Genomic DNA, 68,587 nt, shown 5'->3' on the forward strand with positions numbered 1-68,587 from the left:
CGTCACCCAGGCTGCATTTCCCCGGGTGTCACCGCCTGGGAGGCCCCGTGTGCCTGAAGAAGCCGCATGCGGAAGAGCCGCACATCAGGGTCCTGTGGGAGCAAATTCCCCTGGGGAGAGTGAAGCCCCCAAGCTGTAGGGGCGGGTGGGAGGCTGGGGTCGCAGCTGTCACTGTCCCAGCCGCATTCGGTGCTCCAAGGGCACGTGTCCCCTACCATCCTCACCCCCCGCCCCCCCACCCGCCCCCCACCCCCCGGCCTGGGCGTCCCGCCTCCTGGCCCTGTAATTACCACGCTTCCCCCACGCCACGCTGCTCCCATTCTTTGGCTTCCAGCCGCTGCCAGGGATGCAAGGCGGCCGCCCCTGTGATCTTGGAGATGACCGTGGGTGTTGACTGGAGTGTGGGTGGAGGGGCACCCAGGGCCTGGCCAGTGGTCAGGAGAGCCACGAGGCTGGGCCTGGGCCTGCAGTGGGGGAGTGGTGGGGAGGGGGATCAAACAGGGACGCCACCAGCACGTGGGCAGGTGGCCTTCCGAACAGGTTTGGCCAGTTAGGTTCCTACTGATGCCTTGTGTCTCTGGGCTGGCCCCTCCCCACAGATGGGCCTCCCCCTCTTCCTTCTCCCCTATAAAGCCTCTTGGGGATCCCGGCTTCCCAGACTCAGCCGCCCCACCTGTGGGGGCCAGTCCAGAGTCACGATGCTGAACTGGAGGCTGCTGGGGACCCTGGTCCTCTGCCTGTTGGCCGGGGGTGAGTTGGGAACGGGCTGGGAGGGTGCGGGGGGGTGATGGGAGGGTCCAGGTGACCCACACTCAGCAGGGGGCACTGCGAAGAAGGAGGAGGGTGAGTTGGATGCTTGCAGTGGAGGAGACCCTGGAATTCTCAGCAGGGGCCCAGGGATGCAAGCAGGTGCATTTTGCTGGTTTGGGTGGAGCTCCACGCAGCCACAGCTGGGCTGCATCTGTTGGGGGTGGGAGGTGGGCTCGTAGAGGCAGGGTCTGGGAGACTCGGGGCCAGGGTGTGCAGCACTCTGGGCGCCCCACGCAGACTTGGGTGGGCTGTTGGGGGGGGGTAAGCCACCCAAAATTGATCAAGTTAAGGAGTCACAGCAGAATGGGTTTTGAGGTTTGTTGGTGGGGTCAGCTCAGGCTGTGTCCATCACAGACCGGCCCCGCCTCCTGGCTCTGTAGCCGGGTGAGGGTTGGCGCACAGGCTGGGCCCTGACCTCTGACCTCTTCTCCCTTTATTCTACAGGCATCTCAGGCATCAGGGACCACCCCTCTCCCCAACCCACAGAGGCCGGAGAGGAGGAGAGCACCCCAACTCTGCCTCAGGGTCCCCCCATCCCTGGTGACCCCTGGCCAGGGCCACCCCCTCTCTTTGAAGACCCTCCACCTCCGGGCCCCCACCGTCCCTGGAGAGGCTTGCCTGAGACTGGGACTGCAGTCTGGCCCCCGGAGCCCCCCAGCACCGACCCCCCTCAGCCTCCCCGGCCTGACGACCCCTGGCCAGCCGGACCCCAGCCCCCAGAAAACCCCTGGCCGCCTGCCCCTGAGGTGGACCACGAACCTCAGGAGGAGCCAGACCTTGACCCGCCCCAGGAAGAGTACAGATGAGGGGGCCCCGGAGCGGCTGCTGCGCCCCTCTGTGCCCTTCTGGGTCCCCTTAGTAGTCTGACACCCCGAGGACTTCCCTCGTTCCCTCAGATTTGCTCTGAAACCGGAAGCTGTCGTTAATGTTTTCGGGGCCGCCTTGAGGCCTGTATTTAGCCCCAATTCCCCCTTTATCTCTCGGACAGCGAAGCGCACGCTCCTACCTCACCCCGAGCCCTCTCCGGCTCCAGCCGCCCTCTCCTTCCCGACCCGGGGCCGCTGGGCCGCGCTGGCTGCACGGTGCTCTCTGCTGCCACCTAGTGGCCGTCAGCTGAGAACCAAAACGGAAAAATAAAAACCGAATTTTCCTAATTCTGAATCTGTGTCTTTCCCAATGAATATTCCAGTGCCCTCCTCATGGTCCCAAACGCACAGATTCCTGTCTTGCCTCTCCGTGGTGCATAAGAAGTGGGACTCGGCTGGAGACGAACCAGAAAGGTGACAGCCGGACTCATGGGGACACTGAGTCCCACACTACTGCCCCCTGGGATGCAAACAAGAAGACAAGTTTTTCTTCAGTTGCTCTCGGTCCGAATGCTCCTGGCAGCACATGGGAATCTCAGGGGTGTGGGGACAGGACCAGCTCCAAGGAAGTCAGTTTCCGAATTCACACCAGCTCCTTGCCAGTTATTTACGTACCTAATTTTACTTGAGAGGCAGACAGTGCTGGTTCACTCCCCAAATGCCAGCGACAACGAGGGCTGGGCCAGGCTGAAGGCGCCGGGAACTCCATCCAGATGTGGCAGGGACCCAAGCACGTGAGCCATCGCCTGCTGCCTCCCATAGGGCACGTTAGCAGGGAGCTGGAATCGGAAGCAGGGCTAGGACTCCAAGCACTGTGATGTGGCCTGTGGGTGTCCCACGCAGCGGCTTTCACTGTGATGTGGCGTGTCGGTGTCCCACGCAGCGGCTTCGGCACCAGGCCCAACGCCAGCTCCAAGCTCCTTCCTTAAAGAAATCCTTTGCCTGCCCTGAGCCTGAGCATGGAGCTCTTTCTAGAGCTGCCAAAGGGTGACAGAAAACATAAAGCAGCCGTTTGCATCTTAGTAAGAGATGCATTTTTTAAAAAAAGATTTATTTTGAAAGGCAGAGTTAGAGAGAGAGAGAGAGAGAGAGGTCTTTCATCTGCTGGCTCACTCCCCAGATGGCCGCAATGGCCGGAACTGAAACCAGGAGCCAGGAGCTTCCTCCAGGTTTCCCATCTGGGTGCAGAGGCCCAAGGACTTGGGCCATCTTCTGCTATCCCAGGCCATAGCAGAGAGCTAGATCAGAAGTGGAGAAGCCAGGACTCGAACCAGCACCCAGATGGGATGCCAGCACTGCAGGCAGTGGCTTTACCCGCTGCACCACAGTGCCGGCCCCAAGATGCATTTTTAATAAAAGCTTACTGGGGCTGGCATTGTGGCATGGTGGGTAGAGCCACCATCCACAGTGCTAGCATCCCCCATGGGCACTGGGTTGTGTTCTAGCTGCCCTGTTTCTATTCCAGCTCCCTGCTAATAGCCTGAGAAATCAGTGGAAAATGGCCCAAGTACTTGGGGTTCTGCCACCCATGTGGGAGACATGGAGGAAGCTCCAGGCTCCTATCTTCAGCCTGGCCCATTGCAGCCATTTGGGGAGTGAACCAGTGGATGGAAGATCTCTCTCTCTCTCTCTCTCTCTCTAACTTTCAAATAAACAAAAATAATTACTTTTTGTGTTTAATTATTGTCGGTTTACGTAGTTTTGATTAGTTGTGTCTTGGAATAACTGTGATATAAACTCAGTGCCAGATAATTTTTAAGACTTAGAGTCTTATCGTCATTTATTTGAAAGGCAGAGGGCAAGAGAGAGAGAGAAATACCTTCTATTAACTGGTTCACTCCCCAAACGCCTGCAAAGCTCCAGCTGTGCCAGGCGGAAGCCCAGGAGCCAGGAACTCGGTCCAGATCTGCATTCGCAGGAATCTGGATTCCAAGGGGAGTCGCCAGGACGGGAACCAGGCGCTTAACTACATGATGTGGGTGTTCCCGGCCGACGCTCAACCGGCTGCCTTGTAGGCGGACGCCTAGTAGCCTGCATTCACCCATTCATTCATTAAGTCGTTAATTACCCCTCAAAAATGTCACCAGTGCCCGTGCCTGGGAGAGTGGGAGGGTCGGCGATGTGGGTTCCACTGGCAGGAAGCTACCGGGAAGCCGGGAGGGACAGCACTCACGTGCGAGGGTCAAACAACAGCATTGCGGAAGGCAAGCCTGCGTATAGCTAGGTAATTACATGAGTAAGCCCCAAAGCAACAGCCTTCGCAGTAAAGCCGTGAGCCGGGACCGCGCTGGGCGCCGCAGAGGGAAGGCCCGGGGCGGGAGCCGCAGCCGCAGCCGGCCCGGAAGGTGCCGCACCTGCAGCCCTCCGCCCCGCCCCGCTGGCTACCGCAGCGCCGGCTTTGGTGGGGCTTTGGTGCGTGTTTCTCCGCGGGGCGTCTCTCCGCGCAGCCTGCCCCGTGCTCCCGAGGCCTGAGTGGTGGTGGTGTTTAGGGGTGTCTGCATGTCTGAGACCTTTTCCCTCGTGTCCCGCGGACCCCCAGCGTGCTACCGCCGCCCCCCTGCGTGGCGCGCCGCCCCGGGGCTGCGGGGAGTCCCGCGTCCTCAGGGACTCTTGCCACTCGCGGAGCCTCCTTCCCGCCCCTCCCTGCCCCCTCGGGCCTCTTCACTTCTCAGTCTCTGCGGGGCCGGGGTGGGGGTGGGGGTGGGGGGCGGGTTTAAAGCGGTGCTGCCTGTGCCCTGCCGATGCAGCTCTCGTCTGATCTGCATAACGAGCCTATCTTTACCGCCCTCAGAAGAGGGGAGCAGAGGCTGGAGAGGCGCAGTGACGCAGGCAGGGTCACCCAGGTGCTGGTGGCCCGCGTGGAATTTGAACTCAGATCTGTGCTGTGCTAACAGCTGATATTCACTGCTTCATTATCCCATTGCTTTATCTTTTTAAAAAAGATTTATTTAGGGGCTGGCGCTGTGGCGCAGCAGGTTAAAGCCCTAGCCTGAAGCGCCAGCATCCTATATGGGTGCCGGTTCTAGTCCCGGCTACTCCTCTTCTGATCCAGCTCTCTGCTGTGGCCTGGGAAAGATGGCCCAAGTGCTTGGGCCCCTGCACCCATGTGGGAGACCCAGAGGAAGCTCCTGGGTTTGGGTTTATTTATCCAGTTGAAAGGCAGAGGTAGGCAGAGAGACAGAGAGAGAGACAGAGAGATCTTAGGGTTCACTCCCCTAAATGGCTGCAAAGTCGGGAGCTGGAACTCCACCCCCTCTCCCAGGTGGGTGGCAGGGGCCATCTTCCACTGTTTTCCCAGGTGCCTTATCAAGGAGCCGGATCTGAAGTGGAGCAGCCAGGACTCAAACCAGTGCTCATATGGGATTGCCAGCATCGCAGGTGGCCACTTAAACATGCCACAGCACCAGTACAGTCCCTGCTTTTCTGTGTTAAAACATTCCTTTTCATTTTATTTGAAAGACAGAGAGACAGGGAAAGCTATTCCTCCACTGATTCATTCCCTAAATGCCTGCCACAGCCAGAGCTGGGCCGGGGCTTCCAGCAGAAACCCGGCCCCCAGACCTCAGTCTGGGTTTTCCATGTGGGCGGCAGGGACCCGAGTCCTGGAGCCAGTCTCTGCTGCCTCCCAGGGTGCGCATTAGCAGGGAGCTGGAACTGGAACAGAGCCGGGGCTGGGTCTCAGGCACTCCAGTGTGGGACACAAACATCCTGAACCACTGTGCTGAATGTTGCCAATTCTCCCCCAGCTCATTCTTTCTTTCATTCTTTTTTTTTTTTTTAAGATTTATTTATTGATTTGAAAGGCAGAGTTAGAGAGAGAGAGAGAGAGAGAGAGAGAGAGAGAGAGAGAGAGAGGTCTTCCATCCGCTGGTTCACTCCCCAAATGACTGCAACGGCCAAAGCTGGGTCAATTTGAAGCCAGGAGCCTGGAGCTTCCTCCAGGTCTTCCACACAGGTACAGGGACCCTAGGACCTGAGCCATCCTCCACCGCCCTCCCAGGCACATCAGCAGGGAGCCGGATCAGAAGTGGAGCAGCTGGGACCCGAATCGGAGCCCATAGGGGATGCCGGCACCACAGGTGCCCCCCACCCCAGTTCTTTATCTGTGTAACTCTCACATGGAATACAGTGCCCAGGCCTTAAAGGACACTCAAGGCCTGCTTTATGAATGGAATGGCTGAGTGTATTAACGAGTGGCAGGTTTGGGCAACAGAGAACAGACTGAGATCGTTGGGTGAAGGGTGTGTAACTTGCAGAAGAGGGAGACGCTGTTGGCCAGGCTGGGGGAAGTTAGGAAAGCTCTTGGCCCCGGACTCGGAGCTCACATCTGGAGTCCTTTCTCCTCTGTTGGAAGCGTGCCCGGGTGGGCACACTGCAGCAGGGAGCGCGGCAGGGAAGGGAAGAAACATGTCTGGACCCCTTAGCCCAACCCTCAGCAACCCTCAAGCCAGTGAGATGGCGCTCATTGGGAAAGGGAAGAGAAAAAAGGTGTTTTTTTTTTTTTTAAGTTTAATTACTTATTTCAAAGGTAGAGTTGGATAGAGAGAGAGAGAGGTCTTCCATCACTGGTTCACTCCCCAAATGGCCACAAGGGCCAGGGCTGGGCCAAGCCAAAGCCAGGAGCCAGGAACTTCTTCCAGGTCTCCCACATGGAGGCAGAGCCCCAAGCATTTGGACCATCTTCCACTGCTTTCCCAGGCACATTAGCAGGGAGCTGGATTGGAAGTGGAGCACCCGGGACTCGAACTGCTGCCTATATGGGATGCTGGTGCTACAGCTGGAGGTTTAACCTGCTATGCTACAATGCCAGCCCCAAGGAGGGGGGATTCTTAAAGGAGAAAAAAAGTGGGGGAAAGAAACTGAGTCTGCTGTGGCCAGGGCAGGGGCCGTGTGCTGCCTTGTTCAGTGCTGCTGCACGGCCTTGGTTTCTGTTCTCCCCTTTTAAAGGCCGAGATTCCTGTGCCCTGTTTGTCTGTGCACCTGCACTTCCCTCCTGGTCCCCAGCCTAGAAGACATCCCAACACACAAGTTATTGACACCATTTCCCAGATAAGGGAAACATGTGGAGCGCCAAGAGACTTGAACTCCCCCGTGCAAGACAATCACAGATGCCAAAGTCAAGATCAGGTGCAGGATCACTTGACTCCAGACCAATTGTTCCCAGTTCAGTGTAGCAGGTAGTTAAGTGGGAGAGAGAAGGAGGAGGCATGAGTAATCAGAGATTCTGGAGTCTATTAATAGGCAGGGGATATTGGCATTCCAGCGTGCTGTGTTCACACACTGGGGAGGAGACCAAGTGGAGAGCAACACAGAGAGACCCACTGAGGTCACACAGTGCCCATCCCTTTCCATCCGCCTTGGCTGACCGCACCCGGGGGGGATGGTGGTGGGACATTGTCATAGCTTAAGTCCACATGGAGTCATGAAATAATAGAATAGGATCACAGACTTGTAGAACAACCTTGGGCATGGTAGATAGCCAATAAGTGCTTGGCTAGTGAAAGACAGGAGGCTGGAACTGGTGTCACAATGTCATGTCATATGGAAGCCAAGTTCCCCTGGGGATGCATGGGGCGTGGTTGCCGGCCTTCGGGTTGGAGGGCCGTGGGCTGGGTCTGCTTTGCTCTGAAGAGCTCCAGGCAGGGAAACTCCAACCTGCTCATCGCTCCCAGGCTCCCAACACCATCAGTCTTTATTGAACACCTACCGTGTGGGGTGCAGCGAGCCGGGACCAGCCCAGGAAGCAGTTTCAGTCTCTCCACCCTCCAGGAGCTCTGTGTGTGGGGAGGACATCGACAGGTGGACCATGGCAACGAAATGTGATAAAATCAGAGAGTTACACCCTGAGGCAGGAGCCTAGGAGAGAAATTCTAACTCCTCTACCAATTTTTTAAAAAGATTTATTTACTTATTGGAAAGGCAGAATGACAGAGAGAGGTCTTCATCTCCTGGTTTGTTCTCTAAATGGCCATAACAGCTAGAGCTGGGGCAGCCTGAAGCCAGGAGCCAGGAATTCCCTCCGGGTCTCCCATGTGTGTGGCTGGGGCCTGCGTACTTGGACCATCTTCCACTGCTTTCCCAGGTGCATTAGCAGGGAGCTGGATTGGAAGTGGAGTAACTGGAACTTGAACCAGCGTTCCAATTCCAATACAGGATGCTGGTGTTTGCACTTAATCTTCTGTACCACAACACCAACCCCTCTTCATTTGATCTTTAATTCGGTGTCCCTGGGTGCCTGGAACTAGCTCACAAAACTTGTTAAATTACAACCAATTTCATCTTGCAAGGTTTCTCCCCTAAAAGTCTCAAAGGCTACAGGAACCAGTAGTCTTTCCTTTTGCAGCATAACTTCCACTCCTGTGATGAGGAAGGCTGGATAACCTGCTGGTGGAGCATCACCCTGTGGCCCGGATTCTCATTCATACCCCGCCGCCTTGGGATGCTACTTGATTTCCTGAATAACGTTAGAACTACACACTGCTGAGAGCCCGAGGCCCTGGTGTGTGGGTGTACCAGGCTCTGCCGCCAGAGGGCAGCATAGATGCACCTCGCAGATGTTTTCCGCGGGCGCGCTCCTTGCGTTGCGTCACTCAGCCCCTCCCAGCCGCTCCCTGGAGCCTGCACGAGCGAGCGTCCCTTAGTCACCAAGTGACCCCTCTAAGATGAGGCAGGCACGTGAGGTGAGGCAGGGCAGGCTCCAGAGCCCTCAGGAAAACTCAGGCGCAGCTGCCTGGCCAAGTACACAGTCATTACTTAGCCGTTCTGTCCTGTTGACTGGTTTCCTGCCGCGAGCCAGGGCTGCAGAGGTGGATGCGGCGTGAGTCAGAGGGACGGGGGCCTGCCCACTCGGGGCTCACCTTCTAGTGGGAGGAGTGGCCGCTGAGCAGACGCACACGGGTTACCTGTGACAGGGAGTCATGGGGGAGGCAGAGGAAGGAAAACAGAATGATGTTCTCAGGGTGGGAGCTGGCACACACTTTTAAAAACCATTTATATAGGAACCGGCGCTGTGGTGCAGTAGGCTAAGCCTCCGTCTGCGGCGCCGGCATCCCATATGTGCACCGGTTCTAGTCCCGGCTGCTCCTCTTCCGAGCCAGCTCTCTGCTATGCTCTGGGAAATCAGTAGAAGATGGCCCAAGTGCTTGGGCCCCTGCACCTGTGTGAGAGACCCAGAGAAGCTCCTCACTTCGGATTGGCCTAGCTCTGGCCGTTGCAGCCATTTGGGGAGTGAACCAGTGGATGGAAGACCTCTCTCTCTCTGCCTCTGCCTCTCTGTAACTCTGCCTTTCAAATAAATAAATAAATAAATCTTTAAAAGAAAAACAAAATCTCAGGGTAGAATTCCACCTAGGGATAGAAGGCATCACACTTAGCTCCCTGGACCTGTGTCTGCCCCGCTGAAGCGGGTCCTGTCTCCCAGGGTCCCTGAGAGACTCAGCCAGGAACTGAATGTTACCCCGGTCGCGGGGTCGGGGAAGATTTTCCGGCCTGAGGGTCCAGAGAGCTGAGCAGGACACGAGGCCGACCCTGGCCCCTCTCGCAGAAGTCTGTAGCTCCTGCTCACCTGCGGGATGCAGCAGGTGCCAGGCTAGTACCAGGGACTAGAGGGAGCCCCCAGAGGCGCTCAACCAGCCCCAAAACAGGAGGGGGCCGGAGCTCCCAAGGGCTCGCCGGTGACCAGCACGCCTGCCTCGGTCAGGGAGGGGGCAATAATAATCCGTAGAAGCAGAGGATGAGCGCCGGTTTCTCTAGCACTCAGAGCAGAGAGGAGGGAGTATTATTGCGCTGAGCTCCGGGCCGAGAGTGTAATTCTCCCTCAACTGACTCCCTGCTGCTGTGGGGAAGGAATGGGTGTGAAGGGACAAGGCTGGGGGGGGGGCAGTGTCCCCATAGGGGACTTTTTCCTCCTTTAGGATTTGTGTCTGAGGACAATCCTGGCCCTGCGCCCCGCCCTCACTCCGCTGTGTGGCTGTGGGTACCCGGCAGGAGCCTGCAGGGCTGCAGAGAGCAGGTGAGGCTGGCGCATGCGCAGAGTGGGCAGTGCAGGCCGCCTGGAGGGGAGCGCCCTGGACGGGGAGCTGAGCTGAGGGTGCCCACACCACTGGATCTCCCAAGAGAGGGGCGGGTGTACACCTGGGGGGGTGTAGACAGCTCCCCAGGATGCCAGCAGCACGCCTCACTCTGTGTGTGTGTGTGTGTGTGTGTGTGTGTGTGTGTGTGAGGGGAGGCACCTAGCAGAACCCCTGGGTGCTTTTCAAATGCAGAGCGCTGCTCTGGCCAGGGAAGTCCTGGGCTGTGCGTGGAAGTGCCCGCAACCCTCAAAAATAATACTGCAGGAGGAAGAGGAGGGGCTGGGCGGGGGGTGAGGGCGGGCCAGGCAGAGGCGCAGGGCCTCGGTGAGAACCCAGCGCACGCGACCGGCTCCCCACACCTTGCTCCATCGGACACTCCTGCTGGCCTCCCCAGTGCCTACAGAGGACTACGGTCGGAGGGGTGAAGGATGCAGACACCAGGGAGGAGGGGGCTGTGCTCCCAGACAGGGCCTGGACGTGGACCAAACATCGCCCCCTGCCGACCGCGCTGCTGGGAACTCACTGAGCCACGTCTGTGCCACGGAGCCCACAGCCAAGGGAAGTGGATTCTGTTCGCTTTCAGCCCTGCAGAGTCTAATCGAAAAGAGGGCGAAGGAGCAGGGCCGGGTGGAGAGTGGGGCCGCCCTGATGCTCTGTAGAGGTGAGAGGGTGGAGAGGGGGCGGCTCAACCCCGGGGGGCAGTGAGCCTGGGCCATGGGGGAACCTGCCTGGGAACAGACGGCTATGACTCTGCATTCAGACACGACCCCTTCGTCAGGAGAGGGCCAGGGGCCGGGGTGGGGGTGGGAATGGGGACAACGCGGGGCCGCCCACTCCCCTGCAGGGAAACGTCCCCACTGGGAGCAGCCACGGGAGGGAGGGGCGGGTGCTGCTCCCAGGTGAGAGCTGAGTGCACACGGCACGGTGGGTGTGCTGCGGCGGCCAGGACAGAGGCGGGCCTCTGCGCGGCCTCCGTCCACTGTTTCACCAGCTTCCAGCTTTTTCCCTTCCTACTGTCGCTCACTCCTGGGTCTGCCAAGGCTTCTTCGCAGAGAGAGCTGGGCGGGAGGATCAGTCGGCTGCACAGCGTCAGGGGTCTACCTGGCCTCGGAAGTCCAAATGGCCGGATCTAAGTCTTTTCTAAACTTTTTTTGCTTGGCAGCAGTTGATTTGGACAAATAATTTGAAGTCCACTTCTTCATCTGTGAGATGGGGAGAAAGTGCCCTCGGCCTCGTGGGGATTAAACCTGACCGCAGGGGTCCAGTACGCAGCAGTGGGCGGTGTCCAGCCCCGCACAGGCAGGCAGTGAATGGGGGCTCTCTTGCCCCACCTCCTCCTGACCACGCCCTCCTCCCCATACAAAGCCCTTCAGCCCCGCCCTCCAACACCCCGTGCCTTCTTGCATTTACTCCCTTTCCATCAAATCCAAATAGTGTTAGAGACAGGACAGTCCCGGTCCAAGCAGCCTGCCGTCCGTCCTCCTGCTCTCCCTCTGTGTGTGCGTCCCACGCCAGCTCGGTCTTCACGCACCTGCAGCGCCGCCAGGGCCCCTGCTCCTGCTCTTCTCCGACATTCTTCAAGGCCCGGGGGAAGTCCCGCCGCCTCCCCAAAGCCAAGTGTCTGCACTGCAGCCTCCTGACCATGTCCACGTCCCCAGCTGGACTGCAGCTCCGCCAGGGGTGTGAGCAGGCGCCCTCCTCTTAGACAGAGAGCAGGGATCCCAACCCGGCTAGGACGATGCGTGCTTTCAGCCCGGTTCTCCCTGGGAGGAGGTTGCTCCAAGCCACCCACACTCTCATCCATCCCTTGGGCTGGGCCCTCGCAGGCAGGTCAGGGACAGACTCGGTGCTGTGGAATGCAGAACTAACCGCCTGCACCGCTGTCAGTATCGCCAGACTAACCAGCTTCCCAGAGGGAGACCCTGGCCCCAATGGGCACCAGTCAGTGCCCCTCTCCTGTCCTTAGTCCACGAGCTCCAGGCTTGCCCCATCTGAGCGGAGAGACACGCAGAGTTTAACGGTTGACCTCACACAGGGCGGTGGGCCCTGGGGCCAGGGTTGCCTGGCAGCTCGTGCTCCCGCTCAGTGGTGCGTGCACCCCAGCGAGGCTGTCCTCAGGACGTGGCTGCGGGGTTCATCGACACGTGCCCACGCTGTTTGCTCCGTGCCTACATACACGCCTAGGATGAGGCTTCTGGTATGCCTTCGACACAGTAAGAGACAATAGTAACAGAGCGATCATAATGACAGGGGAACAGAGGTCACTGAAAAGCTTCTGAATTGTTTATTTCTGGCTTTTTCCTCCTAATATTTTCAGACCAAGGTTGACTGTGGGCAACTGAAACAGTGGAAGCAAAATTGTGGTTGTTGGGGCGCTGGTACTGCGGATAAGGAGGCTCCTGTACTGCAGATAAGGGGGCACCTGTACCACGGAGCAGGCCGGATTTCAGTAAGAAATGGGGAGAACAGGGGCTGGCGCTGTGGCGTAGCAGGTAAAGCCACCACCTACAGTGCCGGTGTCCCATATGGGCCCCAGTTCAAGTCCCAGCTGCTCCATTTCCCATCTGGCTCCCTGCTAATGGACCTGGGAAAGCAGCAGAAGATGGCCCAAGTGCTTGGGCCCCCACACCTGAGTGGGAGACCCGGAGGAAGCTCCTGGCTCCTGGCTTCGAATCAGCCCATCTCCGGCTGTTGCAGCCATTTGGGGAGTGAACCAGCAGATGGAAGATTTCTCACTTTCTCTCTCCCTCTGCCTCTGCCTTTCAAATAAAAAATTTTTTTTTAAAAAAAGAAAATAAACTGGGGGAGCAGACTGCGGCTCCAAGGGTCCAGATGCGGGCAGGGCAGAGCAGAGCAGAGCAGCCCAGGGTAGGGCGCTGGGGTCGGGGAGGGGAGGGCAGGGCAGAGGGGATGGGAGGAGAGCGGCCCTCTAGTGTCGGGAGAACCGTGCCAGTGTGGGCGGCGCTGGTGGGAGGCCGAGAGAGACTGGGCCTCCTCCAGCCTGGCCGTGCCAGCTCTGGCCAAGGTGTGACGGCAGCCGGGAGGAATGTGAGAAAGAAAACACACAAACTCTGCCACCGGTGACTGATGGGAAGTTTGGGCTCGAAAAGAATGACCCACAGTCCCGCTGCTCCCGGCCGCGTCCCCGCCCTCTTGGGGTGGCCCTCAAGGATCATCTCTCCGTGCTGCTCCTGTCCCAGAAGGGAGGGCCCCCTCCTTCCTCCCCAGGCCCTGGCCGGGGCCCGAGAGTCTGGGGAGGGGCAGAAAGAACAGTAGCGCTGTCAATAGCACCCGTGTGTCCTGGGTGAGGCAGGAAGGGAGCCCAGGAGGTTTCTGGGGTGCACGGGCTGGAGGCCCAGGAGGGAGGCGGGCCTTGGATAAACCCACCCTGTTTGCCACCCCCAATGGGAGGGTGCAGACAGGGGCCACATGGGGCTCCATTTGCAGGGTGCCCATGCCTGGGTGGATGGGGGCCCACACCCTGTCCCATTCAGTGTCCCGGATCAGTCCTGCAGAGCAGCCATTCCAGATGGGGAAACTGCCGGAAGCCAGGGGTTAGCCGGGACCCCTGGGTTCCTGATCCTAACACGAGGGTTTCTTGTTTTCCCTATGCATCTACCCTCTAGGGGACAGTGACCTATCACCCCGTTCTCTGCAGAACTCCCACAACCCCTCTACCTCCCCACTGAGAATGAGACTGGCAGGAGGTCAAGGGTTAGGTGGCTATTGACATTTAAATTAATTAAAAGTAAGTAAAATTAAAACTTCAGCCCCTAGTGGTGGTGGTGGGGTCGTACCAATCCCCACTCCCAGTGCTAGATGGCCCCACGTGGCTGGTGGCCCCTTATCACCCAGAACCGGTGTAGAAGCTTCCGGCCAGCAAGCTTGGGTGCAGCTGGAGGTGGGGCAGGAGGTAGTGAGAAGGAGAGGGATCAGCCGGGGAGACAGATGCCTTTGTGAGAAGACAGGAAATTCTGGAAAAGAGAGTCTGGGGCAGGGGGCAGGGGTTGCCCCAGGCAGCTGTCTGGGGGACAAAGACCCGCCCACCTCCCAGGCTCCTCCCTCCGATACCTATCCTTTCTTGGCAACACCAACATTGGTGAGCAATTGAGCAATTAACTGGCTGGGGTGCGGCCGGGTCCAGAGCCCAGGGAGGGAAAAGCAATGGAGGAGAAGGTGCCACCTACCCTTTGCAGCTGCCCCCGGGGCTCTGGCCTCCATCCTCAGGGACAGGAGCCTGCCCAGCCTTCCTTGTTCCTACCCAGACCCGTGATGCCTGCAGCTTCCTGTTCATTCATCCAGGCCAGGGAGCCAGCTGATGGGCCGCAGGCCCCACCTTTCCCATTAGCCTTCTTAGCCTCAGTGACTGGCCACTGAGTAACTGAAGCTCAGCAGTGGCGGGGTCCCAGGGCCAGGCCACTCCCCAGGCTGAGCACCCAGCTCCCCTCTTGCTGTCCGTGGAGCCCCACACCCCCTTCCTGGAAGGGCGAGGTTGGGGACCCAGAATGTGAGCACCCAGATGTTGAGTGGGACAAGTTTCACTCACCGATGGGACAGGTAGCCAGGTCACAGGTGTGTGGCAGGTGGTACCTGGACAGTGCAGCAGGGAGACAAGGCCATGGGGGCAGATGTTCAAATCTGAGGAGGGAAGTGGAGCAGGGGGAGGGTCCCAGGGCAGTGGGCACGTCTGGGGGGCTGCAGATGGGGTCGGCCGAGGTGGCCAGAGCAGCTGCCCAGGTGTAGAAGGATAAGCTGGAATGGCCGCTTCTAGGAACAGAGGCAGGCTGGGGAGTGAGGCCGAGCCCGGGGAGGCAGGGAGTGAGGCCGCCAGGCCATGGGCCCCAGAGTGGGCGGCCATGGGGCAGAGCGCCTGGTTCCAGGTTAGGCAACTGGAGGCAGGCGAGGCGGGCGAGCGGCAGCGTCGCCAGGGCCACGGGGCCCACGCTGCAGCCGGGGCTGCTGCTGAGTAGGCAGAGGCTCCAGCTGATTACTTTAGCTGCTCCCGGCCACGCCAACTTCCCCGGGGCACCCACCCCCTCCGCCCCTCCTCCCCTCCCCACGGTGACTCCTGCCCGGAGAATGTCCAGCCCTGGCATAAAGGCCCAGGGTGTCCAGCGGCTGCTGTCAGTCAGGAGGCCGCTCGGAGCGCGATGGGCTCCTCTCGGGCACGCCAGATGGGGCGTGTGGGAGGGCGAGGGATGGCGGCGACCTTGCTGCTGGCTTTTGGTCTCCTCCTGCCAGGTAGGCGGCTGCAGGCCGTGTGGGGGAGGGTGAGGAGGGGTGCAGGGAGGGGATCCAAGCCCGGGAGGAAGGGTCCGCAGGGAACCCGGCTGGGGCAAGGACAGGGGCTCCGGGGTCTGCAGTCTGAGCCCCTGGAGCCGCTCCACAGAGCTTCGTCCCCTCGGGCAAGTTCCTTACAGTTTCTGAGCCTCAGTCTCTGGGACTGTGAAATGGGGCACTAACACTGCCTGCCATACCGTGCTGTCTCCAATTCAATCATGAATGGGCACGTGCTTAGAGAATTCCCGAGGGCTGTGTAAGTGTTGCTGGCAACTTTTGTTGTTGTTGTTGGGGGTGCTGGCAGATGGGGACGGGCTCTTTCCCAGCAACAATATTCAGGACCAATTATAGGGCCCCTTCGGGGTACCAGGCAGGGTTCTCAGCGCTGTGAATACATCAGCACTTGGGGCTATTACAGGGGGTGGGAAGCAGAGCTGTCATTCCTACTCTACCCACAAGGACCTTGGGCTCCGAGAGGTTAGGGAACTGCCTGGGAATCAGCAGAACCCAGTGAAGTCGGGGTTCCCACCCAGGCCGCCCCCCTGGGCGGGAGTCGTAGGCCACCAGGTATTTGCTAAGAAATTCCCATTACCTTCTGCATGGAGCCGCAGGCTGGTGGAGAGCGGGGTGCGCGGGGTCAGGGGGGAGCAGAGGAAAGAGGGAGCGCTTGCTGAACCCGTGCAGAGGTGTGGCAGGGCCTGGGGCGGGGGTGTTGGCATGAGGTTCGAGTGGAGGAGACAGTGCTGACCTCGAGTGGGAATGGGATCTACTTCTGGAGGAGTGTGGCAATGATAACCCGCGATGTCCAGAGCTTCAGGTTTTGTAAGACATCTTCCCGAGCTCACTTTGCCTACCTGGGAAGATGGGAGGAAGGCTGGGCAGATTCCTGGCGGCTTGCTAGGATGTGTGGCTCTGTCCACAACCCTTGGCACCCAAAGGGGCTGGGGTGGTCCCAAGAAGCCCAAGAGGAGGAGGAGGAGGAGGAGGGCTGGGGCTGAGTGAGCCTGGGCGTGGGAGCGGAAGGTCCCCCAGGGAAAGAAGTGGCCCCACACCTGCACCTGGGAGACACGAAGGCGGCAGAAGTCAGGCTGGGTGGGTGCGGGCAGGGAGAGGCAGGTTGACAATGGCCAGTGGCCTCTGAGCAGGCTTGTGGGCCAGTGTCCCTGGGCTGGGCTAGCCAGGCAGGGTGAGTCAGGGTGCGGCGTCCTGTTACACTGGTACCGGCAGGTTCTGAAGCAACAGGTGGGTGCCCCCACATCCTGGCTCCCACCCAGCTGCAGGGACATGGCTGGTGCTGAGACAGGAGCCGAGACTCTCACAAGGAAGCTGACCCCTGACCCCATGTCAGCCACTCTGCCACCGCAGTCCCTTTCCCTAACATCTCTCTGCACTCTCCTCCCTTCCCAGCCCTCCCCTGCTTTGCCTTCTGTCCTCCCCTGTGGGGTCCCACAGAAGGGTCTGGGAGTTTCCCTCGGGACGCTGCCCCACCCTCTCGGAGTTCCAGCCCCCCCCACCCCCGGGTGGGTTCCTTTCTTTCAGCCCTGCTTGTTCCGGCCCCCGCTTCAGTGCCTTTGATTTTCAGCCCTCTCCTTTGAAGTCCTCCCACTTTGGAGTGTCAGTTCCTATTTTCCTCGTAGACGGTGCCCTTCCCATCCCACCGCACCCTGGCCCTGGCCCAGAACAATGACACTGTCCTTACTCCGCCGACCCAATGTCCTCCAGACACAGCCGCCAGCTCGCTCTCCTTTGTCCACCTCCAACTCTGAAGTCAGAGCCAGGACGATGGGCAGGAAGGTGAGGGAGGAACTCAAAGCTCTCTGACCCTTGCTAACCACGACTCTCCTCCCCAGGAACCTGGGCCAAGAGCATCGCCACCTTCTCAGACCCCTGTAAGGACCCCACACGGATCACCTCCCCCAACAACCCCTGTCTCCCTGGCAACGGCGGCTCCGGCAGCTTCAGTGGCCACAGTGGCTCCAGCAGCTCTAGCAGCTTCATTTCCAGTTCCAGTGGCTCCAGTGGTGGCTCCGGTGGCTCCAGTGGTGCCCAGGGTGGTTCTGCAGGCTCTGTGTTGTTTAAGCCGGGAACAGGATATTCCCAGGTCAGCCACTCCTCCGGCTCAGGCTCCAGTCTGCAAGGTGCATCCAGTTCTTCCCAGTCCAGCAGCATCAGCTCCCAGTCGGGCAGCATCTACTACCAACCAGGGCACGGCTCCGCTCTGCCAACCAACGACGAGGCTTCTCGCACCGTCGTGGGCTCGTCCCAGTCCGGAGGGACCTCCAGCAGCTCCAACCTGCGGCCCTGCAGCTCCGACGTCCCCGACTCTCCCTGCAGCGGGGGCCCTGTCGTCTCCCACTCCGGCTCCTACCTCTCCAGCTCCCACTCTGTGTCAGGAGGGAAGAGGCCTGTGGTGGTGGTGGTGGAGCAGCATGGGTCCGGGGGCCCCGGAGTGCTTCAAGGTGCCCCCTGTAGCAATGGCGGCCCCCCAGGAAAGCCCTGCCCCCCCATCACCTCTGTACAGCAGTCCTATGGTGGCTACGAGGTGGTGGGTGGCTCCTCTGATAGTTATCTGGTCCCAGGCATGACCTACAGTGGGGGTAAGATCTACCCCGTGGGCTACTTCACCAAGGACAACCCTGTCAAGGGCTCTCCGGGAGCCCCCTCCTTTGCAGCCGGCCCCCCCATCTCCGAGGGCAAGTACTTCTCCAGCAACCCCATCATTCCCAGCCACAGCTCCTCCAGCTCCAGCGTCTACCAGTCCGGTGCGTCCTCAGTGGTGGTGTTCCAGCCGGTGGGCTCTGGTGGGGTCCAGCCCTGTGGGGTCGGCTTCCCAGGCTCCCAGGGGCCCTGCTCCCCACCGGGTTCTAGAACCCAAGTCAGTTCCAGCAGCTCCAGCAGCTCCAGCTCATCCTACCATCCCTGCGGTGGGGCCTCCCAGGGGCCCTGCTCCCCGCCAGGCACCGGCTCCTTGGGTGGCGGCTCGGGCTCCCAGTCTGGTGGCACCATTGTTCTGCAGCCCTGCGGGAGCAAGTCCAGCTCTCCTGGTTACCCTTGCATTTCTGTCTCCTCCTCTGCATTGAGTGGGGGTCCCGATGGCTCTCCCCAGCCTGATCCCTCCGCCGGAGCCAAGCCCTGCGGCCCCAGAAGCGCTGGAAAAATTCCCTGCCGCTCCATCCGGAACATCCTGGCCCGAGTGAAGCCTCTGGGGCCCCAGCTGGCTGACCCTGAAGTCTTCCTGTCCCAGGAAGAGCCAGCTGACCACAGTCCTTAGACCAGCTCCTGTGCGCATGCACACACAGGCACACGCACTCCCGCGAGCGTGCGCGCACGCACACACACACACACACACACACAGAGCTTCTCCCACTTGGGAGACGTCTGGGGCCCGGCACAAGGTTAGCTCAGTTTCCGACCTCCCTCCCGAGCACGGCCTCACTCTCTCTGTTCCCCCATTGTGGCAGACTCTCCCTTATCCCTTCTTTCTTCGTCTTCTCGGGATGGGAAACCCCAAAGCCCTTTCCTCATTCTCTCCCACGGCGCGATCCCCACCCCACTGCAGCGTCCTCTCTGTGTCAGTCCACACTAGCATCCCCTCTGCCCTTTTCTCTGAGAAGCCCATGGGCTAACCCCCCCATTCAGGTCCTCGCAGGGAAACCCCTGAAACTCCCAGGGTACCTCTGCTGCCTGGACAAGTCATCCCTTCCCCTCCTCCTTTGCCAAATAAAACCAACCCCAAGCCATCATCTGAAGACAATGACTACTTTTCACTGACTTCTCTTGGCCATCTGGTCAACCAACCTACTGGGAGGACACTGGATTCTTGCTCCAAGTCCACGGCCATCCTCCATGGTGACGCTCGCCATGCCCTCTGAGGTCACTGTTTCCAACACACCCCTCCCTTCCCAAGCTCGGTCTTCATCTCAGCCCCCTCCCTCCCTGGCTGCCAGTTTTCTCGATGCTTCCCTGTGGGCAGAGGCCCCAGAGCATCGGCAGAGGTTGGACAGGTTCCCTAGCTCTGGATCCCAGACGGGTGGCTCAATAAACCGTGTGAACTCAATGAAGGCTTTTTTTTTGCCTTCTTGGGGCCCTGGGTTAACCCTGGGGATCTGGGTAGTGCTCCTATGCTTCTAGAGGTGCCAGGGCCCCCTATTTTCGTTTGTCAGTTGGCTCAGTATTGTTCTTCTGCCTGCAGCTCCTCCCACGACGGAGGAAAAGAATAAATACTTGTTGAAATGAAAGCAGAGGTGGCCTGGTCTCCCACGCCCTTCCTCCCCCTTCTGTCTCTCACTGCTCCAGGAAGTCCATTCTCTCTCCTCTGCCTCACTCACCAGGGGTCTCCCTTCCCCTTGCATGAAGCCTCATCACACCCTCCCCATTCCCCCCCCATCACCACAGGCACCTTGCCCTTGACCATCCCCATCCCTCACCTGCCAGACCGCCATCCTCTCTGCCGGTTTTCTGGGTTTTGGGAACATCTGGAAGCCTGGGAAGGCCGGGCCACAACAGCCCAGACAGGATTCCTGGTGCCTGAGCAGGCGCCCCGGTGGGCGTTGTGCTGGGAGCTGGGGGCGGAGAGAGTGAAAGAGGACAGGAGCGGGCAGGGAGCTCAGTGAAGCCCGGTGATTCACCGGCCTTAGAACAAGGTCCCGGCCCATAGCAGCACTGTTGGCTTAACAGTGTCCTCTCCACCTCCATGCTTGGCTGTCACAGCTGGGTTTCGGGGTGAGAACCGTGGCTCTCGGGTGAGAGGTGAGAGGGTGGCACTTCCCAGGGGAGGAGGGGCAGTGGCCTCCAAGGAGGAGAGAACAGGTGCAGAGTGAGGTGAGGGCCCCCCTACTGATGCCCTGGAGACCAAGGACACACTCCTATCCCCAGGGGGCCGATGGGGATGTGCCTGTCTCTGTAGGGAGCGCCTTTGCCCAAGCTCAGGCCACCTCTCGGCACCTCTGCCTCAGGATCCACCCCATGCCCTCCTATGGGGACAGCATTGCTGGCTCCAAATTCACAGCTCCGGAGAGAGTCCCAGTGCAGAGCCAGCCGCAGTGCGTCAGTGTCCAGAGAGGATCTGGATGGCTGAGTCCACCTGAAGGGGGCGCTGCAGCCAATGTGTGAGTCCTGCTTCAGTCCTCACTGTTCCCTGCCTGCTCCCTGCCCTACAGCCAAGAGCAGGAGCTGAGGCCCTCGGGGCAGGAGGGGCTCGGAGGGGGTGCTCTCTGAGGCGAGGGGGCTCCTCTAGTCTCTGGGGTGAGCCGGGTTAAAAGCTTTTGCAAAACGAGTGGATGTCACTGCCCTGCACCGATTGGCCAGTTCTGGAGAGGAGCGGCCAGCAAGGGCTGGCGGATGAGGATGGAGGATGAGTCTGTGAACAGCCAAGCAGCCACTAGGGGGCTCCAGCAGCAGTGGGCTATTTATTATAACACCTTTAAAAAAGAAAATTATTTATTTGAAAGGCAGAGTGACAGAGAGAGGGAGGAGAAGGAGGCAGAAAGAGAAGGAGATAGATCTTTCATTTATTGGTTAATTCCCCAAATGGACACATGGCTGGGACTGGGCCAGGCTGAAGCCAGGAGCCTGGAACTCCATCTGGGTCTCCCACGGGGTGGCAGGGACCCAAGTATTTGGGCCATCATTCGCTGCTGCTCCAGGTGCACTAGCAGGGAGCTGGATTGGAAGTGGAATAGATAGGACTCAAACAGGCATTCTGATATGGGATGCTGGCATTGCAAATGGTGGCTAAACCCACTGTGCCACGACGCTGGCACCCATTAAAGCACTTTAAAAATATTTCTCTATTTCAGAGAAAGACACACACACACACACACACACACACACACACAGTGCTTCCATTGGCTGACTCATTATTCAAATGCCCCAAATGGCCAGTGTTGAGCCAGCCCAAGCCAGGGAGTCCATCAGGCCTCTTATGTGAGTGATAGGAACCCAACTACTTGAGCCATCACCACCACCTGACAGAATCCAGCGGGAAGCTGGAGTCAGGAGCCAGAGTCACGTATTGAACCCAGGTGCTCCAATCTCGACATGTGTATCCTAACCAGCATCTTAACAGGTAGGCCAAACACTTGCCCCTAAAAACCCTTTTTACTATGTTAATTTCAAACATGTTTGTAATTGCCCATTTTCTGTTGTTGCAACAATACCTGTGGTTGGGTAATATATCAGAGATCCTTATTTAGCTCAGCATTCTGGAGGTTCAAGGGCTGACCTCTGCTCGGCTCTGGTGAGGATCCCTGGGCGGCATCACCACCTTGTGATGACATCACAGAGAGGGAGACATAGCACGGTGAGCCAGGAGGCCAGAGGCCTGGAGAGCCAGGCTTGCTTCTTCATAGCAACTCTCTCTGGTAAAAATTGATCCACTCCAAAAGACCAGCATCAGTCACTCCCACTGGGTCCCACCTCTCAAGGGTTCTGCCACTTCTCAGCATGGCCACACTGGGGAACAAGACTCAGCTCGTGACCCCTTGGGGGACACACTCAGATCACCTACAAATCAGAGTCATATTTAAAAGTTGACAGAGGGCCGGGGCTGTGGTGTAGCGGGTAAAGCCGCTGCCTGCAGTGCCGGCGTCCCATATGGGCACTAGTTCGAGTCCCGGCTGCTCCACTTCCTATTCAGCTCTCTGCTATGGCCTGGGAAAGTAGTAGAAGATGGCCCAAGTCCTTGGGTCCCTACACCTGCATGGGAGACCAGGAAGAGGCTCCTGGCTTCGGATCAGCATAGTTCTGACTATTGTGGCCATCTGGGGAATGAACTAATGGATGCCCCCCCCTTCCTCTGCCTTTCATATAAATATATAAATCTTTTTTTTTTTTTTTTTTGACAGGCAGAGTGGACAGTGAGAGAGAGAGACAGAGAGAAAGGTCTTCCTTTGCCGTTGGTTCACCCTCCAATGGCCGGTGCACTGCGCTGATCCGATGGCAGGAGCCAGGTGCTTCTCCTGGTCTCCCATGGGGTACAGGGCCCAAGGACTTGGGCCATCCTCCACTGCACTCCCTGGCCACAGCAGAGAGCTGGCCTGGAAGAGGGGCAACCGGGATGAATCCAGTGCCCCGACTGGGACTAGAACCCGGTGTGCTGGCGCCGCAAGGTGGAGGATTAGCCTAGTGAGCCACGGCGCCAGCTCTAAATATATAAATCTTGAATCTCCATTCCCCCTCACCCAGCTTCACCTGCGATCCAGCCGTGGCTGTGTCCCCATGGCCTTCACACGCTCCCCTGTGCTGTGACTGGGCAGCAGTTCTTGGTGTCTCCTAGATTTCAGGGACACATCCGGCCACCTGCGCTGCCTGCATCCTAATCCCTGGGATTTGTGAGTACACCAGATTACTTGGCAAAGGGTGTTGGGTTGCAGGTGGAATTAGGGTGTTAGTCAGTGGACCTCAACTTAACGAGATTATCCTGGATTATCCGGGTGGGCCCCACATCATCACAGGACTTTGAAAGTAGACGTGGGGGGCAGGGGAGATGCCAGAGTGACTCCAGGGGAGGAGAACCTGGAGCTTTGGGCTTTGAAGATGGAGTAAGGCAACCTTGAGTGGCAGAACGCAGGTGCCTGTGGAAGCTGGGAAAGGGGAGTGGGTTCTGCCCTGAGCTTCCATAAGGGAAGTCGGCCCTGCTGACTCCTGGATGCTAACCCTCAGACACTCATTTTGGACTTTCAGTCACAGAACTGCAGCGTAATAAATGTATGTATGAGGCCGGCACCGTGGCGTAGCGGGTAAAGCCGCCATTTGCATTGCAGGCATCCCATATGGGCAGCGGTTCGAGTCCTGGCTACTCCACTTCCGATCCAGCTCCCTGCAATGGCCTGGGAAAGCAGTGGAAGATGGCCCAAGTCCTTGGGTCCCTGTACCCACGTGGGAGACCTGGAGGGAACTCCTGGCTCCTGGCTTTGGATCAGCCAACTGGGGAGTGAACCAGCGGATGGAAGACCTCTTTTTCTCTCTCTGTCTCTCCTTCTCTCTCTTTTAAAAAATAAACAAATAAATAAATGTGTATGGTTGTCCACCCTGAAGCAGCCACAAGACACCGACAGCGCCATCTCCCAGGTGGAGAGCCTCCTGCAGGTGGGGTCAGGTGAGGGAGATATCAGGTTGCAGGGGGCAGGGGCGTTGGGGTCCTCAGAGAAGAAGAGGACCCAGTGTGTTGCCGAGAGAGGCAGCGAGGCCACGGAGACCCCAGGGGTGGAGGTCCTCATGGGCCTGGCACTGGGAACCGGCAAGGGGCAGGGCTGGCAGCCAGGTGTGAGCTCTGAGCCAGGACACCTGTGTCAAGAAGAGGCCGGGAGCTCAAGGAAAGGAGCCAGGTGGGGGAACACCCAGCTTCCTCCGGGACATTCAAGTGGCACCTGTTGGCACGGACCGAATCAGGAATGAGGGTGGAAGGAGGAGACGCATTGTCCCCACAGCCACGGGCCCAGCCCGTTTCTGCCGTCCCCCGCCCCACCACCAGCATAAAGGGGCTGTCTGGGGCCCTGCGGAGCCACTGGCGCTGGGCAGGATGTGGGGCCGCGTGGCAGGGAACCGAGCTCCTCTGGGCCTGCTGCTGGTCTGCCTTCATGTCCCAGGTATGGAGGCCGCGCCGGACCCCGGGGCAGGAGGGCGCTGGGGTCCCCCAGGGCGCTGGAACGGAGGGAAAGACAGGGGGTCCCCACTTGGGTGTGGCCATTGTGAAGGGGGTTGAAGGGAGTGGGATCCAGGCAAGGAGCGAGCTGGCGCCGAGCGGAGCGAGCCCCGGCGACACGGCTGCCCTGCCTTCTCTTCCCAGCACTCCTTGGCCGGAGCATCAGCCCAGTGGAGGAGAAACTCTCTCACAGCTTGCTGACCAACTTGCCTCTGCTGGGACAGCCGCCCCTCACCGGCCCCTCCAACTCCGGACACCCTCAGTTCACTGGAGCAGATCCCTTGCGGCTTCCTCCGCTGTCGGACGACTTCCTGCTGGCAGGCGGCTCCGCGGTGCAGAAGTGGCCGCCATCCTGGGGGCTGCAGTCCTGGTCCTCGGAGGAGCCCTGGCAGATGATGATGGGTGCTGCGGCTGAGGGCCAGGCGGGGCGGGTGCTGCCCCAGGGACCGTCCTACCTTTCCAGCGCTGGGGCCCTCCCGCTGGGCCGTGGGTCCTGGCCCGCCCAGTCCTCTGCACACTCCCTGCTCCCCGCTGCTGACTCCTTCCTCCTGCACCAGGACTTGGAGCCTGCTGGGCAGCTGCCCCTCTTGAAGTGGCTGGGAGCCCAGAGAGAAGCCCTTGCCCAACGCCCGTTCTGGTCTCTTCTACACAGGCTTCTGGCAGGCACCCCCTGGGGCGCCCTGAGTCCTGCTGTGTCCTGGGGAGGTGGAGGCTCCGGGACCGGGTGGGGAACGAGGCCCATGTCTCACCCTGCAGGAATCTGGGGTCTCAACAATCAATTCCCGGGCACCAGCTGGGGCAATATTTATCAATACCCAGCCAGCAGCTGGGGGAGTGTGAATCGGTACCCAGGAGGCAGCTGGGGGAATACTAATCGGTACCCAGGTACCATCTGGGGGAACAATAGTCGGTACCCAGGTAGCAGCTGGGGGAACAATAGTCGGTACCCAGGAGGCAGTGGGGGGAATTATAATTACCTGCATCCTGGAGGTGTCCACCCTCCAAGCTCTTCTTAGGCCAGCCCAGCTGGCTTCCCCGGTCCTCCAAACCCCAGGTTGCAGTGGGGTTAACACACACCAGCGGGGAAAGCCTGAGCTGGAAGGCAGAGCAGGGAGTTCCACCCTTCCCCTGGCGGGGTGAGCCAAGCGGGTTCAGCTCATGTGGCTTCCAGCCTCACCACTGCCCCTTACCCCGCCTCCCTCTCTGACCTCCAATAAAGCATGCAGTTCTCCACGCTGCTTCTTCTCCGTGTCTTTGTTCCCCGTGCACAAGCTGAGGTGCGTTTCGCGTGTCCCTGTTCTCCAGTCACTGCCCCCCCACACCGGGGTCCCTCCAGGGTCCCCTGCAGATGCTGTCTTGCTGTCTCCACTCTTTGCAAAAGAGAAAAAGCCCAGGTGTTTGATGGTGGAGCCCCACAGTCTCACCCTGGCCAGGTGGAACAGGTAGCCAGCTCCAGGACGGCCCTGGAAACTGAGAACGGGACGGGGTGGGGGGGTAGCAAGAGGACTTCAGGGGGCGCCTGGGGCGGGAGGGAAGGCTGAGGCCCAGTACAGACGCCTTCCACCCCATTGTCTGCTTCTCTTCCCCGAGAGTGAAGCCCCTGGGAAGTGGGGAGGCGTGGGTGTCCTCCCTTCACGCAACACTTAGCTCCTGTGGCTCAGAGAGCGCTTGTTGGATAAACAGCAGCCTTGATAAAGCAAAGCGGCAGGGAGGGCAGGGAAGCGCCCCACCTGCAGTGGCATGTGCATTGTCCCTCCTGCCTCCTGTGGCCCCCCAGGGGGCTGGGGCTTCTCCTGTGGGGCTCAGCTTACAGAGGTGCAGGCGGCATTTGGCAGGTGTGAGCTGCGCGTGATTCGGTTTCTGAGTTCTCTTTCCCTGTGTGGTCCAGGTGTGTGTACCTGCGGCACAGCCTGGCATTCCCCCCCCCCACTGGGGCCTGTGGGAGTGGGGGCAGCAGCAGGAGACACCACAGAACCAGAAGTTGGGGAGCCCCTGCCTGGGTGGGAGGTGGGTGTTCCCAGAGCAGACCCTCCTGCCTCAGGGTCTGCTGCAGCCTGCGCCCAGGGTTCCTGCTTGGGACCTCGTGCCCCCAGCCCGCCTTTCCCAGCCCCAGCCACACTCCCCAGCTGTCCCCTCAACCTCCACACCCACTTCCTACCTCCACCAGCGAGGGCAGAGCTGAGGTTTCTGTTTCAGAACCCGTGTTCTGTCCGCCTTTCTTGTTGGCTCCCTGGGTGCGCTCACTCCTGTGTGCACTGTTCAGCTCTGAGTCAACGAGCCCTGCCAGAGTGTGGGCGCCACGAGGTCAGGGACTCGGATCCGTCCACTGCGGCTCCCTGCGCGCCCAGGCAAGTGTGCACCACTGAACGCTGGATGCAGGGGTGGCCCCTCTCCGTCCCTGGTGCGCCCTCACTCTGTGCCTCCCCGGATTCCTCTCTGCCTCCGCTCCATTCCCCAGCCGCACAGCTGCACAGACGCCTCTTTATGACCCCCGGAAGCCCTTCTTGGCTAGTGAAACGCTTTCTGTGTTTCCTCATTTCTTTTCTTTTCTTTGCTAAAGATTTGTTTATTCACTTGAAAGGCAGTTACAGAGAAAGAGAGAGAGAGTTTTCCATCTGCTGGTTCACTCCCTGGGTGGCTGCAATGGCCAGGGCTGGGCCAGGCTGAAGCCAGGAGCCAGGGGCCCCAACTCCTGGGTCATCTTTGCTGCTTTCCTAGGCACATTTGCTGGGAGCTGGACTGGAAGGGGAGCAGCCAGGTCCCGAACTAGTGCCCATACGGGATGCTGGCGGCACAGGTGGCGTCTTTACCTGCTATGCCAAAATGCTGGCCTGGCCGCAGCTCTTAACAGCGCCTCTATCTCTTCACATCCCCACACTGGGGACCAAGCTTCCAGCACGTGAACCCTTGGGAGACAAACCACATGGAACCATGCGGATGTGTTATTTCTATGATTGGGATTATTTCCATTTTATTTTATTTTTTTTGAAGATTTATTTATTTATTTGAAAGTCAGAGTTAGAGAGAGAAAGAGAGAAAGCGAAAGCTCCTATCTGATGGTTTGCTCACTAGCTGGCGGCCGGGAACTCCTTCCAGGTTTTACACGTGGGCGGCAGGGATCTGATCCCTTGAGCCATCACCGCTGCTTAAGGTCACAGCAGCAGGAGGCTGGACTTGGGAGCAGAGCCGGGACGCAGACCCAGGCACACCGACAGATGGTAACTGCCAGGTGAAGTGCACATCTGAATTCCAGATTTGCAGGAGTTCAGTCCTCCTTGGCCTCAGGCCGGTGGCCGTGACAGGGTGCAGAGCTGCTTCTGCAGCACCTCCTGCCCTGCCCCTCTGCTCCCCCTCCCCCGGCACCTGTTACTCAGGACCCCCTGCTACTAATGCCCCTCGCCTCGCCCCACGGAAGCCCACCGCTCCTGAATCCCAGTGCCGCGAGTCTCTGTGACAGGCGTGGGGAGGAATTCGGAAGCAGTAGCTCTGTTAGTAACAGGGACGAAGACAAGGGTCTGGGAAGACAAAGCCAATTGACCACGTTAGTGCCCAGTCAGCCTCTGTCCCCAGCCTGCAAACCCAGGCCCTCCTCTCTCCTCCCGGGGCACCCTGTCGGCCTCTAGAGGACACTGAGGTGCTTCTGTTTAAAGAGGGTTACTCTCAAGAGCTTGCTAGGCAATTCACATCTAAGCATTCAACAATATGCCTCTACCCCCACACTGCTTACAACCAACGCACGCACACTCACCGGCTTGATAAACCAAACTTATTCCAACATGAAATGTTGAGTTCAGACTTAAACTCAATTAAGCATTTGATTAAAATGTCATATCTAATATATAGGCTCCTCCTAAATGCCTTAAGCCTTCTAAGAAACAAATGGATACAAAAATTATTATAATGGTTACAAAATCAACTGGCACCATGGATTTCCGTGGCACTTGAGAGAGAGAGAGAGAGAGAGAGAGAGAGAGAGGTATCTTCCATTCACTGGTTCATTCCCCAAAAGCCCACAACAGCCAGGGCTGGGCCATGTTGAAGCCAGGAGCCTGGAACTCAATCCAAGTCTCCATGTGGGCGGCAGGGACCCAAGTACCTGAGCCATCACCTGCTGTTTCCCAGGGTCCATGTAAGCAAAAATTCGAATTTGAAGCAGAGTTGGAACTCTACTCCAGCATTCCAACATGGTAAGACAGCACCCCAAGCAGTGCGCCAAGTGCCTGCCTATTGGGGCGGGGTTAGTGTACCCATGGTGCTGTGCAGCCATCACCATAAGCGATTTTAGCACGTTATCATCAACCGCAAGAGAAATCGCACATCCATTGGCAGTCACTGCCCGCTCTCTCCCACCCCCCACCCTGAGACAGCCACTAAGTATTCTCTGCTCTGGACGATTCCTGCGTGAACACACGGACTCATCCAGTGTGTGGTCTTCTGTGCCTGGCACAACGTTCCCATGGTGGTGCCTGACTCCTTATCACTGTCCAGTTCCCTTTTCTTCCATTGTCATCCAGGGTCATCTGACGGCTCCACGTCCGCCGTCTGAGGAGCTGCCAGACTGTTTGCCAAAGTGGCTGCCCCGTTTCACATTCCCACCAGCCGCGTCTGTGGGTTCTGATTGTCCCACGTCCTTGCCAACACTTGCTATTCTCTGTGATGGCCAGACTAGAGGTGTGAAATCATATCTCACCGGAGAATAAAACTTTTTAGGAATGCATCTTTCACATACATTTTAGGATTTTTAACGACTTATTTTCTCCTGCTAATGTAACACACCTTGCAAATCCCCCTTGACCAGTATTACAGAATCCGTTCTTCTCTCATTATGGTGTGCTGACTTGATCTATTACCATTATTAAATATTATCATTATGCATTCCTTGTAAGCATTTTATTATAATTAGCAGGCCAATCTAGACACTTAAGCTTGCAGGAGATAAATAATTGGGTCAACCTGGTTAGCTTTCCTTTTTTAGCAATTTCCTTTTTGCTAATTTGTCATCTTGGTAACTGCGGTTGAAGCTGCCTTCTTTCATTATTGCCTCTGACACCACCGCTTGCCAATCTCTTCCCGCTAAAGTCCCCACTAACACCGGGCTGCTCAGCTTTTTCGCCCCTCCCTGTGGCCTTCCTCTCTGCTTGTATCCGGGAAGGGACGCACTCACCTCTGCTCTGTAAGCAGACACATAATTAACAGAAGGAACCAAATGAATGGCTCCTTTTTTTTTCCTTATTAAAGTCAATTTTAAAGACTCCATTCACTTCTTTTTTTTTTTTTTTAAGATTTAGTTATTTTATTTGAAAGGCAGAGGCAGAGAGAGGTCTTCCATCTGCTGGCTCACTCCCCAGATGGCCGCAATGGCTGGAGCTGCACTGATCCAAAGGCAAGAGTTTCTTCCAGGTCTCCCATGCGGGTGCAGGAGCTCAAGGACCTGGACCATCTTCTGCTTTCCCAGGCCATAGCAGAGAGCTGGATCGGAAGTGGAGCAGCCGGGACTCAAACCAGCACCCATATGGGATGCCGGCACTGCAGGTGGCAGCTTTACCCGCTACACCACAGCCCCAGCCCCTCCATTCACTCCTATTACAGCCGTCTTCTGTAACCTTTATGTTAACTTTTTTTTTGAATGTTCTTTTTATTTATCATTTTTCTAAGTTACATACATTCAAATTCCCAGCAATAATTTATAATAGTTACATCTCATATGTTAACTTTTATCCTTTGAGAGTGGGAAAGGGGAGGGTTGTGGGTGGGAGGGACGGTATGGGGGGGGGAAGCCATTGTAACCCATGAGTCGTACTTTGGAAATTTATATTCATTAAATAAAAGATAAAAAAAAAACTTTTATCCTTTGAGTGTCAATCATCGCATGGCCTTCCACAGCCTTAATTGACTGCAATTAACCATAATCATCAGTCCTCGCCCTCATTGGCCTTCTTCCTGTGCTCAGCTGTCTCCACTTGAGCAACAAGCGCTCCTGAGGCCAGCGCCCGGGCCCTTCCTGCACTCCTCCTTGAGCACCTTGGAGGGATACGAGAGAGCGTTCAAGTCCCGTCTTGATTCTTTGCTTCCCCTGAGTCGTGAAATCAGCTCTCATCTATGCCGTGTGTTCTAAGGGGTCCCAGTTTCTTTAGAGTTTTATTTATTTATCTGAGAGGCAGAGTTGCAGACACAGAGAGAGAGAGAGTCCGAGAGAGAGAGGTCTTCCATCCACTGGTTCACTCCCCAAATGGCCACAATGGCTGGAGCCAGGAGCTTCTTCCAGGTCTCCCGTGCAGGTGCAGGGGCCCAAGCACTTGCTGCTTTCCCAGACCACAGCAGAGAGCTGGATCAGAAGAGGAGCAGCTGGGACTCGAACCAGCACCCATATGGGATGCCAGTGCTGACGGCGGAGGCCTAGTCTACTAAAACACCACCTGTTTTCTTGGCCACTTTTAAGACAGACAATTGCCACTATGTTTGCTAACTCGGTGTGGTATGTTGGACATCACTCATCATGAAAACTCTCTGCATCACCAAGACACTGCAGGAGAGGAGCACGCCCCGGGCCAGGCTTTATGTGAGAATGGCTGAAGGACCACGTAGAGGCAGAAGTAGGTGTGGGGAAGGCTGGAGGGTGCCACGTAGGCCACGATCCTGGCCAGGGGAGGTTGGTGGGAGCCAGTGCCCTGGAGAGATTTGGGAGCCAGCTGACTGGGATGGGGAAGAGCTCAGCGGGTTTCCCACCTGCCCTTCTCACCTCGCGGGGGCCTGGGGAGCTACAGTCATTCGGAGCGTGACCATGTTCAACTCTGTTAAGGTTTCAATTGTGTCCCCAAAAAGATATGTTGAGGTCTCCATCTCTGATACCTCAGAATGCACCCTTTTTTGGAATTAGGGTCTTTTGTAGAGGTAGTCAAGTTAACATGAGGTCATTGGAGTGGGCTCTTGCCCAGTGTGACTGAAGTCCTTAAGAAAAAGGGCAATCTGGGGGCCAGCGCTGTGGCAGAGCAGGTAAAGCCACCTCCTGCAGTGCCGGCATCCCATATGGGTGCCAGTTTGAGTTCTGGCTGCTCCACTTCCAATCCAGCTCCCTGCTAATGTGCTTGGGAAAGCAGTGGAAGATAGGACAAGTCCTTGGGCCTCTGCACCCATGTGGGAGAACTGGAAGAAGCTCCTGGCTTTGGATCAGCCCAGCTCTGGCTGTTTCAGCCATTTGGGGAATGAACCAGTGGATGGAAAATCAATCTCTCTCTCTCTCTTTCTCTCTCTCTCTGTAACTCTGCCTTTCACATAAATAAATAAATATATAAAAAAGAAAAGGAGCAATCTGGCATGGGCCAGTCGGCACAGTGGTTAAGCCACTGTTGGGGACACCTGCACCCCCATCGGAATGCCTGGGTTGGAGTTCCAGCTCCGCTTCCTGCCAGTGCCGACCCTGGGAGGCAACAGCGGATGGCTCAAGTACCTGGGCCCCTGTCACCCCCACAGGAGACCCTCATTGAGTTCCAGGCTCCTGGCTTTGGCCTGGTGCAGCTCTAGCTGTTGTGAGGATTCGGGGATTGAATCCGTGGATGGCAGATCATTCTCTGCCTCTGTCTCTCTGCCTTTCAAACAAATAAAAATTAAAATAACCAAAGAAGGGCGGGGTCGGGGTGGGGGTTGGAGAAGGAACCTGGGCACCAGCGCCACCCAGAGGTTTAACCGTGTAGACGCAGTCTGGAAGGCAAGGCAGGCCTGGGGCTACCGGAAGCTGGCAGAGGATGCTACTTCTAAGCCTGTGAGGCGCTCGCTCTCTCCGCCGGCCACCTCTCCAGGGGCGCTGCAGTTGTCCCTAGTCCCCTGTACTATGCGTTGACCGCTTTCAGATATTTCCTTGGGTGCTGTTTGTTCACTCACTTAACTATTCATTATTACGCCCTTCTTATGTCCAGGGACTCTGGCTGCCCTAGGGAGCCTGTCCTCCTGGGACAGCCACAGGCCCGAAACTGCACTCAGCCAAGCCTCTCCCTCCCAGGTAGGGTCCCTCTCCCTACCCCAGCAGGTACAGGTCTCCGGCTCCAAACCAGTCAGGAGCCAGGAGCGTCTGGACCCCAATCCCCAAACTCCGCTTCGTGTCCGTTAGGGTCTCCTCCCGACCTGCACGCACGTTGGGCTAGCCCTAGGTGACAAATATGTGACCCTTCTGCGGTGGTAATAGAGAGCCGACCTGCCATTTTGCGCATCTCGGGTGAAAAAACACAAAAGCGCGCCAGTGCAGAAGGCTGAGCTGGGTGCGAAGCGCAGCGTGGGAGTGCCGCTTGGAGACAGTTCGGCGGGAGAGTCCGCGGCTGGCTCGCAGACTGCAGTGAACAGGTAGGTGCGTTGATGGGGCTGGGGAGCCGTGGCGGATCCCCCTCCGCACGTGACACTTCCTCTCTGGGTGGCACGCTGGGCCTCTCATCAGTTTCTGTGTGCAATTGAGGGTCAGTGTTACAACTTCCAGACTGACGGGGAGACGTCCGTGACCACAGGTATACGTCTCAGATACGGAGGGCGGCGGCCCTGGGCGTGCCTGGGGGTCTCGGTGTGGTGACCACCGGAATTTTCCAGATAGGCAGTGCAGAGGGGCGGGGTCTGGACCTAAGGGCCAAGGGGCGGGGCCAGCACGGATCCACTTAGATTTGGGGAGGAGGGTGCCCGTGTCTGAGGAATCATGGGAATTCAAGGATTTAAAAATCAGGAAAGAACAGGATCCCATTGGCCTTTTGAAAGGACTTCTCTGGGTGGTGAAGGAGTTGGAGGGGAGGAAGCTGGATGAGCGGAGACGGAGGTGATGATGTGGGGGCTGCAGCAGGGTGGGAAAGGGTGGTTAGGGGCCCCCCACAGCAAGTCCCTGCGCCCCGGGCTGCCGGGGCCGACTCCAGCCAGGCGAGTGGCCAGGAGAGGAAGTGACTCCTCGGATGCTCTTGCAGGGCCTGGCGCTGGGCAGCCTCGCCCGGCGGGCGGTGCATTGGTTTAATTGCTAACTGCATTTCCTGTTTATGCCCTTCTTTCTCACACGGGCAGCCCCGGGGCCTCTCGTCTGGGGCGGAGGTCACCTCCTCGTGGGCCTCACGTGCACGGCCCTGTTTGGCCAGCTGCGCCTCCGTGGGACCACTGCCCCGCCAGTGCAGGCTGCTGGCAGAGCCCGGGTCTTTGCGGGCCCACTATCCTTCGGGACTCAGGCTCTCTCTACTCCTGCCTTCTCTCCCCACCACCCCTGGGGCCCTGCTCTCTGCAGCTGCACACACACCATTTGTGGGACTCACAGAAGGTCGGTGGGGGACCCAGAGGATGAAGGCACAGGTGCACCGGGTCTCTTGCCCGCTAATGCCGTGTGCAGGCTCCTTGAGCCCTCGGCCAGTCTGCCCCTTGCCTGTTATCCACCCACCTTCTTCTCTGCCTATGAAGCCGTCGTTCACTTACTGGATTTTTCACAAAACCTGGGGAATCCGAGGAAGGTGCACCAGAGGAAGGGAGGAAGGAAGTGTTTGATTCAGGGGAAAGACTTAGACACTTATTAACCTTTGATGTTAAATAAAAAATATCACTTGGGGCGGGTGCTGTGGCACAGCGGGTAAAGCCGCCGTCTGCAGTGTCGGCATCCCATATGGGTGCCTGTTCGAGTTCTGGCTGCTCCACTTTGGATCCTGCTCTCTGCTATGGCCTGGGAAAGCAGTCGAAATTGGCCCAAGTCCTTGGCCCCTGCACCCACGTGGGAGACCTGGAGAAAGATCCTGGCTTTGAATTGGCACAGCTCTGACTGTTGCAGCCATCTGGGGAGTGAACCAACAGATGGAAGATCTCTCTCTGCCTCTCTCCCTCCCTCCCTCCCTCCGAGTGTCTGGGTTCAAATCCCGGCTCCCCTCCCGATTGCAGCTTCCTGCTAATGTGCACCCTGGGGGACAGCAGGTGATGGCTCAAGGACTTGGGTCCCTGCTACCCACATGACCTCGACGGACTTCTGGGTCGCAGCTTCAGCCTGGCCCAGCTCAGGCTGTTGTAGGTATTTGAGAGAACCAGTGGATGGGGGAATCTCTTGTCTGTTTCTCTGTCTCCCTGTCTCCTGCCTCTTGCCTTTCAGACAAAGTTGAAACTAACTCCCTAAGTGCTTCAGAAGATCTTAGGCAGTGGTTACTCCTTGGAGATGAAGCTTTCCAGGCCTTTCAACTCTGTTCTGTGTGCTTTTCCAAGGAGCATGCACAGCGCTAGGTTTGCAAAGAAAACCAAACAAACAGAGGGAAGAAAGTCCATCCATCTGCCAGTGACTTATCCGCAGGTCCTTCCTGGGCCTCCCCTGAACTCCCGCGCCCCCGTGGCTTTGAATAAATGTAGCTACTGGGCCAAGCACCAAACTCTCTCAGCCTCAGTCTCCTTATCTGTCAAGTGGGGACAGTCAGAGTTCTCTCGCAATAAGGCTGTGGAGATGACTCAACAAAATGTTCGCATGTTAAGTGCTTAGCACAGTGAGAACCCAGACGTTTGAGCTGTAACCATTGTTGCAGTTAACTTTAATGTGGCTCACCAAGACAGGCATCAGCATTGCCATACATGATGCAAATGCAGCTCAGAGAGGTTAAATAACTTGCCTAGAGTCACACAGCTCGTAAAATGGTTCCTGGGAAGTAAGGATGGAAGTCAGTCACCCGTGAGTGAAAGTTGTGGGAACGAGAGTCGCCATCTGGAGAGGGAAGTGCAGATGGTGCAAGGAACCTGGGAGGAGACACACCAATCAGAGGGCAGCCCCCAAGGCATGCAACGATGGAGACTTGTAACGGAGGAAGGGGCTGGTGCTGTGGCGTAGCGGCTAAAGCTGCCGCCTGCAGTGCCGGCATCCCATATGGGCACTGGTTCGAGTCCTGGCTGCTTCACTTCCAGTCCAGCTCTCTGCTGTGGCCTGGGAAAGCAGTAGAAGATGGCCCAAGTCCTTGGGCCCCTGCACCTGTGTGGGAGACCGGGAAGAAGCTCCTGGCTCCTGGCTTCGGATTGGCACATCTCCAGACGTTGCCACCAACTGGCCACCAACTGGGGAGTGAACCAGTGGATGGAAGACTTCTCTCTCTCTCTCTCTCTCTCTCTCTCTCTCTCTCTCTCTGCCTCTCCTCTCTCTGTGTAACTCTGACTTTCAAATGAATAAATAAATCTTAAAAAAAAAATAACGGAGGAAGCAAAAATTGAGTCTGTGGTGCTGGGCCCGCGGCAGAGCCTTTGTCTTGTGATGAAGCTTGTTTCTAACGGACAGGGGAAAGCTGTGGTGGAGGCCTTCCCAAGGTCGGAAGCAGAGGGGAGGCGTGCGTCGGGAATGAAACGTGGTTGTGACGCTTGCCGAGGCAGGCTTAGCTGCAGCCCCAATCTTCGGGTTCTGCTCGCCAGTGCAGAGCAATGATGTTAACCCTGGCCAGACAGCGGAGGGCTCAGTATGTGGGTGGAAAACCCATCGTCAGTAACTCCCGTTCGCATGCACGACATTGAATCAATTCCTGTGGTCGCCATGTAACCTTAGACTATCCAATCACATGTATGCAGGTAACCAGATAAGGGAGACAAAGAAATAAAAACCATATATATGGAATAACCTGGAAATAACCCTCTTTGTTCAGAAGTTTGGATAAGAAATTCCACTTGGCCTTATGCCGGCATAATAAAAAAAGACTACTTCCTGTTAAGGCTTTGGGGTCCTGTCTCCGTACACGGATCCTCCTACAGGCCAGGCCCGGCCAAAGAGAGGGTGTGGCTGCAGAGGAGGTGGCCGCTATGGAATCCAGGGGGCCACACCGGACAAGAGTCGCCAGCTTTGTAGTCACTGCCTCCTGCTGGAGGCACGCGTGTGCTGACTGGGAGTACCGGCTTCTGTCCTAACCTGCTTTTAACCGCAGCCCAAGTGGCTCCAAGGTCAAGAGCATAACAGGGTGGCACCCGCAGTCCTGCTCCGCCCACCGAGACAGGGGCGGAGGGAGGAGCTCCTTCTGCCAGTCTGATGGAAGAATGCGTGCGCCGCCTGTTGATGGTCCACACCAAAGTTGTCCCCGGATCCAGCCAGGCTGACAGCACAGGCACACCCTTGGCCAGGCACTGCTCTCACTGACTCCACCTGGAGGTGGCGCTGCCCACCGGCCATCACTGGGACAGTGAAAGAAGTGGGGGAACCCTAGGCAACCTGTGCTCCTTGGGTGGGGGATGTGGCCCCTTAGAACCACAGAACAAGGAACAACAGGGCTTCCTCTGAGACTCTGGGCTCTTTTTGCCTCATGGACCCTGGGGGCCGTGTAATGATTGCTTTTCCTTCTTTGCATTGGCTGCTAGGGTGCTCAGTTCCAAATGTATGACTCCTTCCCAACCCCACCCAGCAGGCTATTTATGCCAACTTCTCAGGGTTTATCTGATTTTTCTAACTCTTCATTTGCCTTAGGTGTGACTTTTAAATGCTCTTCTATTGTATTGTCTTTGGGCAATTTTAGATTTTGTTTAAAACAAGGCTGGTGCAAGGGAATGCAATGCTTTATTTGATGACTGGGGTTCGCTACCACCTGGATGGCATGTCCCCGAAATATCCACCTCCCCCGACTCCGGTTTCCTGGTAATCAAACACCATTCTGATTCCTATTCAGCCTTGCCTTCTGGGTATCCTGCCAGGAAGGGGACACCCAGGAAAATGGACAGGAATGGCCCACTCAAGGGGCTCAGCGGTTCCTGAACTGGAAGCCCAGGGATAGTCGGGTCTGCCCAGCTTCTTTTCGGGGAGTGAGGATTGTTCTAGAACTCAGAAGGGAGCTGCCCAGGCGAGACACACAGGGCAGCCAACCTCACGCCCTCATTTTAAGCCCATGTGTAACAGCACAGCAAAGGATGCTTTCCAGGGGAGGTGAGAAGCCCTAGGAGCCAGCCCTCAGAGCAGGAGGCCGCTTGGTGTTGAACACAGTGAATTCAGGGGCTGGAGCCGCTCTTGGTTTCTTCCTTTGAAAAACAGGGCTCATAAAATCGCCTCCCTCCTCACACGGAGTAAATGAGCTGATTCAGGTAAAGCATTTAGCACAGCCTCTACAAGTGCCCAGACCACGATCCTCAATTACCCTTACCATGACTGCCGCAGGTGGCTGTGGCAACTTTACCTTGTATGGGAAACAGGGAAACCTCCTGCCACACCACAACCATCCACTAGGGGGCAGCCCGAGGTGGGGAGGGGCCCGAGTCCTGCGGCCACTTCCTGAGCTGGGTCCTCAGCTCTTAAGGTGATAATCTCAACAGTCCTCCTCCTCAATAAACCTCTTTTTAAAAATAGTTTTATTTATTTATTTGAAAGGCAGAGTTACAGAGAGGCGGGGAGAGAGAGAGAGAGAGAGGTCTTCCATCTGCTTATTCACTCCCCCAGTGGTCACAACGGCTGGAGCTGTGCTGATCTGAAGCCAGGAGTCAGGAGCTTCCTCTGGGTCTCCCACACGGGTGCAGGGGCTCAAGGACTTGGGCCATCTTCTACTGCTTTCCCAGGCCATAGCAGAGAGCGGATGGGAAGTGGAGCAGCTGGGACTTGAACCGGTGCCCATATGGATGACAGCACAGCAGGCAGCAACTTTACCTGGCACAGCACAGTGCCAACGCTGCAAGACAATCCTGACTGCTTGTTTCCATGGACATCCGGTCTAAGACAGGCTGGCATTTAGATTCTGAGATGGCTTCCTGCTCCATGCAGAACGTGGCAGAGTGAGGAAAGCCAGCCCTGGGTGCCCTGCTGCTGCTTCCTGAAAATTAGGTTCCCTCTACCCACAGCCCTCCGGGAAAACGGTCCCCCTTCGCTTGGCCTAAGGCCCAACAGCCTGCTCCACAGTAGCAAGGCCCAGGAAGGGGCAAGCTTGAGGACACCTTCGGGCCATTTGTGCCAAGAATGCAGGGGTTCCAAGGACACAGAATGTGACTTAGGAGGAGGGGGATTTCCAGGGCTAGGTTCACCCCCTTGGCTTTTCAGGCCTCTTGTCCCGTGGGTCCTGGAGCCCAGGGCCTCGCTGGCTTGAATCTAAGGGTGTGAGCAAAAGAAATTCTTATTTAAACCACTGTTAGCTGCATCCCACATTAGACTGCCTGGTTTGAGTCCTGGCTACTCTGCGTTCCATCCAGCTCCCCGCTAATGCACATCCTGGCCGGCAGCAGATGATGGCTCAGGTACCTGAGTCTCCGCACCCATTCTGAAGGAGTTCCAGGCTCCTGGGTTTGGCCTGGCCCAGCCCTGGCTGTTGCAGGCATCTGGAGAGTGAACCAGCAGATGAAAGATTTCTTTCTCTCTGTACTTCTCATCTACCCAAAAAGAAGTTGGTTGCTCTCAGAGCCTGGAATGTACTGATGCTTTCTTCATTTTATTTTTTTTAAAGATTTTGTTTATTTATTTGAGAGGCAGAGTTAGACAGAGGGAGAGACAGAGAATAAAGTCTTCCATCCACTGGTTCACTCCCCCAATGGCTGGACCTGGGCCAATCTGCTTTTGGGTCTCCCCACATGGGTGCAGGGGCCCAAGGACTTGGGCCCTTCTACTGCTATCCCAGGCCATAGCAGAGAGCTGAATGGGAAGTGGAGCACTTGGGACTTGAACTGGTGGCCATATGGGATGCTGACACTGCAGGTGGCGGCTTTACCTGCTAAGCCATAGCGCTGGCCCTATGAAACAAAATCTGTTACAAAGATGTTCATTTCAGTGGGTTTTATTCTTTTTCTTTTTAAAAAATATTTACTTATTTATTTGAAAGAGTTACAGAGAGGCAGAGGCGGAGACGGAGAGAGAGGTCTTTCATCCTCCGCTGGTTCACTCCCCCAATGGCTGCAACTGTGAGAGCTGTGCCGATCCGAAGCCAGGAGCCAGGAGCTTCTTCTGGTCTCCCATGCGGGTGCAAGGACCCAAAGACTTGAGCTATCTTCTACTGCTTTCCCAGGCCATAGCAGAGACCTGGATCAGAAGAGGAGCATCTGGGACTCGAACCGGCACCCATATGAGACGCCAACACTAGCAGGCGTTGGCTTTACCCGCTATGCCACAGCGCAGGCCCCGGGTTTTATTCTTTGGTTCTTTGCCTTGTCTCTTTTGTCTCTCAGGTTCTTAACCCTTGCGTGTTCAGTCTCTGTCTTTCGTGCCGGTGGGTTTCATCGCATGACGACTGTTAGGCAAGTCAGTGCCTGTGCACGGAAATCCACCTGCCAATTGCAGTTCGGTCATGGAGCCGTGAGCTCTGTCAGTAGAGGGCGCTGGCGGAACACGTCAGGAAGAAACTTTTGTGTTGGTTGCCTGAGCCTCAGTGCGGGATTCCTTTCTGTTTGTACATTTTATTTATTTATTTAGTTTGAAAGGCAGACAGAGGTCCTCCGTCCACTGGGGCACTCTCAGATGCCTGCGACATCCAGGGCTCGGCCAAGCCAAAGCAGGAGCCCAGAACTCCATCCAGGTCTCCCACGTGGGTGGCCGGGGCCCCAGCACTGGAGCCACCACCTGCTCTCTTCCCAGGAAGCAGAGTCGAAGGAGCTGGGACCCCCACCTGGGCGCTCCAGTGCAGGGTGTGGGCGTCCCGAGCAGCAACTTAACCAGCGCAGGATGTGGGCGCCCGGAGCGGCAACTTAACCGCTTCTAATGCGCGCTCCGTCCTGACTGGTGGTTCGTGCGCGGAGCCCGTCATGGGCGCGGGCAGGCACTTGCGGTGCTGTGTACCGACCGCATGCACGTTCCCTCGGCGGGCGTGGACGCCGCACGTCCCAGGCCTTGCACGCAGTGAGTGGGCGCCCAGCGGCCCCGCCCCCTCCGCTCTGCCCCTGTGGACTGGCGTTGGCCCAGGCACCCGCGGGAAGCCCCCTGCATGCGGAGGGCTCGTCCACAGCTTCTGCAGTGGGGTCTCGATCCAGCTTTGGGGTGGGGACACTGCACGGCCAGCGCCCTGTTACCCCGCAGGTGTTCAGGTTACGCTTTCCCTGCCCGGAGCCGGGCACGGCCTCCGCCGCTGGCCGAGCCTCGCTGCGGTCTACGCAAGCTTTTCTCGGATCCTACTGCCTTTCAGTTTGGCTCCCAGCTTCTCACTGGCAAGGTTCAACCTCCGCTCAGCAAGCACGCAGTGCAGAGTGTGCAATACTTTAATAATGAAGGACCATCCGGGCAATCCAAGCATGCTTTTAAGTAAATGAGATGCAGGGCACTGCCATGGAGCATGAGGAGCAGGTGCTATGGGTTTTACTTATTTATTTTTAAATGCTTCGCTTTTGTAATAAACAATTATTTCATTTATTTGAAAGGTGAGAATGCACTACAGTCTCGTGCCTACTGGATCACTCCCCAAATGCCCCCAACAGCCAGGACTGGATCAGGCTGAAGCCAGGAACCAGGCACTCCCTCCAGATCTGCCACATGGGTGGCCGGAACGTCACCTTCGCCGGCTTTATCCCGGGTCGCTCATCTGCAGGAAGCTGGCATTGGAAGCGGAGCCATTAGTCAGACCCAGGCACCCAGCTGTGGGATGCCGGCATCCCAGCTCCGGTCTAATCCCTGTGCCCCAGTGATGTGGCTCGTCAGCCTGAACCAGGAAGGGTTTTAAGAGATGAGGTGTTTGGATAACTAAACAAGATACACAGTCGCTGTACTGATTGTTACAGAATAATAACTGTGGCAAACGCTTTCTACCTCTACTTTGTTACCCCTTCAGTCAGTATGGAAAATCAAGCATCTGGCGTTTGGCCAGGTTCCCTCCCTTCGGGAGCTCCTGTCGGCCACAGCTGACTGGGTGCACCTGTTTTGCTTTTTTCTGTATCTGCTGGAGCCACATGTGGCTAGGGAGCAGTGTGCCTGGCTGCAGTGAGGCCTGGGAGAGTGGCTGCTGTTCATCTGCTCGCTCAGATCTGCGTTCCCGGGGCGGACACCCCGCTCAGGGGCTCCTGCACGGCCTCCTGCGGGGCGTCTCGGGCGAGGTGGCCCAGGTGGGAGCCCGGGGGGAGGGCCTCAGTTTTCCTGGGGCAACAGGCCTGCTGCTGTCCAGCTGAGTTCTTTTTATTATTTATTTATTTGAAAGGCAGAGTTACAGAGAGGCGGCGGGGAGATGTCTTCCATCTGCTGGTCCATTACCGAATGGTCACAGCAGCCAGGGCTGAGCCAGGCAGAAGCCAGGAGCCAGGAGCTTCATCCAGGTCTCCCACGTGGCTCCAGCCGAGCTCTTAAGCAAAGGTATAACTCTCTCTGTCAGCAACAGAAATTACACTCCCTGAAGTCCCCTGGCAGAGATTTGAGGCAGGATTTCTGGGATACGACTCTGACCAACAATACTCCAGCAGGGTTAAAGAATATTTTCCAGGTTATTCTATGAGAAGTGGTCAGTTTTCTTGCCTCTAAGTTCCCTAAACTCTGTCCCTGCATCAGACGTGTGTGCAGGTATTTCAAAAAGTTTGTGGAAAAATGGAATTTGGCCGGCGCCGCGGCTCAACAGGCTAATCGTCCGCCTTGCAGCGCCGGCACACCGGGTTCCAGACCCGGTTGGGGCGCCGGATTCTGCCCTGGTTGCCCCTCTTCCAGGCCAGCTCTCTGCTGTGGCCAGGGAGTGTAGTGGAGGATGACCCAAGTGCCTGGGCCCTGCACCCCATGGGAGACCAGGAGAAGCACCTGGCTCCTGGCTTCGGATCAGCGCGGTGCACCGGCCGCGGCGGCCATTGGGGGGTGAACCAACGGCAAAAGGAAGACCTTTCTCTCTGTCTCTCTCTCTCACTGTCCACTCTGCCTGCCAAAAATAAAAAACAAAAAAAAAAAGAAAAGGAAAATGGAATTAAAAGATAAGTTTATTTTAGTGTAAAAAATTCACACACACACATACATATATAATAATCATGATTAACACATAACAGTGAGGAGAAAAGAAAACTCTGGAACTTTCTCAATCCAAAGGTGGGAAGCAAGGCCAGGACCGCTGATGGCCACATGGGCTGTTTCCATAGCTACTTGGCTATTTTGATTGACATTGCATATGGTTTGAGGGCTGCACTATGGGAAAAAAAGTAGCTATTTCCTGATTGAACCATGATCTAGGCAAGACAGGCAATCAATGGGAGATATCCTCTTAATGAATGGGTAATCTTAGGGGAAGAGAGGGGGAGAGAGAGATTCCATTAAAGGACAATACCTGGTTAGAACCTGGGTTTTCAAACACATTATCTGGCGTCAGTGTTCGTTCTGAACCTACTCAGGGTCAAAGCATCACTGAGGTCCAGGACGTCAGGGGAAACCCCTAGTCACGGGGACAAGCCCCCGGGGCAGGCCCCTTGCGCTCCGTGCGGCGCTAGGGCAGCGCTGCTGTGCGGCTAGCAAGCACGAGCCGGTGAAGGGGCAGCCGCGGGCTTCCTCAATGAGAGATGTCTGCAGAAGTGGCCCGCGGCTCACGGAGAAATCGTGTCGCTGTTTTCCCACTGGGCGCCTGTCACCTGAGGGCGCCCTGACAGTCGCTGCTTCCACCGGTTCGCTTCACTGTGCTTTCCTTTTTTAGCTGTGCCTAAAGCAGTGGCAGGTTTCCGGCAAGTGGATCCTGGAGTGAGGACAAGGCGGGTGCCTGGGTGCCGGAGAGCACTGGGTGCGCGGCCCCCAGCCTCGGCTAAGGAGCGCGATCGGTTCCCGGGAGGGGCGCGCCTCGCTCCACGGGCCGCTGCCCAGGCGCCACCACCAGGGGGCGCAGCAAGACACTGCCTCGGGTAGACGCCGGCAGTCCCGGCTCTCAACCGACCAGGCCGTTTGTTGCCATGGATACGGTTTCCATAGTTTCGCTGGCGGCCACTGCACCTGCCCCTACACAGCTCCTTTTGCAAGCTGACTATGTATTCTAATAAAGATCCCCAATCCTGTCCATTTAACAAGGGTACCATATCCATATTTTTCCACTGGCGGGTTTTCACCACTCGTGACATTTCCTGGTGTTTGCTTCTTAGACAATTTGCAGCGTCTGTGATTCAGAATCCAGCTCTGCATTCTCGCTCAGCTCCACTCACGAACTGGGCGTCAAGTGCAGGCGGCTAGGCACGGGGGGTGACTGCTAATCGGAACAGGGCGACACCGGGCCTGCCGTGGTCTCTGCGGGAGACACTCCCTGGGGGCGGCGCTTGGCTTCGCTGACGCTAAGGGAACACATCCCGAAGGGGCCGCGGGGCGTTGGGCAGTCCCCATGAACTTCTGCGAGTCGTGCCTCTGGCTCTGCACCCTGTGTTCGGAGCTGCCGATGCTGACTCGCTCGCCTGGAATTCCCTCTGTACCGGCCTGTGCACGGGGCGCGGTTACGTGAGTCATCACTGCCCCTCCCCTCCTCGTGCGCGTACACGCTGGCAAACTCCCGGGGTGTGGGGAATCACAGCGCTTCGAAGCAGGCTTGACTCAAGGCTGTTTCCTCAAGACCTTTGGGCGGGATTCTAAGTTAGAAATAGAGCACCTTGTTGGCGTCCTGTCTTCAAATTCTTTGAGGGTGGGACCTGAGATGTGGCATTCTTAAAAGCAGAGCTTGCTAGTGAAGGCAGATAGGTATCATAGGTGTCAAAACTGATAAAACGGGCCAGCGCCGTGGCTCACTTGGCTAATCCTCCTCCTGTGGTGCCGGCACCCCGGGTTCTAGTCCCGGTTGGGGCGCCAGGTTCTAGTCCGGGTGGCTCCTCTTCCAGTCCAGCTCTCTGCTGTGGCCCGGGAGGGCAGTGGAGGATGGCCCAAGTCCTTGGGCCCCACACCCGCATGGGAGACCGGGAGGAAGTACCCGGCTCCTGGCTGCAGTGGCAGCCGTAGTGGCTGTTAGGGGAGATCTTTGTCTCTCTCTCTCACTGTCTATAACTCTCTCTGTCTCTCTCTCTCACTGTCTAACTCTGCCTGGCAAAAAAAAAAAAAAAAAAAAAAAAAAAAAAAAAAAAAAAAACCACACACACACAAAAACAAAAAAAAAACAAAAAAAAAACACAAACAAACAAAAAAAACCTGAAACGCTATTGGAGGGGCCGGCGCTGTGGCTAGTAGGCTAAGCCTCTGCTTGTGGCACCATCCCATATGGGTGCTGGTTCAAGTCCCGTCTGATCCAGCTCCCTGCTATGGCTTGGAAAGCAGTAGATGGCCCAAGCACTAGGAACCCTGCACCCATGTGGGAGACCAGGAAGAAGCTCCTGGCTCCTGGCTTCAGATTGGTCAGGCTCTGGCCATTGTGGCCACTGGGGGAGTGAACCAGCAGATGAAAGACCTCTCTGTCTCTGTCTCTCTCTCTCTCTCTCTCTCTCTCTCTGTAACTCTACCTCTCAAATAAATGATTAAATTTTAAAAAATATTTATTTATTTATTTGAGAGGCAGAAGCAGAGACAGGGAAAGAGACCTTCCATCCACTGGTCCACTCCCCAAAGGGCTGCAATGGCTGGAGCCTGACCAACCCGAAACCAGGAGCCAGGAGCTTCTTCCCAGTCTCCCACATGACTGCTTTCTCAGACTCATTAACAGGGAGCTGGGTCAGAAGTAGAACAGTCAGGACTCGAACCAGCACCCATATGGGATGCTGGCGCTGCAGGCTGGAGCTTCAGCCCACTGCGCCATAGGACGAGCCCCAGTAAACTTGTCTTTTAATCCCCTCATTCTGTAAGCCTTTTGCAGTACCCTCGTGTTTCCAGCCACCTGCTGTAGGCACAAGGATGGTCCCTCTCTGTGTCTTCAGCCTGTTTTCAGACTGGGTGCTCTCCAGGAATGGGGACTGTGACTGGGTCTTGTTTGGCTCAAATCCCAAAGCAGATGAAAAGGAAGGTCGCAGAGCCTGCCTCTGCAAGCATAAAGAACAACTATTTTAAACACCCGTGAGTTGCTTCTATGAAGAGGTTGCCATGCATTTGCTCATCATTTGACACTCAGCTCAAATGAGGCAAAAAGTGAATGATTCCGGAGCGGAAGACCTCAGTCTGACTTCACCTCCCCAACCTGCACTGCCATCTAGCCTCGGTACGATGTGGGAGGCCATTTATTTAATTTCTCTGAGCCTCAGACTTCGCATTGCTTGCTAAGACAGCTGGTTTTCCTGCCTGGCAGAGCCGGTGTGAAAGCAGCACCAAGTGTTCCGTAAGTGAGTCTCAGGTCCGTTACCGCAGCCTCCGGGAGCTTCCTGGAGTCTGCACGGGCCGAGCGGGGTCCCTGCCTGGCCTCCAGGTCCCTCCATTACAGCTCTCAGCACTCAGCACTCAGCACATTATCCTCCAGTTGCCGGCTTGCTTGTCCTGGTCTGCTCGTCTGCTTCCTCTGCTCCCAGCTGAGTCCCTGGCACACACCGGACACTCATGAATCTTAATTTCTTTGTGTTGCCAAGCAAGACCAAACAGAAGGAACAGCACCAAAAGAAAGCATGTGGTCATTTATTCCAAAATATGTCTTTCATTGAATCTAAGACATTGAGTATAAAATGCACCATTCAGGGCCGCTGCTGTGGCACAGCGGGTAAAGCTGCCGCCTGCAGTGCCGGCATACCATGTGGGCACCGGTTCGAGTCCCGGCTGTTCCACTTCCGATCTAGCTCTCTACTATGGCCTGGGAAAGCAGTAGAAGATGGCCCAAGTCCTTGGGCTCCTATACGCATGTGGGAGACCTGGAAGAAGCTCCTGGCTCCTGGCTTTGGATGGGGGCAGCTCTGGCCATTGTGGCCAATTGGGGAGTAAACCAGTGATGGAAGACCTCTCTCTCTCTCTCTCTGTGCCTCTCCTCTCTTTGTGTAACTCTGACTTTCAAATAAATAAACAAATCTTTAAAAAAAAATACACCATTCTTTCTGTCGCACTAAAAAAGAAAGAGTGCAGCCTGCTGAAGCATGACACGCCACCAGGGGCGTCCTAGGCCGCTTTTCGTTACTGTAACCGAGTTCCTGAGGCAGGCTAACTGTAAAGAGGTTTGTTTAGCTCACAGCTTGCAGACTGAAAGGTTCCGACCTAGTGGCCCGGTGCGGAGGGGGTGGAGGGAGGGTCCAGGTGCTGATGAGGTCAGGATGGCGGGAGGGGGTGTGAGAGGAAGGGTCACCTCCTCAATCAGGAGAGTGACTCAGGGTCAAGCTCAACTCCTATAGCAACTCCCTTCTAGGAGAAGCTCCCCCAGTGACCTAAGGACCTCCCTCCAGACCCCTCCTCTTAAAGGTCCCTCCACCTCAACAGCGCTACAGGGAGGGACCAAGCGCCCCACACGCAAATCCATATTCTGAACTGAGGTGGGGGGGTGATGTGTGACCCAGACTGGGCGAGGCACACGGTTACCCAATGCAACTCTGTTTCCTATATCACCCTCAAGGTCCCTGTTCTCAGGGCCCTGATCGACATTCTAGCGGGAGGAGACAGTGTGCCAACAACGGAGCACAGAAATAAACATAGCTCAGCTTGTGACCGACTCCTGGCAGGAAATAAACGTGGTGGTAGATAGAGACTCAGGAGAAGGAGCTACTTCTGGGTCAAGCAGAGGAAAGGCTCTGACCAGATCTGAAAAAATAACTCCGTGTTTACCCAGGCTTAAAGCCATGCCTTCCGAAAGCACAGTGCTGAGTCACCATTGCCAGATACCTTCCTCACACATTCGCATACGCAAAGATGACGGACAGGACCAGCACGCAAGTTTGCTGATATTTTCGTGAGAGGTGACACGCCCGAGTCTAGATCCTGCTCAGGTACAGTTCTGTATGGAGTGTGCATGCCTGGCTGCCTTAGCCTGGCCAGCACAGGAGGGGCAGCAGGTGCCAGCTGCACTCACCTGGAGCTACCACTCCTTAACCTGCTTTGAAAAGTCCTTTCAACACGGGACTTGGTAAAGAGAAAAGGAGGATTAGCTCGGTGGGGTTGAATGCACAGGATGGAATGAGCCGCGTACATTCATGCAGCAATAGACTCATAGATGCATGGAATAAATCACACTGTCGGATGAGTAGCATAGGAGGCATTTAATATGAGCATAACATGGTTTGGAAGCCAACTACCCAATCTGCCATTCTTGGTTAGGGAGAAGTCTTAGGGAGGCATTGGCCTTAAATTTGAAGCTTCTTTTTCAGCAAGGACCTGTGCTTTTGGTAGAACTGCTGGTACAAAGGTGTTGCAGATTTCTTCTCCCTGAAATTTTTTTAAAGAATTTATTTATTTGAGAGGCAGAGTTACAGACAATGGGAGGGTGAGACAGAGAGAGGTCTTCTATCCACTGGTTCACTCCCCCATTGGCTGCAATGGCTGGAGCTTCGCAGATCCAAAGCCAGGAACCAGGAGCTTCTTCTGGGTCTCCCGTGTGGGTGCAGGGGCCCAAGTGCTTGGGCCATCTTCTACTGCTTTCCCAGGCCACAGCAGAGAGCTGGATCGGAAGAGGAGAAGATAGGATCCATATGGAGTGCTGATACTACAGGTGGGAGATTAACCTACTGTGTCACAGCTCTGGCCTCTGTCTGAATTCTTTAGAAATGTCACAGTTTTTAGGTCACAGCTCTTTTCTCCCCGCGGGGCTCTTTGTCCCAGGACAACATGAAGAAGACACATGGACAAGGAAGAAGGAGCAAGCAAAGGAAGGTAATTGTGAGAAGAAGAAGCTCCAAGAGTTGAGAGGGGACTTGAGAGGAGTTGCTGGCGAGGGGGTCAGTTCTAAATGTTTCTAAAGGAGAAATTTCTTTTTTATAAGATTTATTTGTTTGTTTGAAAGTCATAGCTACACAGAGTGAAGGAGAGGCAGAGAGAGAGAGAGAGAGGTCTTCCATCCGCTGGTTCACTTCCCATTTGGTTGCGATGGCCAGAGTTGTGCTGATCCAAAGCCTGGAGCCAGGAACTTCTTCCAGGTCTCTCACTCAGGTGCAGGGGCCCAAGGACTTGGGCCATCTTCTTCTGCTTTCCCAGGCCATAGCAGAGAGCTGGATTGGAAATGGAGCAGCCAGGATACGAACTGATGCCCATATGGGATGCCGGCACTGCAGGCGGCGGCTTTACCTGCTATGCCACAATGTCGGCCCCCTAAAGGAGGAAGTTCATCTGATTGGTCAAGGTATATGTTAATGAAGCATTCAACATGAGTGAATCAGGGAGTCAGCAGATCCTCATTGGTTCATCCAGGAACCAATCAGCAGCGGCCAGGCAAGAGGCTTACACTGCAGGGTGTGAAAAATGTTTCCAGCGGGGAGTGCCAGGGCCCTCCGGAAACTCCTCCCCCAGGCCCCGTACGACAGGGACCAGGGTATCGTGGGGGTAATCAGGACCCCTAAGTGGTTTTTGATGGTAAGGCTGCCCCTTGTGCGTCCGTCCTGGGCAACAACCCTGGAGTCTTTGGGGAGCAACAAAAGGACTGAGCTTCAATCTCTCTAATTTGATGGGAGCAGAACTTAGAAAGAAGATAAAACCCTTTGCTGTTTCTTGGCCGGCTGCTGAAGCGCCTAGGCTAAGTCACAGTAGCTGCACTGTTTACAAAGAGTCCACGCTTCTCCAGTTGCCCGCAGCCCTCGATGTGCAGAAACCCAATCACACCAACTTCCCCAGCCAGCATGTGGAGTTCTCGTCATTTCTTTGTCTGTTGCACAAGCCCAACCTGTGCTGATCTGTAGAAGTTCTGCTTCCCGAAGGCTGAGGCAGACTCGGAGATTCCTGTGCTTGCCAGTGCCCATTGGTGAATGCCCAGCCCCAGCCCCCAGCCTGCACCGCGCGGGAAGTTTATACAGATTCCCTGACTTTTCCTGTGTGTTAACTAAGGCGGTGTCTGTCTCCTTCCCTGCGGTAGACATCATGATATCCTTGCAGCATTCCCAGTCACCAGACTCCTCCTTTGCTGCCCACTGCCTCCTTGGGCTGCGGGAAGAGGGGAAGTCCTTTTGCCACTGCTCTCCCGCTCTGCACCATGGGAAGGTCACACGTTCTTAACCTCTTGGCACCGGAAAGGAGCTGCCTCAGTGTTTGCTCAGATGCAATCTATAGTGTATTCTCAGGAGTCCACAGGCTCTCGGTGGCATTTAAAGGATGGATGGCATCTGTTAGGTGCCCGCTGGGCTGGGATTGCACAAGCTCGCCTAAGCAAGCTGCGGCATGCCATTTGTCTGCTGTACAGAAGGTCTGGGAAAGGGCCGGCACTGTGGTGCAGCAGGTTAATGCCCTGGCCTGGGGCACTGGCATCCCATATGGGAGCTGGTTCGAGACCCAGCTGCTCCACTTCCAATCTAGCTCTCTGCTATGGCCTGGGAAAGCAGTGGAAGATGGCCCAAGTCCTTGGGCCCCTACATCCACATGGGAGACCCAGAAAAGGCTCCTGGCTCCTGGCTTCGGATTGGCGCAGCTCCAGCCATTGCAGCCATTTGGGAGTGAACCAACAGAAGGAAGACCTTTCTCTCTGTCTCTCCCTCTCACTGTCTGTAACTCTACCTCTCAAAATAAAATCTTTAAAAAAAGAAAAAAGAAGAAGAAGGTGGTCTGGGAAGAGCAGAGCAGCCCAGGCTCAGTGACGCTACTGGGGAGCCTGGTGATTTCTTCCCTCTGCTCCACTCTCAGGGTGGAAGCCTCTGCCCCCCACTTTGTCTCCTTATGTTCTCAGCTTGTATTAGTCAGCTTGTTATCACTGTGATGCAAATGTGAGGCAGCCTAGCTTTGTAAAGGGAAGAGTCATTTAGCTCTCAGCTTTGGAAGTTCAAGTCCAAGACCATACTTGGTCCATTGGTTTGGCCTCCGTGAGGGCAGTGGGTGGTAGAGCAAGTGCAGAGGATCAGATGGTGAGCAAGGAATAGTAACAGCGGAGACACTGGGTGGACCTGAATTCAGGCTGTTGTCGCAACCCTCTCCCTGGAACTTACCTTCCAAGGGCACACCCTCAGTGGCCTAAGGACCTCCTACTAGGACGACCTGCTAAAGTTTCCACCATCACTCAACAGTGCCAGCCTGGGACCAAGCCTCTAACACAAGGGAATATGGGGGACATTCAACTCCCAGACCACAGCATCTTACATCCTGTGCTCCAGCCAGGAGGAGGAGTGAGGCGCAAGGGGTAAAGGGCTTTCCCTCATGAGCCTCTGCCTCGTGGTTTGGAAAGGACACCGGAGACTTCTGCCCACAACGTATGGACCCGAAGTGTGCTTCAAGGGAGGACGGGTACTGGACATCAGCAGCTGGGCACAGGGCCACCCCCCAGGAAACTTGGGTTCTCCAAGGGTGAAGGAAGGGGGAGAATGGATGTTGGACACAATTAGCTGTTTTTGCCACAGGTGTCTCTTTGGATGATTTTTTTTAATGTATTTATTTTCAAGGCAGAATGACAGAGGGAGAGACTGAAAGACATCTTCCATCTATTGGCTCACTCTCCAGATGGCTGTGGCATCTAGGGCTGGATCAGGTCAAAGCCAGGAGCCAGAAACTCCATCCTGATCTCCTACTTCGGTGTTAGGGGCCTGAGTACTTGCACCATATTCCGCTACCTTCCCAGGTGCGTTAGCAGGAAGCTGGATTGGAAGCAGAGTAGCTGCAGCTCAAATTGGCACTCTGATAGAGGATATCAGCATTGCAAGAGATGGCTTAACCCACTGCCCCACAAAACTGGGCCCCTGGATGGTCATTTTTATTACTTTTAAATTTTTATTTATTTATTTACTTATTTATTGGGGTGGGAGTGAGCAGGGTGCCCTCATCAGCTGGTTCCCTCTCCAACAGGCAGGGCTGGGCTGGAGCTGAGGATGTGACCTCCATCTTGGCCTCCTACATAGGTGTCAGGGGCCCTGTAGCTTGGGTCATCACGGCTGCCTCCTAGGCAGGAAGTTGGAATCAGGAGCTGGAGCTGGGAATCGAACCAAGGTACCCCAACAGGAGATGCAGGTGTTTAACTGCTAGGCTAAGTGGCCACTACCATGGATGATAGTCTTTTTTTTTTTTTTTTTGACAGGCAGAGTGGACAGTGAGAGAGAGAGAGACAGAGAGAAAGGTCTTCCTTCTTTCCGTTGGTTCACCCTCCAATGGCCGCCGCGGCCGGTGCGCTGCGACCGGTGCACTGCGCTGATCCAAAGCCAGGAGCCAGGTGCTTTTCCTGGTCTCCCATGCAGGTGTAGGGCCCAAGGACTTGGGCCATCCTCCACTACACTCCCTGGCCACAGCAGAGAGCAGGACTGGAAGAGGGGCAACCGGGACAGAATCCGGCACCCCAACCGGGACTAGAACCTGGGGTGCCGGCACCACTAGCGGAGGATTAGCCTATTGAGCTGCGGCGCCAGCCAAATGATAGTCTTTTAAATTCCCCATAACATAAGCATTTACTAGATCCTATTGATGATAAATATAAAATCAGTCTAAGGCTAATAGAAATGATTATCCTTACAATTGTAGTAGGCCAACAAGATTAGAACAAGGGGAGTGGGTATTTAGACGAGTGGTTAAGATGCTACTTCCCACATCAGGGTACCTGGGTTTGACACCTGACCCCAGCTCCTGCCTCCAGCTTCCTGCAGGTGCAGATCCTGGGAGGCAGCAGTGATGGCTCAAGCAGTTGGGTCCCTGCCACTCATGTGTGGAACCTGGATTAGGTTCCCAAGTCCTGGAGTTGGCCCCGGTTCAGGCCTGGCCATGGCAGGTGTTTGGGGAATGAACCCGCAGATGCGAGCTCTCTTTCTCTGTGTCTGTCTCTTTCTCTGCCTCTCAAATAGATCAATAAAATTAAAAAAAAAAAAAACAAGATTAGAGGACAGACTGTCTTAAAAATCCAATGGAGCATTTTCATTACTTGAAATGCAAGTAACAGCACAGGGGCCAAGAGACTAAAGGCTTTGAAAGAGTTTGTGTGAGAAAATCCAAGAAAGAAGGAAGACATCATGTGACAGCGGAGATGTGGGTAACTACACCGTAACCGGGGGTGCCATGTTACTGCTGGAAGCAAAGAATTAGCCCGCACAAGAACATCACGCATCATACTGTATTACTGCTGTTATTTCTGATTATTGGAATCATAGTACTATAAACATAGGGACTTTGTACTTCATTTCCTATTTTATATATAGTTAGGTCATTTATTAAAAAAAAAAAAAAACCCTTTTAAGCCAACACTGGGAGTTTGCAAAACAAAACCAAACTCTTCCTTGAAAAAGACGTGTAACACAATCTTGAGACATATCAGCCCTTCCATGAACAGCAGTCTAATCTAATCACCCAGCCACAGCTTGATTTCATTTAGTCAGTGTTTGGTTCCTCAATTCAGTTCTTTCAGTTAAAGACTGGAAGACAGGCTTTGCGGTGTTAGAGGGCCTGCTCCCGGGGCCCCCGGCCAGCTGGCGAGTCCCTGGCTTTTCAGTTCCCTGGTGCTCCCCTGCACTGAGTTCCGGTCGCATCACTTGCCACGTGCCAGGACAGTCAGCGTGCCTGCCTGCCTCGGGCGCCGTCCGCTCAGCAGTCTGAAGCTGACCCAGGTCCGGATGATAACAGGTGCAGTCGAACCTTGGAAGCACAGGCTTACACCGGACTCTGATGTTTCCATGTAATAGTCTGTGCACCTGACTCTAGACCATGACTCCATAGTTCCAGTATTTAACCATGCAGTGACGCTGAGCGCAGCGGCAGGGTGAACAAGCAATCATCGCCTGTTTCACATCTGCTTTTTGCCCTGCATTCCTCGCAGACGGCTCAAAGGCGATACCCTGGCCTTGTCCGTGGCCTTGGCATCTTGAGAATCACTTCCATGACAGCCCCTGTGACTCACAGAGGCAGCCGTGTCCTCTCAGTCTCAGGTCAGGCCCAGACGCCATGTTCTGGTTTCACCCCGTGATTGAAATGAGACAGTCACTGCTGTGGAGGCCTGTCCCGTGGGGGGTACTCAGCACATACCTGTGGGGTGACCAGTTAGCTAAATCCTGAAGACAGAAGTCTTTGGCCTGGGTGTTGGGAAGGTTGAGTATGGCCCTCTTTTTTTTTTTTTTTTTTTTTTTTTTTTTTTTTTTTTTTTTTTTAAGATTTATTTATTTTAAGGTTGTGCAACAGAGAGGGAAGGAGACATAAAGAGAAAGAGCTTGCATCTGCTGGTTCACTCCCTAAACAGCCACAACAGCCTGGTCTATGCCAGGCCAAAGCCAGAAGCCAGAGACTCCATCCTGGTCCCCAGCATGTGGCAGGGTCCCAGGTACTGGAGCCATCATTCGCTGCCCTCCCAGGCACGTTTGCAGGAATGCTAGATTGTAAGCAGGGCAGCTGGGACTCGAACCCGCACTCTGGTATGGGATGTGGGCATTGCAAAATGCAGGCAGCTGAAAGCGTTGCGGCCCAAGGCCAGCCTCTAGGTATGGCCCCCTCGAGAGGCCTTCAGCTCACAGGTAGACTGACACAGGTAGACGTAGTATGCCCAGATTGTGCAAGGCACTGGTAACACTATGAATAAATGAATGAGAGAAATAGGGAGAAACAGACAACATTTGTCTTGTTTATTTGATCAGACTTCATGAATATGTCATATCCCTTTTAAAAGATGTATTTATTTGAAAGGGAGAGAGAGAGAGAGAGAGAGGGAGAGAGATCTTCCAACCACTGCTTCACTTCATGAATGGCTGCAACAGCTTCTTTTGGGTCTCCCACGTGGATGCAGGGGCCCAAGCACTTGGGCCGTCCTCCACTGCTTTCCTAGGTGCATTATCAGGGAGCTGGATTGGAAGCAGGGCAGCCAGGCTTGAACCGGCACCCATATGGGATGCCAGTATGACAGGTGGCGGCTTTACCGCTACACCACAGCCCCGGAACATGTCTTATATCTGAGTTGTGTATGTCTCTCTCAAATAGTTTTCATGACCAAACCTGGTAGAGAGAGGAAAGGCAATTTTCCAAGGAAGTAACCGTGACCAGACAGAATCGGGGGATACTCAGAGCAGCGGGTGTCCTTGACCTGCTCGCTCCCAGGCGCAGCCGCCTCCCTCAGCAGGTGTCGCCGGGGCTGCTGGCCACAGGAGGGGCAGGGACGCTTCAGGACATCGTGTGTCACGGTGCTGCAGGGCTGCAGGGGGCTGGTGTTCCCAGAATCAGCTGTGGTCACCGCCCGGGTCCTCCCAATGGGGCGCTTCCAGTCACGGCCTGGGGGCGACGGCAGCCCTGCTGGACGGACTTAACGAACATTCATGGCAATTTTCTAGGGAGGAAGAAAGCGTTCGATTTTAAGATTCTTGTTCCTTCTCTTAACTCATGTAGCTTCTGGAGCTCTGTACAGCCCAGATTCTATGACTTTCCCTTTGTTACCCATTTTCTTGAGATTCTGTAGAGATTACATAATTTCTAAAAACTTCTGCAATGATGTAGGAGAAAAACATTTTGCTAAATGGAACCGGGGGGAGGCACAGAAGTAGAAACATGAGGGTAGTTCACAAAATTGTGACGGAGCATTTTGGCACAGCAGCTGAAGACGTGACTTGGGGCGCCCACCACCCCCCTTATTTAGAGGGTCTGGGTCTGGGTCTGGGTCCGGGCTCTGCTCCTGATTCCAAATCCAAGCTAAAATTCCTCCTGAGAGGCAGCAGGTGACAGCTCCAGTATCCGAGTCCCCGCCACTCCAATGGGAGACCCAGATGGAGTTCTTGGCTCTTGGCTTTGTCCTAGCCTAGCCTTGTGGCATCTGGGGAGTGAACCAGCAGGTGGAAGATTCAGATTACTTCCTATAACCCGAATCTGCGCCATTGCCTGTCTTCCGTCTCTACAAGAGACCATGCTAGCGACAGCTCTGTGCCACTGCTTAGCAGCCTGGCTAGGCAAAGGAGCATGTCCCTCGCCCCCTGGCAGGAATGCGACTTTCAGTGTGAGCCGCACCACCAGAACTGTGCTGGTCTGTGATGGCAGCGAGGTCCACAGGGTCCTCCCTTGGCTGGAAAAGGCTGATCTTGGCTTGTGTGTGAGTCAAGGGCATGGGGAGGTTTGGTTTCCCCGTTTCCTCTTGTCAGCCGTCTAGAACACTCGAGTTTCAAGCTATCATTTCAGTGGGATTAAATGCAAACGCCTCAGCTGTCTAAGGCCTTACTGTCAGCTTTACTCATGAATGGACCCAAAGCTGTGGGCTGGCAGAGGTCGATGAGCAACAGGAGTGAACGAGGCTTCCCGGACCTGCTCGAGCTGGCTGACCGTGCAAGCCGCCACTTGTTCCAGCGAGCACTTAATCCTGAGGTCAGCAGGGCAGAGAGAACCACCCTTGCCCGCTGAGCAGCAGGCCAGAACTGAAAGGCTTGACTTTTGGACCAACAGGCGGCAAGAGGAAGCCAATGGGGCTGCAGAAGCAAGGAGCCCCCTCAGAGACTGAGAAGTACCCAGAGCTCCCGTGTGAGAGGTGTTAGCAGTGGTCTCTGCAGTATAGAGCAGCCATGCTCATCAAAACCTACCCAAGCTCGGCCAAAAAAAAAAAAAAAAAAAAAAAATCGTATGCCCAGTTGCAGCAGGGGTGAGTAGTTAAGCCAAAGGCAGGTGGTTCCCGCCGGGAGTGCGCCGCCCCAACGTCTCCGTTCCTCTGCTCTCTCGACTGCTGCAGCTCTCCGTGGTCTTCCCGGATCTGTGTCGCTGTTTCTTTCTCTGTCTGCTCTATCACCTGCTTCTCCCCTTCTCCTGTCCCATGGAGCCTCCTCTTGCATTAATTAATTAAATTAATTTATTTTAAGAAGATTTATTTATTTGAAAGGCAGAGTTGGGGGTGGGGAGAGGTCTTTCATCTGCTGCCTCACTCCCCAGATGGCTGCAATGGCCGGGGCGTCGCAGGCGGCGTCTCTGGCCCCTCTGTACTAATCATTTATGCCGGTTGCCCCTTTTTCCTTCCCCACCACCTCTGTCTCTCCCTGAGCTTTGCAAAGCTCTCTCTGGGCAGGGCTCCTCCCACTCGGCAATTTCTCCTGCCGTTCTCCCTCCACTTCCCATGGCCTCCAACTCCTCATCTGATACCCTCAGTCCCATGCTGACCCTCTCGCCCCTGGGGCAAATACTCACTAAGATGAAGGCAAGTCCAACACACAGTGCAACAGTGACCGTGGCTGCAGCCAGGGACACGAGGATAATGCCCAGGGGCGTCAGGAGCTTAGTGGGTTTCACTGTTGAGACCGAGTCTGTTCCCTCAGGGCGAGTGTCTGGATTTTCCGTGGTAAAATACCCCGTGGTGCTGGGGTGTGCCGTGCTGTGGTCCCCCGTGGTCCTGGGGTCTGTAGTGACGTCATCCCCTGTGGTCCTGGGGTCTGTAGTGACATCATCCCCCATGGTCCTAGGGTCTGTGGTGACGTCATCCCCTGTGGTCCTGGGGTCTGTAGTGACGTCATCCCCTGTGGTCCTGGCGTCTGTAGTGACATCATCCCCCGTGGTCCTGGGGTCTGTAGTGACGTCATACCCCGTGGTCCTGTGGTCTGTAGTGACATCCTCCCCTGTAGTCCTGGGGTATGTAGTGACATCACCCCCCATGGTCCTAGGGTCTGTGGTGATGTCATCCCCTGTGGTCCTGGGGTCTGTAGTGACGTCATACCCCATGGTCCTAGGGTCTGTAGTGACATCATCTCCTGTGGTCCTGGGGTCTGTAGTGACGTCATCCCCTGTGGTCCTGGGGTCTGTAGTGACGTCATCCCCTGTGGTCCTGGTGTCTGTTGTGACATCATCCCCCATGGTCCTGGGGTCTGCAGTGACATCATCTCCTGTGGTCCTGGGGTCTGTAGTGACGTCATCCCCTGTGGTCCTGGCGTCTGTTGTGACATCATCCCCCATGGTCCTAGGGTCTGTAATGACATCATCTTCTGTGGTCTCTGGGTCTGTAGTGACATCATCCTCTGTGGTCTCTGGGTCTACAGTGACATCATCCTCTGTGATCATGGGGTCTATAGTGACACTGTCTTCCGTGGTCTCTGGTTCTGTGGCATCATCCTCAATGGTTATGAGGTCTGTAGTAGGATCATCCTCTGTGGTCTCTGGGTCTACAGTGACATCGTCCTCCATGGTCACGGGGTCTATAGTGACATCGTCTTCCATGGTCACGGAGTCTGTGGTGACATCATCCTCTGGCTCTGTGTGACCATCTTCTGTGGTCTCTGGGTCTACAGTGACATCGTCCTCCATGGTCATGGGGTCTATAGTGACATCGTCTTCCATGGTCACGGGGTCTGTGGTGACATCATCCTCTGGCTCTGTGTGACCATCCTCTGTGGTCTCTGGGTCTATAGTGACATCGTCTTCCATGGTCATGGAGTCTGTGGTGACATCATCCTCTGGCTCTGTGTGACCATCCTCTGTGGTCTCTAAGCCCTCCATGCTGTGACCCTCAGTGATTGCTGGGTCCTCAGTGGTATAACTTTCTCTTGTGTTTGAGTTTGTGGGGCTGACATCTGGGTCCTTGGTAGAAACACTCCGACTTGTTCCTACACAAAAGCAATCTCATTTAACGTGTGCTGTTGACAGCCTGCGTCCCCACTGCCCCCCCTTCTGCTCAGTATTTGTCAAGCTTTCCTTCTGTTCCAATGACGCATAACCCTGGGCAACGTGGCTGGATGTGTTTTGAGTTAAGAATTGCCTGGCGTTAGGCATGTGGTGCTGATAACAGACACTGCAATGGGTCCTCACGCAGTGCAGTACAGAGGGCCTAGAGCTAAGCCGCGTCCTTGTAAGATCTGTCACCCAGCTGCTGGTTCTGTGCCCTCCAGGTCTTGTCTATCTGCATGCAGCTGGAGGCCTGACTCTGACCTCACTCCCCCGAGGCGGGATTGCCACAACAAGGCTTTCTGACCCCAGGTTGTGGGTGCGTCCTCTTTCCCAGATGTGCCTGGGGGGTCTGGTAGACAGAGGGGGCAGGAGCTGCAATTCATGTTGAAACTCAATTCAGGTCATGGCTTGGTATACGACTTAGAGACAGCCCTGGGGTGAGATCTGGGGTGATCAGTAATTGGAGGCTGGGGAGAAGCCACGTGTCTTTGTGGGTGTGGTGAGATGGGCCTCAGCAGAAGGAAGAGATCAGTGCTCTCCACCTTCGCACCCCTGGCCTCACGGGCATGGGTTCGGGACTGAGAGTGTATTCTTAGCGGTAAATGTGGTCTACATTTTAGAGTTTGGGGAACGCCCCCTGCCCTCCCTCCCTCCCTACTGCTGATTGAACTCCTTTAGTAGAATTCAATCTTTCATTTCTCAAGGAAGTTGAAGAACAGAAACTTAAATAAAAAGAAAATAGGCAGAAGCAGAGTGTTCCCTGCAAGGTGGGTGTGAGAACACGAATGAGCAAGGTGCTGGGAACCCTGCTTCCCTGAGGCTGGGAGTTGGACAGGGGCAGACAGCAGGGTTCAGTGCCCCTGCCCGCCGCCCCCTGCAGGTTCACTGGACACTGGCTCTGCCTGAGTCCTGAGACCCCCACCCCACTGCTCCAGGCCCGTTACTCACCCGGCTCCCAGCACCGGGAGAGAAGCAGCAGCAGCAGCAGCAGGTGCAGGGGGCACATGGAGGAGCATTTTTTTCTTATCATCTCGAGGGAACCCACAGGGGCTGGGAGTCTGGATGCCTTTTCCTTACTCCTTCTCTCAACCTGACTTTCAGTCTCTCCACTCCCTGGGCCTGTGGGGTTTATATCTACTGCTGCCGGGGGAATCCAGGGCTCCCGGGTCTTCCTTCTTGCAGGGAGGAGCTGCGGACTTCGTTACTCCCTGTCACTCAACGGAAGAAGGCTCAGGCTCGGGGAAGTGGCGGGGCAGGAGGAAGAGAGAAGTCGCAGGGGGTAAGAAGGGGCTCTGGCTTTGGACAGGAGCCCAGGACTGAGCCCCAGCAGGGGATCAAGCTTGTCAGTGTGAGTGGCGCTGCTTTCTGATGCTGAGCCCTGGGTGACAGTTGGTTCACACAGAAGTGCCAGTGCCTGGAGAGGACCTCGGGCCTCCTTTTCCACAGCTGGGGGGGAGGGGAGGGCAGGGTGATGGAGGACAAGGAAGGCCAGGCCTGTGGGGGCAGCAATGTACGGCGAGGGGAGGACCAGATGTCAGAGGGAGCAAGCACCTTGGTCCTTAACAGAAAGAGGGGAATCCTTTTGGGGGGGCCATCAGCACCCCAGATTTCTAGCTGAAGACTCGTCTCTGCCACCCACCCAAATCCTTCTCACCGGCTTATCTCTGGCTCACTCATTTCTCTCCCTGTTACTGGAGAGTCCTCACCCTAGTAATCCTCACCCCAGCAAGCTTTCTTTAACCACTCGACACAATTAGTTCAGGCCAGGTTACCAATGAGAGGCCACGCATCGGGGGCCTGGGTTCGAGCCCTGGCTCTGGCTCTGGCTCCTGCTTCCTGCCAGTGCAGATCCTGGGAGGCAGCAGGTAACCACTCAAGTAATTAGGTTTCTGCTATCCATGTGGGAGACCTGGGTTGAATTCTTGGCTCCTGGCTTCAGCCCTGGCCCAGAGTTGCAGGCATCTGGAGAATGAACCAGTGGATGGGAACTCAGTCTGTCTGTCTGTCTGTGTCTCTTTGCCTCTTAAAAAAAAAAGTCAGTTCACGTCCGTAGGTCTTGCTAGGCCAGATAGGAATGCTCATAATTCTTCCTCCTCTGGTCCCATCTTTGTCTCATGCAAAACATCCAGAAAATTGGAGTTGTTCTGTTTCCACGTAGAGACGTTTCCTGCTGTTTGTGGGCCATTCTTACCCAGGGTCCTCCTAAGCGGCAGAGGAGCTCTGGGCTCACAAGAAGGGTGGGACCTTGCTCCCCTCTTAGAAGCAGCTCATTTCCTGGAAGTCAATAGCCAGTGTATCAAGTTTAGCCGATTGTTTCAACAACTAATGCTATTTGGGTGTATTAAATATTTTTAAGAATATTTAAGTGGGGCCGGTGCCGTGGCTCAATAGGCTAATCCTCCGCCAGAGGCGCCAGCACATCGGATTCTAGTCCCGGTCGGGGTGCCGGATTCTGTCCCGGTTGCCCCTCTTCCAGTCCAGCTCTCTGCTGTGGCCCGGGAGTGCAGTGGAGGATGGCCCAAGTGCTTGGGCCCTGCACCTGTATGGGAGACCAGGAGAAGCACCTGGCTCCTGGCTTCAGATCAGCACGGTGCGCTGGTCGCGGCCCACCAGCCGCAGCGGCCATTGGGGAGTGAACCAATGGAAAAGGAAGACCTTTCTCTCTGTCTCTCTCTCTCACTGTCCACTCTGTCTGTCAAAAAAAAAAAAAAAAAAAAAGAATATTTAGGTAGCACAACAGGTTAAGCTGCCACCTGCAACACTGGCAACCCACATAAGCACTGGTTTGAGTCTTGGCTGCTTCACTTCCAACCCAGCTCCCTGCTAATGCACTTAGGAAAATAGCAGAGGGATGGTCCAAATGATTGGGCCCCTGCCCCTGTGTGGGAGACCTGGATGGAGCTCCAGGCTCCAGGCTTCAGCCTGGCTCAGCCTTAGTTGTTCCAGTCCTTTAGGGAGTGATTCAACAGACAGAATCTCAATCTCTCTCTCTCTCTCTCTCTCTCTCTCTCTGTTTTTTTAAAACATATTACTTAGGAGACCAGTGCTATGACATAGTGGGTTAAGCCAAGGCCTGCAGTACAGGCATCCTATATGGGCACCAGTTTGAATCCCAGCTGCTCCACTTCTGCTCCAGCTCCCTGCTAATGCTCCTGGGAAAGCCGTGGAAGATGCCCCCCAGTGCTTGGGCCACTGCACCTACGTGGGAGACCTGGATGAAGCTCCTGGCTCCGGGCTCCTGGCTTCAGCCTGGCACTGAGACCATCTGGGGAGTAAATATATAAATCTTAAAAGAAAAAATATATTATTTAGATGTATTCAGAAAGTATTTGTGTATGTTTAATTTAACTAATGAATATATCTCTAAAGACTAATAGGGAAAACACGTTTTTCTAAAAGATGTATTTATTTATTTGAAAGGCAGAATTACAGGAGAGATAAGGAGAGAGAGAGAGAGAGAGAGAATCTTCCATCTACTGGTTCACTACCCACATGGCTGCAACAGCCAGAGCTGGACCAGGCCAAAGCCAGGAGCCAGGAGCTTCTTCCGGGTCTCCCACGCGGGTGCAGGGACCCAAACACTTGGGCCATCTTCTATTGCTTTCCCAGGCCATAGCAGAGAGCTGGATTGGAAGAGGTGCAGCCGGGACTAGAACTGGCATTCATATGAGATGCTGGCGCTTCAGGAAAGGGCTTTAACCTGCTAAGCCACAGCACTGGCCCCGTTTAGTCTGATTTTTTGAAAAATTTAGTTATGGGACAGGCGCTGTGGCATAGTGGGTAAAGCCACTGTCTTCAGTGCTGGCATCCCATATGGGTGCTGGTTCGAGTTCCAGCTGCTCCGTTTCCAATCCAGCTCTCTTCTATGGCCTGGGAAAGCAGTGGAAGATGGCCCAAGTCCTTGGGCCTCTGAACATGTATGGGAGACCTAGAAGAAGCTCCTGGCTCCTGACTTTGGACCGGCATAGCTCCAGCCATTGTGGCCAACTGGGGAGTGAACCAGTGGATGGAAGACCTCTCTCTCTCCCTCTCTCTGCCTCTGCCTCTCTATAGCTCTGCCTTTCAAATAAATAAAAAAATCTTTTGAATGACAGAGTTATACACAGAGAGAAGGAGAGATGTTCCATCTGCTGGTTCACTCTCCCAAATGGCCACAACAGCTGGGGCTGGGTCAGGCCAAAGCCAGGAGCCAGGAGCTTCTTCCGGGTCTCCCATATGGGAAGTAGGGGCCCAAATACTTGGATCATCTTCCGCAGCTTTCCCAGGCTCATTCGTTGGGATCTGTATGGAAAGTAGAGCAGCTGGGATTCCAACTGACACCCAAATGGGACGCTGGCATTTCAGGGTGGGGGCAGCCTAACCCGCAGTGCCACGATACCAGCCCCAAGTCTTGTTTTCTTACAGTTAGGCAGAGACTGTGAGTTAGTGGGAGGCGATGATCCCTTCTCAGGGCAGCTCATCAGGGAAGGCAGGATGTCAACATGACCTGTTCCTGGTGGTGGTATCCCAGTCACTCAGTTAAATGGAGTCAGGCAGGATTCTCCACCATCCAGTTGCTATTTTTCCCCCACTGTAGTTATTGCATATTGGCAGGAGCTACTTGAGATGAAACAAGAGCTGTTTTTGTTGAGCTGTTCACCCACCAACTTTAGCCTCTGTTGCTGTGGCTTGAAGACTCCCGTGAGGCTCTGATGGCTTCTATACTCATGAATTGGAATTCTCCTCTAAGAAAAAATCGTACCATCTTACTAACTTATTTATTCAATTATTTGTTCACATCAGTGTGGACGTCTGCTGTTTTCTGATGCTATCACAGAATACCCGAGACTGTGAGATTACGGAGAAAAAGAATTGATTAGGCTCAGAGCTCTGGAGGTGGGGAACCCCAGCGTTATGGAAAACAAGGCGGGGCTGCTCACTGCTCACAAACCAACACGTGAGAGTCAGGAGTGGACGCCCAGAAATCAGGTTTAAACAAGAGGCTGGCGGTCTCAGGAGATGGAGGGCATCCCGAAACTCTTACGCTGGAAGGAGAGCTTTGGAAGGGAGCAGAAAGGGGAGGTGTAGGGGGAGTCAGGAGCAAGCGGACAAAGGACAGGGCCGGCTTCACACTGGCCCCCCTCCAGGCGAGAAGGGGCTGGCTACCCTCACCCGCATGCCTGGTGTGGTGAGCCACTGGACTCTGCAACTTCAGCCAGCTTTCTCAAGACCACTTCCTGAAGTTCGCAAGCAAGGCGTACTTACCTGTTACGGTAAGGACGAGTCTCATTGGTTGCACAGCCAACAGTTAGCCTTCGTTAGGCAAAGTGGAGGCTTGTGAGCTACTGCTACACATCAGTGGGCTGGAGCTTCTGGCCAAGGCTTTTGCACAGCATCGTGATCCTGTAGAATAGAGCAAGCGCACGCAGGAGCTTAGAAAGAAGGCAAAACACAGGTACAGCCCATTCGTAAGGGAGCTAATCCACTCAACGTGGGAGAGAAGTCACTCACTCGTGCAAGAATTAGCCCAGTCCTTGGGGCAGCGCCACGGCTCACTTGGTTGATCCTCTGCCTGCGGTGTCAGCATCCCATATGGGCACCGGGTTCTATTCCCCGTTGCTCCTCTTCCTGTCCAGCTCTCTGCTGTGGCCCGGGAAGGCAGTGGAGGATGGCCCAAGTGCTTGGGCGCCTGTACCCGCATGGGAGACCAGGAGGAAGCACCTGGCTCCTGGCTTCGGATCAGAGTAACTCCAGCCGTGGTGGCCATTTGGAGAGTGAACCAGCGGGAGGAAGACCTTTGTCTCTGTCTCTTTCTCTCACTGTCTGTAACTACCTGTCAAATAAATTAAAAAAAAAAAAAAAGATATAAAGAATTAACCCAGTCCCATGAGAGTGGAATTAATCCCTCTGCACTCCAACGTATCTTAAAGGTACTGTTACTTCTCAACACCATTACACTGGGAATCAAATTCCGACGTGAATTTCGGAGAAGACAAACCATTTTCAAACCAAAGTAGAACTCGATGTTTAGTTCATGCTAAACATCTGATCCAACACTATCACTATTTTTTTTTTTTTTTGCTCAAATTTCGGTCATTGGGAGCTATTTCAGGTTGACTGTAGTCTTTTTTTTTTTTTTTTTTTTTTTTTTTTTAGATTTAGTTATTTATTTGAAAGACAGAGTTACAGAGAGGCAGAGGCAGAGAGAGAGAGAGAGATCTTCCATCTTCTGGTTCACTACCCAGATGGAGCTGGGCTGATCTGAAGCCAGATGACTGGAGCTTCTTCCAGTTCTCCCACGTGGATACAGGGGCTCAAACATTTGGGCCACCTTCCACTGCTTTCCCAGTTCATAACAGAGAGCTGGATCGGAAGTGGAGGAGCCAGGACTCGAACTGGAGCCCATATGGGATGCTGGCACTGCAGGCGGCAGCTTTCACTGCTACACCACAGCACCAGCCCTTGCAGTTCTTTTTTTTTTTTTTTTAAGAAATTTATTTAGTTTATTTGAGAGGCAGAGAGACAGGAGACAAAGAAATTCCCCCATCTGCTGGTTCACTCCCCAAATGCCTGCAGGAGCCACGACTAGGTTAGGCCAGAGCCAGGAGCCAGGACTCCATTCAAGTTACCCATGTGGATGGAAAGACCCCGATGTGCATTAATAGCACACTGGATTGGGAGCAGAGGCAAGATGCTACTCCAGGCACTCTGACATAGGATGCAGGCGTTCCAAGTGGCAACTTAACTCTGTAACGCAACATCCATCCCAGACCTGGTTTCTGCCTCCATAATTTCATTATTTCTAAAATATATTTTTAAAAAAAGGTTTTATTTTATTTATTTGAGAAGTAGAGTTACAGACAGAGAGAAGGAGAGACAGAAAGGTCTTCCATCCACTGGTTCACTCCCCAAATGGCTGCAACAATCAGAGCTGAGCTGATCTGAAGCCCAGAGAAAGCTTCCCCCAGGTCTCCCACGTGGGTGCAGGGGCCCAAGCACTTGCGCCATTTTCCACTGCTTTCCCAGGCTGGCATTCCACATGGGATGCCAGCACTGCAGGTGGCGGCTTCCCCTGCCATGCCACACAGCCAGCCCCCACATTTGTCCTGTTGATCCCAGCCATTCTAAGTGGCGTAAGGTGGTATCACATTTTGACTTACATTTCCTGATGATCAGTGATATTGGACTTATTTTCTTATATTTCTTGGCTACTTTTTTTTTTCTTTTCAGAAATGTCTATTCAGATCCGTTGTTCACTTCTCAATCGGATTTTTGTTATTGTTAACCGTTGTTGAGTTTTTTGAATTCCTTATATATTCGGGATATTAATCCCATGTTGGATGAGTAGTCTGCAAATGTTTCTTGCCCTTTCTGTCAGCCGTCTCTTCATGCTGGTGACTGTTTCATTCGCTGTGTGGAAGCTTCTCAGTTTGATATAATCCCGCTTGACTAGTTTTGTTTTTGTTGCCTCTGCTTTTTGGTACTGATCCAAAAAACCTTTGCCTAAGCTGAGTCTCCAAGTGTTTACCCTATATTTTCTTCTAGCAGTTTCATAGTTTCAAGTCTTACATAGGATCTTACATGATCCATCTTAAGTTAATTTTTCTTTATGATGAGAGAAGACCTAATTTCATTCTTCTCCATAGGTATATGCAGTTTTTGCCAACACCATTTGATGGAGAGACTGTCCTTTCTCTAATGTATATTCTTGGCACATGTGTAAAAAGTCAGTTGACAACACATATGTGGATTATTTTCTGGGTTCTCTATTCTGTTCCATTGACCTGTGTGTTGGTTTTTTTACCGGTACCATGCTGTTTTACTATTGCTGTGTAGTATGTTTTGAAATCAGATATTGTGATGTCTCCATTTTGTGTTCTTTTGCCCAGGAATATTTTGGCTTTTCTGTCTTTTGTGGTTCTATATGAATTTAAGGATGGTATTGCTTATTTCTGTAAAAAATATCATTGGCATTTTAATAAGGATTGCATTGAATCTGATCTGTGAATTGCATGGGATAGTATGGCCATTTTAACAAAAATCAGTTTTTCTAACTATAAGCAGAGAATGTCTTTCCACTTTTTGTGTGTCCTCTATGATTGGTTTTAAAAATATTTATTTATTTAATAGAGAAATCCAAAAGTTGTACTTCCAAAATTTATATTTATTAAATAAAAGTTAAAAAAAAAGAGAGAGACAGAGACAGAGAATCTGAGCGCTTCCATTCACTGCTCCACTCCCCAGTGCCTGCAAAGACTGAGGCTGGGCTAGGTTGAAGCCAGGAGCTGGGGATTCAAGCTGAGCCTCCACGTGGGTGGTAGGGACACAACCCCTTGAGCCATCACGGGCTGCTCCCCGGTGCACATCAACAGAAAGCTGTGCTGTGTCTCGAACTCAGACCCTCTGATACCCATGTCAAATGTCTACCCCCTCTCTGATTTCTTTTATAAGGCTTTTTTTTTAAAGGTTTTTATTTATTTATTTGACAGGTAGAGTTATAGACAGTGAGAGAGAGAAAGGTCTTCGTTCCGTTGGTTCACCCCCAGATGGCCACAACGGCCAGAGCTATGCTGATCTGAAGCCAGGAGCCAAGAGCTTCCTCCTGGTCTCCCATGTGGGTGCAGTGGCCCAAGCACTTGGGCCATCTTCTACTGCCTTCCCAGGCCACAGCAGAGAGCTGGAGTGGAAGAGAAGCAACCAGGACTAGAACCCAGCGCCCATATGGGATGCTGGCACTACAGGCGAAGGATTAACCTAGTGCGCCACTGCACCGGCCTCGTGGCTTTTATATTTTAACAGCAGTGATCTTTCACTTCCTTGGTTGTTTCTTCCTAAACATTTTTTTTTTTGTAGTCATTTGAGTTTGCTTTCTTGATTTCTCTTTCAGCAAGTTCTTTATTAGTGTCTACACCTGCTGCTGTGCTGCATGTGTTGATTTTGTGTCCTGCAACTGCAGTGAGTCACGGTTAGAAGGACTGAGTTCCTAGAGTTACACAGCACAGTGCACTTGGTGTGGTTCACAGTAACCAAGAGTGCAAAGATTCTAATCGTGAAGTATGACAAGCAGAGGGAACATTATCCTGATGTGAGCACATGCTGTATACAGGCACTGAAACGGGGGCCAGCGCTGTGGCGCAGTAGGTTATTCCTCTGCCTGCAATGCCAGCATCCTATAAGGGTGCCGGTTCTAGTCTTGGCTGCTCTTCTTCTGATCCAGATCTCTGCTATGGCCTGGGAAAGCAGTAGAGGATAGTCCAAGCTCTTGGGTCCCTGCACCCACTTGAGAGACCCAGAGGAAGCTCCTGGCTTTGGATCGGCTCAGCTCCTGCCATTGTAGTCATTTGGGGAGTGAACCAACAGATGGAAGACCTTTCTCTCTTTCTCTCTCTCTCTCTGTCACTCTACCTGTCAAATAAATAAATAAAATATTAAAAAAAGAAATGTCACACTATACCCCATAAATACATACAATTATCTTTTTTTAAGATTTATTTTATTTATTTGAAAAGCAGAGTTATCGGGTGGGAGTGGAGGGACAGAGAGAGAGAGAGAGGGAACTTCCATCTATTGGTTCACTCCCCAGATGGCTGTTATGGCTGGGGTTAGGCCAGGCCAAAGCCAGGAGCCAGGAGCTTCATCCAGGTCGTGTGGGTACAGGGCTTCCTGAGGCACATTAGTAGGGTGCTGGATCAGGAGTGGAACAGCCAGGACTCAAACCCATATGGGATGCCGGCACTGCAGGCAGCAGCCAAACCAGCTGCACCCTAACACCAACACATAACCCCAATTATTGTTAATTGGACGTGCTAACTCACCCGATTTGATCTTCACACGGTGAATTTGTGTTGAATTAGCACACTGTCATTCATACATATACACAATGAAAATCATAATAATAAAAGGAAAAATGCCCAGATCTGTTGACTTCCCATGGTAACAGATGAGCTGTCAGCTCTGTGGTATGGCACTCAGAGCCACAGCTAACCCTGGGCTCATCTCCCTCCAAAGAGCTATCCGGTCCTACAGGTCTTCTGACCGACCATCCCCCAGCCGTGCCAGCAGCCACCCTGCCAGGCTGTGGGCTTGCCTGGCATGTGCCCTCTGAGTGCCTGCTGACTCAGCATCACCCAACTGCCACCCTCTGTGTGAGTCAGCCCTTTCTCCTCTTGTCTAAGTTACGGGTTTCCTCTTGGGCTACATTAAGTTTCAGTACTCGATGCATTGGCCTGTAACCTGTCTGTCTCTGTCACCCAACCCTGACCTACGGGTCCACCCCTGCTTCCCCAATGTCCCATGACCTGGTGCCAACCGGGGGCTCCATCAACACCGGTCATGAATGGATGAAGCAATGACTGAAAGGGATGATCTGTTACTTCAGGATAAAGGGCTGGGGGCTATTCCCGCTGAAGAGGAGTAACTGATGGGCCAGTTACTGCCTTTGAGGGTATTACAAAACGCTATTGTGTGGTTTGTGTGTGTGTTTTTGTTGTTGTTGTTGTTGTTGTTGTTTTTTTTTTTTTTTTTTTTTTTTTTTTTGACAGGCAGAGTGGACAGTGAGAGAGAGAGACAGAGAGAAAGGTCTTCCTTTTGCCGTTGGTTCACCCTCCAATGGCCGCCGCGGCCGGCGCGCTGTGGCTGGCGCACCGCGCTGATCCGATGGCAGGAGCCAGGTGCTTCTCCTGGTCTCCCATGGGGTGCAGGGCCCAAGGACCTGGGCCATCCTCCACTGCTGCAGTAAAATCTACGACAGTGACCTGCACAGATCTTAAGTATCCAGCCAGAGAGCTTCAACAAATTCACCTAACCGTGTGCCCAGCAGTCGGATGAACATATAAACCCTACCACACAGAAAGCGCCCCTTCCTAGAATCACCCTCACCCTCGTGGGCGATTGGGTCTGGCCTGTGTCTCCGTCGATTAGTTCTGCCTGTTCTAGAATTTCAAGTGAAAGGAATCCTTAGGGTAGGTCATCGCTGGCTTCTGGCTTCTCCACAGCCGTAGAAACCAGCTTCCTGAGCAGTGTGGTCAGGGGTGCTCCGCGGGCCTCGGCCGCAGACCCAGGCCCGGAACTCCGGAAATGGAAGCGGCTTAGCGGGTTGAGTCGATGAAACGGAAGCAAGTGATTTGCAGCGAGGCAGAGCTGGGGCAGTGCCGGGGGACTCGCAGGGGGCACCGGGAGCCTGCGTCGGGCTAGGCATGGGGAGCAGGCCCCGGGGCCGCAAGAACTGCTGAGAGCCGGCGTCCTAGCACAAGCTGGCGCTCGTCCTTCCGGCTGCCTGGCGCCGGCCACCGGCCCGGGGGAACCGCACCTGCTGTACCTGTGAGAGGTCCAAGCCTGCAGCAGCAAGGGAGCACGGCCACACCTAGGCACTTCCCCTCCCAGCACGCCCGATCGGTCGCCCTTCTGCTTTCCAAGCTCACCGGGAGACCGTGCGGCCATCTTGGCCAGCCTGGCTGCCTGAGTCCAGCTCCTGCCTCCCCCATCCCTCCCTCCGCCCACGCCATTCTTCCATCACCACGGAGGCCGCAGGCTGCTGAGACCTCTGGACTCCACGTGGGGATGCAGGAGCTGGGAGTTCCAG

At 55.1% G+C, this 68,587-nt stretch overlaps 4 protein-coding genes across 4 annotated transcripts; 3 read left to right on the forward strand and 1 right to left on the reverse strand.

Moving 5' to 3' along the window:
* The first annotated feature begins 633 nt into the window (after window positions 1–633).
* On the forward strand, window positions 634–1,971 carry PSORS1C2 (psoriasis susceptibility 1 candidate 2). The gene is made up of 2 exons (XM_051854989.2): window positions 634–750; window positions 1,255–1,971. Exons 1-2 carry the CDS (start codon window positions 699–701, stop codon window positions 1,614–1,616), a joined length of 414 nt encoding a protein of 137 aa, XP_051710949.2. The 5' UTR covers window positions 634–698; the 3' UTR covers window positions 1,617–1,971.
* Window positions 1,972–14,830: 12,859 nt separating this feature from the next.
* CDSN (corneodesmosin) lies at window positions 14,831–19,085 on the forward strand. The gene is made up of 2 exons (XM_002714305.5): window positions 14,831–14,989; window positions 16,879–19,085. Exons 1-2 carry the CDS (start codon window positions 14,899–14,901, stop codon window positions 18,297–18,299), a joined length of 1,512 nt encoding a protein of 503 aa, XP_002714351.2. The 5' UTR covers window positions 14,831–14,898; the 3' UTR covers window positions 18,300–19,085.
* A 4,189-nt stretch (window positions 19,086–23,274) lies between these two features.
* Window positions 23,275–24,890, forward strand: C5H6orf15 (chromosome 5 C6orf15 homolog). Its single transcript, XM_002714304.5, has 2 exons — window positions 23,275–23,616; window positions 23,817–24,890. Exons 1-2 carry the CDS (start codon window positions 23,550–23,552, stop codon window positions 24,686–24,688), a joined length of 939 nt encoding a protein of 312 aa, XP_002714350.2. The 5' UTR covers window positions 23,275–23,549; the 3' UTR covers window positions 24,689–24,890.
* Window positions 24,891–55,023: 30,133 nt separating this feature from the next.
* MUC22 (mucin 22) lies at window positions 55,024–58,410 on the reverse strand. Its single transcript, XM_070074815.1, has 2 exons — window positions 57,976–58,410; window positions 55,024–56,966 (listed from the first exon to the last, which is right to left on the reverse strand). Exons 1-2 carry the CDS (start codon window positions 58,055–58,057, stop codon window positions 55,363–55,365), a joined length of 1,686 nt encoding a protein of 561 aa, XP_069930916.1. The 5' UTR covers window positions 58,058–58,410; the 3' UTR covers window positions 55,024–55,362.
* Window positions 58,411–68,587: the final 10,177 nt, after the last annotated feature.

This window comes from Oryctolagus cuniculus, chromosome 5, assembly GCF_964237555.1.
Source record: "Oryctolagus cuniculus chromosome 5, mOryCun1.1, whole genome shotgun sequence".
NCBI lineage: Eukaryota > Metazoa > Chordata > Mammalia > Lagomorpha > Leporidae > Oryctolagus > Oryctolagus cuniculus.

Coding starts and splice junctions, on each gene's coding strand:
- PSORS1C2 (XM_051854989.2), top strand. CDS start 699: ATGCTGAACTGGAGGCTGCTGGGGACCCTGGTCCTCTGCCTGTTGGCC. Junction 751..1,254: donor CCTCTGCCTGTTGGCCGGGG/GTGAGTTGGGAA, acceptor TTTATTCTACAG/GCATCTCAGGCATCAGGGAC.
- CDSN (XM_002714305.5), top strand. CDS start 14,899: ATGGGCTCCTCTCGGGCACGCCAGATGGGGCGTGTGGGAGGGCGAGGG. Junction 14,990..16,878: donor TTTTGGTCTCCTCCTGCCAG/GTAGGCGGCTGC, acceptor TCTCCTCCCCAG/GAACCTGGGCCAAGAGCATC.
- C5H6orf15 (XM_002714304.5), top strand. CDS start 23,550: ATGTGGGGCCGCGTGGCAGGGAACCGAGCTCCTCTGGGCCTGCTGCTG. Junction 23,617..23,816: donor GGTCTGCCTTCATGTCCCAG/GTATGGAGGCCG, acceptor TTCTCTTCCCAG/CACTCCTTGGCCGGAGCATC.
- MUC22 (XM_070074815.1), bottom strand. CDS start 58,057: ATGATAAGAAAAAAATGCTCCTCCATGTGCCCCCTGCACCTGCTGCTG. Junction 56,967..57,975: donor CTCCCGGTGCTGGGAGCCGG/GTGAGTAACGGG, acceptor GCTTTTGTGTAG/GAACAAGTCGGAGTGTTTCT.